The sequence below is a fragment of the Helianthus annuus genome, chromosome 9, assembly GCF_002127325.2.
Source record: "Helianthus annuus cultivar XRQ/B chromosome 9, HanXRQr2.0-SUNRISE, whole genome shotgun sequence".
Taxonomy (NCBI): domain Eukaryota; kingdom Viridiplantae; phylum Streptophyta; class Magnoliopsida; order Asterales; family Asteraceae; genus Helianthus; species Helianthus annuus.
In genome coordinates, this window is record NC_035441.2 from 174,716,944 (window position 1) to 174,789,032 (window position 72,089).

The window sequence follows — 72,089 nt, forward strand, 5'->3', positions numbered from 1 at the left end:
CTCATAAGACCATAAATTTAGCAAACTTTTAAGAAATTCTCCCGTAAGAACCCCAAATATTAAGTGTAAGGTAAAAATTACAAGCGAAATCATAAGAACCATTCCTTCTGTTCCCGTCAGAAACTTCCAATTGCAGAATTCTAGAAGTATCCTCTCTCTAGAGGAAGTGCGTCAGCACATATAGTTGATATCTCTTTAATCTCTATCGATTACGAATACCAGACAGTATGATAAAAGCGCCATATGAGGATGGATGTATCTTAATATATTCCATAGATTGCTTCCATGCCTGATCAGTATGGAGGTTTAATGCATGGGACCACAAAGATATCCCGATGGTCATATGGTACTAAAATCAACTAATGGTATTCAAAGAAGATATCCATAATGGAATTGTCCAAGTAAATGTCCCCGAATAAGGAATTCGTGGACTTGTAACATAAACGTGTCACTTATTTGACACGAGCAATGATGGATGAACTGGAGCCTGAGATTTGGAAAATCTCTATAATCTCCTTGTATCTTGATTATCTTCTCCTAAGATTACCCTGTTTACCTCCTGAGAGCCAAGTAGAGTTAAGATTTATATCTCATTTAGGGTTGTTCTATTATGAAATCTCCAAGGTAGCTAGTATCATCATTGGAAGAATCGAAACCCTGATTAAGTAAATTTTAAAATAAAGGATTCATATAGCCTAACTCGATATCCTGAAAATTCGGTATAGTTATTTAAGAAAGACGGTTCATTTTTGCTTGTGCATTGATTATCGCAACCCTAATTAAGGCAACAATTAAGAATTTCTATCAGATGCCCAGGATCGTCGATTTGTTCGACTAACTGAAAGGATTAGCTATTCCTTAAGATTAGCTTTAAGCAGTGGTTCGAATAACCACCTCACCTTATGATAAGCTTTTCGATAATAGTTGATATAAGTGTTAAGGCTGCTCCTTGGGAGACCTTGTATAGATAAGATGTTAAACATCTATTGTTAGACAGAAAATTGGTAAGACCAATTATCAGGATCTGAAAGTTGCCTTGAAAACAACAAATAAGATCGTGCAAATCCGTAATCATCTATAGGTTGCTAGTATTCGGCAGAAAATCAAGGATTAATGAATTTAGCAACCCTCCTAAGTTTTTGATTGAGGGATAAAGTTCAACAAAGATATCACCCTAGAAGGGTGTACCAATCTATTAATTTTCAGGCTAGTTGAGCTCTGAATATATAGAATCATTCGAAGGAATCGGATGTATTAAGATCAAATAGCTTATAAGCTAAAACCTATATAAGGAGCTTAGTGGAGCTCGCAATGCGACCCACACTGACAATTTAAGGATATGTTTCGCCGATAAGTTAAAATGTATTATCATATAAAGATATGCAGATTTATTATATGATAAGAAACCTGTATCAATCAAGGATCGACAGGTTGAAAAGCTCCAAAGAATACATATACCTATTATAAAGGTCAACTGGAGTGCTTAGAAAAGCCCAAGATATGCTATAGAAGTTAAGTCTATTATCATTTTAGCAAATCTCGAGGTCGAGATTTCTTTTAAGGGGGTGAGGATGTAACACCTCGTAATATCACGTCCAATGATGTATTGACACGTGTAATAAACCCTAATAAAGTCAAACCTTGAACTTAAGGGACTAATTTTTTTCCGAAAAATCGAAAAAACTTTAATTATAAACAAACTGGAAGTATTAACATAACTTAAATAAGTTTTTAAATAACCTTTTATGGTTTTATATTCACGAATGAGCGACTTGTTAATCAAGTGTAGCCGTTTGTGTAATTAATTGAAAGTTTGCGCAACAAAGGGTTAAAAGCGTCAACATTTTAATTCTTACCTCTGAGTGACCTTTTAACAAACCGAGAGCTTCATGATATATGATTATACTCTCGGGAATGCCAATCATTGGCCGTCCAAGGCTTTTGTGCCTTTAAGTGACGTTACGCGTAACTTTGTAAATATAAGGGACTAAAAGTGTCAATATATTTAATTATACCTCTGAATGACCTTTTAGGGAACCCGGAGCATTGTGGTGTTTAATAAATACTCCCAAGAATGCTTAATATGAATTAAACAAAGCTTCAATGCTATTAATTAATGAAATGCGCAAGTTTGCGCTTAGAGGGGCCTAAAGCGTCAACTTTTGAATCTACGCCTTTCGGTGACCATCTAAGCGAACGAGAGCATATTAATATTTAAACATATGCTTGGGAATGCCTAATAAGGGCCATGGAAGGCTTAGATATCAATAAACAGCATTTCGCACTACTTTGCGCAATTAAGGGACTAATTGCGTCAAACTGTAAAAGTATGTCGATTCGTATAGAATCGGACCTCCCGGAATATGACCATAAGTTAAACATACCCTATTTATCCTTTATATAGCTTATATATAGGCTTAGAGGTGTTTGGTGCGCAAAAATAAACTTTTATGTCATGCAGGGACTAAAAGTGTCAAAAAGTGCACAAGTTTGCATTTTTCGCGCATATCTTACAATCTGAATATCCCCGGGCACCCAAAAATTTATGTAAGCACTAAAATATTTTATTTTAGTGTTTGACTTGATAAAATTCCGTTCGTCGCGTAAATTGGATCGTTTTTAGCGTCCGTCCGTGTTTCGTCGTAATTAGCCGAACAACGGGACCGTACGACCAAACGAACCGACATCCGAGATGTTTTTGAGCACATTTTAAGTTCCCTATACTTTAACTTCATTTTAGAGCTTTGAAATGAGGTTAACGGGGCTTAAACGTGTCAAAAAATGCATCGAAAACCAAGTTTGGGGGTGCAGGGGCCTGTTTTGCCATTTTTGAAAGTTGCTGACCTGCAAGGTCCTTACGGTCCGTATGGACCTTTGCTTACGGTCCGTAAGACATCCCCAGACCAGCAAAATGTGTTTCCAGCTGTTTCCCAGCTGTTCCAGCTGTTTGTGAGTGTGCAAATGGTTTTCTAAGCAATCTATGGGCTCCCATGGTATTGTAAATCAGTGGGTAAGAGGTGTACGATCCAGATCAAAGCTCGTTTATCGATGAACGATCTTAACGGTTCCGAAAAACCTATAAATACCCACCTCAACTTTCCCCAAACTCACACCTTGATCTAAATGTTCTAAGTTGGGGCCCTTGTGCTTCATACCTGAACATCCAAGATCAATTCCTTCCTTGCTTGGACCTTTTGTAAGTGTCCTTTCATGCTTAGTTATTTGTTTAGCGTTTAAACCGAAAAGTCAAGCGTTATCGATAAACACTTTGACTTTTAATCGGTTGATCCATGGTTCGCGTTGAACATGGCTACGTGATCGTAATTAGGTAGGTGTTTAACCCTCTAAAGGGCATCTCCTAATTACAACGTTTACTTAGTTTAATTGTCGGGTCAAATTAAAGTCAATCGGGTTGTTTTAAATAAAATTCATAGCTAATAATATAGAAGCTATAAAATCAGTTTTGTCACTTCAATAACTTGGTAAATATTAGTTGAACATGCCTAAGCATGATTCAACCCGACAATTCTAAGTATAGGCTCGGTCCGGAACCGAAAGTCGCAAAAGTTGACTTTTGCTTTGACTTTCAGTTCTGACCCGATTTAGCTTAGTTTAGTTATGTCTTAGGATTCCATTAGGACCATATTATAAGTTAGTATAACCCTCCAAGGTTATACAACTTGGTTCCATAGAAATCCTAGTTCATGCATATTTCCATTAAATGCCTAAATGTTGACCGTTATGCCTTTTGACCCTAAAATGAGAAATTTGAAAATGTGAGAGGACAATAATCTTTACTACTGATTTATAAACCTGTCCTTAAAATTTGAAATCAGTTGGAAGTCTAGATTAGAAGTTATGCTCATTAGCGTAAATGAAAAGCTTTTATGAATTAAACGGCGTAATTAGCATATAGCCTATCTAAACCCAATTTTTGATACCAAACTTTATACCTACTGATATAAAATAATATTTTGGGATTTTTGGAGATGTTTATTTATTTTTAGGTTGAGCATAACATAGGGTTCTAAGCTTGATTCGGTAATTGTCGGTTTTGCCCTTTTGGGCAATAAAATGAGTTCTACAAATCTTTTTGATATCAAACCTTTTTCTACCGATATAATACGATAAAAAAATTATTTTGAGCCTTCTGGAATAATAAAAATATCAGCTTTCCTTTGAAAACCCGGAAATGGCTCTAAATCGCCCTTTTAAGCGTTTTTAACGCATAGTATGTATTAAAACTATTTTAAACATATAAGGGTTGATACCAACTGATATATTCAGTAAATTTTTATATATTAACAGTAAGGGAAAGTTATAAACTCAGGTTTCCAGTTTTGACCTTTTAAGCCTATGTGAAATTACCAAAATGCCCCTTCGATGCATGGTATGGTTATAGTTAATAAATTTCACATATATAGGATACCCTACTGTTATAACTTATTAAATTAAGTGTATCCCCTGATTTAATCAGACCTGTAACTCAGATTTATATTAAACCTCTTTTATAACCTTTAAAATGACGGAAATACCCCTTCGGGGCATAAATTGGTCTTAAACTCGTTTTGGGCATAACGGAAGGTATCCTATTGATATCACAACATATTTAAGGCATATTAACTTAGGAAACCTGTTCATGATTCTTATGGTTAACCGTTACGCACTTTTTGCGTTCGGATCGGCTTATGTAACTAGTTTACATAAATTAGCCGAAACGGGACAAACCTTATCATTTTTATCTCAAAAACCGGAATGTGTTTAAGTTACCCATATTAAACAAGCATGCAAGCTTGTCGGGTCAAAATCACATTCTAAATCGGTCTTCGCTTTGTCGTGCGTTTGAACCGCATTCTTCTGTTAAAACTAACCGGTCTAAGCTTAGGCTTAATTAAAGACCCGTTAGAAATCTAATAGGTTATTAAAAACCTTCGTTCCAGATTTAGGAGCCCAGTAAAAGCTATCTGTACTTGCTTGGTGGTATACGGCTGGGATTAAATTTATATTTAGCTCAGGTAAATACTTTTAACTTATTTTCCCTTATATGGGCTTGGGGGTACGGTATTAAAATACCGCTTGGTCGGGCAATTGACCCTAACTCATTAGTAGTTGGGTATTATCAATGTGACCCGTTTGAAAACTGGTTTTGTTTGTTTTACGCCTTTGGGAGCTTAATGACCATGTCCCGGATATCCTTGGCATCATTTTTAGAAATGGCCACGACCTTGACACCCGGGTGTAGGCGTACACCCGGTAATGTGTCCATATTTATTAAGGTATAAACGTTGGCTTCCCGCCGCGGACTTATACTGAGTGGTGTGTCAATTAACCTTAAACCCGGCACGACCCGGGCGACTGAACGCATAACGAACATGTAATTCTTTTACAAGTTTAACTTTGATTAATTATTCCCAAGTTATAAAAATATTTTGTGCCATGTGCATTCAAATCAATTTTTAAAACATTTTCAAAATGAGTCAGTTAAATTGTATTTACCAGTGAAAACTGACGTATTTTCCAAAAAGACTAAGTGCAGGTGCTAAACGGAATAGGCTGGTTTCTCCTAGTATCATATAGAAGTCTCGCAAGCTTAGATGCCTGAAGTCCGTTGAACAATGTTTCAATTTATCTTTGATCCGCCTGTGGATCCTTTACTTTCCGTTTGTGATACTTTGATATTACTTTATATCGGATTGTAATATATTCATCTTTTGCTTCCGCTGTGCATTTTAAATTGTGTTGTTTGACTATGATGATATCAACTACGTCACGGTACTCCCCGCCGGGCCCACCGGTGACACGTGGAAAATTGGGGTGTGACAAGGGATGAGCTCGGTGCCAACCAATACCAAATCGAACTGGTACCGAAAGTACCAGTTACGGTACCGGTATATGAAAGTAAAAACCGGTAGCGAACCGGTACCAGGAACGCCAAAAGTCGTACCGAATTGGTACTTAAGATCTTTCGGTTCGGGAAATTCGGTACCGGTACCCAATATCATTTGCTCATCTCTGACCACAGGTTTCATACGAACAGCATCATTATCATACAACTTTTTTTGTTGATTTTCTTTTGGTTATTTTTTAGTGTTTTTTTATATATTTTCTTTTTATTCTTGTCAGTGGTTCCGTGCACAACGCGCTTGTAGTGATTTTAAAACACATGTAAACACAGACTGAACAACAAAATACGTTCGCCGTAACGCGGCAACAGTATACTAACTAGTTTACTGAAAATATTATGGTAATAAATTAATTTTAAATTAATAAATTGTTGGTTAAATAAACTCATAAGAAGTTAAGAAACTGTAGTATCTTTTAAAACAATATAGATGGTTATGCTAATCGGGGTTGGTTCTGATACAAACTATATTTATCCTACAAATCGTAAAAACAGATTCTAGCACTTAAAAAGGTTAAATTAGCATATACTAAAACAATACATACATAAAAGTAGCACTTTTGAATTATATTAGCACTTGAAATTAATCAAGATAATTGATTTTATCTCATATGTGAAATGTTATCAGCACTTTTCTTTATCAGCACATTGAAAACAAAAGAAAGATCCAAATAAAGAATTAATTGCTTGTTAGCATAATTATAAGGAATTCAAGATAATTGATATTATTTAGGTTATCATTTTACCAATTCTCAATAATTGGTTGGATGTCACATGACATTTTTTAAATGGTTCTTAGAGTTTGAATTCAAAATGTGCTTTGTATTTGATCCTACTCCTATGCTAATCTCCGGAATAAAGAAAAAAAGGTCACGTGTCAATAATCAAGGTATTGTATGACCAGAACTGAAGTCACATGTCAACGTTTTAGAATACAGTAAGGCTAAAGGGTATGGGAGTCATGGTTGCGACATCATTCACCGCCTAGGAACATGAATGGAAGGCTACACCACCTCCTTGCTTGATCTACCATGGTTTGCATGGATTAAACCATGGCAACCATGGTCCTCCTTTCCATTTTTCAAGAAATTATTTCCTTTTTCTTTAGACAAAGATAAATTTAAATAAATAAGAGGCTAGTGGTTTCGATCATGACCACACCCTTAAGGTAGTGGTTTTGAATGATGGATTAGAGTTGTGTTACATGACATTGACATGGAGGGTCATGGTGGTCACGAGTGTCATGACCAAACCCTATAGCCTAAGGGAGAGGTTGACAAAAAGTCATGTTGCAAGTTATTTTTCTTTATTAGGTAAGGAGATAACTAATACATGAATATCAGTTATTATAAATGTATAAATAATTCTTTCCTAATTTATAATAGTGAATACCGAAATTTTTGGTAAGTTAAATACTCAATATCGTATTTTATGGTAAGCAGTATAATTTTAAATTTAAATTCACACCTAAATAATTTCCAAATTAAATTTGGTTGTTATCTACACTTTTAATTTTATGATTTAAAATCCTCCTATATAATCTTTCTTTAATAATAGCTTTACTGTTGAATTTAATAATATGTTTAGATTATATAAAAAACATACAACTTAAGAAAAATCAATATACAAAAGTTTGATTTAAATAAATAGGTTTTCATTTCGTTTCACATCGTATCATTATTCAGCCCCAGTGTAACATAATTACAGCAGATCAGAGAAGACAATTTTTTCTCCCTATATGTTTCACGATGACAATAAATAAAAATTAAGGACAATTATTATCCCTAGTTGGTTTGTTTTCAAAACAGCCAATGTTTTAACACAGTTCATACGTGAATTTTTCCAAAGTCAAAAGTGAAGATAGACTTAAACTATTAATTGTTAATAAAGATGATAATCTTAGAGTATAACATCCAATACCGTATACAAATAACTTTTTAGAGATTTGTAATTTATATTTGTATTGATATAAATTGGTAAATTGAAAATGTAACATTAATATGTAATTATTCATTATTACGTGTACTGTAATATATAATTACTAGGTTATAGACATGTGTACTACATGAAGTTCAGTACCGAAACTGATACAATAAAAAAAAAACATTTATAATAAATAGTTAGATATTACATTACATATCATATTGAAAAATTGCAAATTAATGTTATATTTGCAAATTACAAATCTCTAAAGCTTGTTTATAAAACACTGGATGTTCTAACTCATAATATTTACCATGTTTATCAATAAATAATAGACCATGTAGAAACATTTGTTATTTTGAAAACAAACCAAATATTGATATCGATTGTCCTTCAGTTATTTTATTGTCATAATGAAACATATATCAAGAAAAATTGTCTTATTTGGTCTTGTGTATTACACTTGGGGCTGAATAAATGATACAATGTAAAATGAAAAATACGTATTTAATAAATTTTTTAATTGAATTTTTTAAATGGATTTTTCTTAAGTTATTCATTTTTATATAATCTACACATATTATTAAATTTAATAGTAAACTTGTTATTAAACGTCGATTATATATGAGGATTTTAAGTCATAAAAGTGACATTATAGATAATAACGAATATTAGTTTAGAGATAATTTAGGTATGAATTGAAATTTGAAATTATACCAATTACCACAAAATAAGATATTGAATATTGAGATTTTTACATATTTCCCCCTCCTAAGCAGTTTTATTACATATTTCCCCAATCCATAAATTTAATTACATATTTCCCCTTCCTAAAGAAACCTTATTACATATTTCCCCAATCTCTAATTTTTTATTACATATTTCTCCAATCTCTAAATTTAATTACATATTTCACCTTCCTAAACCCCATATATTACATATTTATCCATTTCATTAAAAATACTATTATAGAATTACTATTTTACCCCTAATAAGTTTATTAAATAAATAACTATAATACATGTTTACTCTTTGAACGACGGGACGGGACTCTGGTTCCCTAACCAAGAAAAAACAAAGTCTGTGTGTACTTGGCATAACGATGAATATATTCTGCTGACAAAGAAATATTTATTTAATAAACTCATTAAGTGTTTATAAACCTTTTAGGTATTCAGTTGTATTTGGTTTTTTAGGTGAACTAATTAGGAGAAAGGCTACATAGATTAACCTTGACCAACAGCCAAGGGCGGACCTCCCCTTGGAAAAAAAAATTAGTGTATTTTATAGGGTAAAATTATGCCCGCACCTCTTGAAATTTTGATTAAACCCCTCATACGCACCCCTTGAAAATATTTTCTGGGTCCGCACTGCCAACAGCAAACTTTTCTCCATATAAGAAACTGGCCGGACCAACAAGTCTCGTTCTAGGTTCTTCTTCTGGATCTTCCTCAACAGTTCCACTGCTGAATTTGATAAAAAAAATTTATTTTGCTTATAAAAACTCGAAAAGAATCGATACAATAAAAATGTTATTAAAATATTCAAATGAAAATCAACCTCTTGTTAAAAAATAATGAATCGATAAAATAAATAACAAAAGGATAATATTCAAATGAAAAATAACCTCTTATTAAAAAATAATGAACCGATAAAATAAATAACAAAAGGATAAACACGCCAATTAAATAAAATAAAACAAAAAAAGCTAACTTTTTTACTGTTAAATAAATAAATGGTTACTATTAATATGAGCTGGTGGAAAATATTCGGGTTCAAAGGTGAAGCTAGGAAATATATTGTAGTTATTTATTTAATAAACTCATTAAGGGTAAAATAGTAATTCGATAAGAGTATTTTTAATGAAATGGATAAATATGTAATATATGGGGTTTAGGAAGGTGAAATATGTAATTAAATTTAGAGATTGGGGAATATGTAATAAAAATTTAGAGATTGGGGAAATATGTAATAAGGCTTCTTTAGGGAGGGGAAATATGTAATTAAATTTATGGGTTGGGGAAATATGTAATAAAGCTGCTTAAGAAGGGGAAATATGTAAAAATCCCTTGAATATTTGACTTACCAAAAATTTCGTTATTCATTATTATAAATCAAGAAAATATTATTTCTACATTTATAATATGTGATATCAATGTATTAATTATTAAAAAATAAATCCAAATAAAATTTATGAGCTTGAATCAGTCACGTGTCATTAATTTGAATCATAAATTATAACCTAGATTTGTTATAGAGTAAATTATTTTTAGTCCCGTTTTGGTGGTTTTAACTAGTTGAGTCCAAAAATTTCTAACTATATGAGTACCTGGTTTTCAGTCTGTAAATATTTGAGTCCAAATTTGTGACGCTGTCTAATAAGTTAGTTAAGTAAAAGGGTATTTCAGTCATTTTATACCTAGGTACAACTAACGCATAAAATACTAACAAAATACTATTACCCATTTTATTAATATATACACACATTCACTTACACAAACAAACCTCTTCCTTTTTCTATATTTTCTCTCTCTACTCTCTTTCATCTTCACTGCCTCACAACAACACCATCTCCACTACACCACCCCCACCCCACCATTACCACTGCACCACCCCACCGTACCACCACCAACTTTAAACCCCTTCCACCACTACAACCACCCACCTCCCACCAACGCACCATCCCTGCTAAACCTCCACCACCATACCACCTCTACTGTACCACCACTTGCACACACTCTCTCTCCCCCATTGCACCATCACTGTAACCCCCCCCCCCTCACATCCCCATACCGAACCTTGAAATTGGAAGCTAAGTTACCTGTCATTCCATCTGATGTATCAAATATGTGTGAAAACCGTAGGAAATTAGACCAAAATTAGGGTTTTTCAAGCTAGTTAGCATCATCCAAAACCGGCTTCACATTTCTTAATATGGAGTTGGTTGCAAAGATGAGATTTTGACTATTCTAATTTATCTTATAGATACTTTGGGGTTTCGGGTCACCGAATTCAAGAGCAATTTGAATGACTGGTGGGTTTGTGAGTCGTTGTGATTGGGTTGGTTTTCTTTGCTTTGCTTTGCTTGTGACTCTGATTGGCTAAAGATTCGGCTAGTACGGATCTTAGCTTTTGCTCTAGTTTTTTTTGTTTGATATAACCATGGTTCAGAACTAGTGGAGAGAGACACGGATGGGGAGACGTAAAAACCCCAAAATCTAAAACCTTTTGTTAGGTGGACTGGTGGTGGTGTTAGAGAGAAATAGAGACAATGTGTGTGTGTAGTGAGAGTAATCAGATTTTTTGTATATTATTATTTAATTAAAAGGTTATTTTTGGTTATTTCATGAAAAATTAATAGAATATATTCTACGACATTAGTAAATTGGAGTCAAATGGTTACAAACTCAAAAACCAGGTTCTTAGATAGTAAAAATTTTAAAAATTGGACTCAAGTAGTTAAAATCATCAAAACTTAGGGGACTAAAAACAAATTTACTTTTTATTATAAATGTTTTTATTGTATCACTTTTGGTACCTAACCCCATGGAGTACAATGATCTATAACCTAATATCATTTGTACACATACAACTCTATACATACATACATTGTAATAAAGATGATTATATGTGTGTGTAAATGCACTAAACTAGGGGGCGGGGCATTCAAAGCCCAACTTTTCAAAACCCTCACCACCAACCAATCACATCACACTATGCCATATCATCTCCTTCAAGCACTGGTTCACGAGATCAAAGAGGTTGCGGCGTCGTTCTATCTCATCACTTGAACCCCCCTCCCGTTTCCTAAGAAATTCCCCACACTTCCATCACTGTCTTGGACGGTTTCACGAACCCACATTTGATCCCACCACGCATGCTTTCGGGGGGGGGGGGGGGGGGGGGTTGTGAGAGTATTCTAGTCGAACCCATCCAACCCGTTGCTCCATTTAGTGAATCCCCCATGTGCCCTAAACACTATTAGAAAACTGCTGCTATTCCCACGTCAATTTCCGTGGGAAATCCGTGGGTAACTGCGTTTACTCACGGATTTCCCACGAAAATGGGCTGTAGGAATTATGCTCGTGGGTAATTTTTTTCTAACGCATTTCCTACAAATTCTCCTACTCATTTCCCACACAAATGTTTCGTTAGAATTCTCCCACTTATTTCTCACGGAATTAATTTTCTTACCTTTCCGACACATTTCCCACGGAATATTTATTTTTTAAAATTTTGTGTTAAAATCAATTATATTTATATTTATTATATATATTTATGGCTTTTTTGTCGTTTTTTTTTGTCACAAAACTAAGACCGTTTCTTGTTCGTAGGAATTTCGTGGGAAAAGTGTCGGCATTTTCGTTCGTAGGAAATGTGTAGGAAATTTTGGTAAGAATAGTAGCAGTTTTCTAGTAGTGAAAGCATGTAAAACTATTTATGAATCAAAGTTGGTCAAGTTTTACTAGCAAATCCAATAACGAGTCAAACTAAACCAGGCTTAACTTATAATCATCTCAACTTATTTACATCTTTAATGAACTCATCCAATGCAACAAAAAACTAATGCATTCTTGTGTTATTGCATCTAAATAGAAATACAAGCTTCGCGAGTGACAACTTCTGTAAAATAATAAAAAATAACAACTTCGCGAGTGACAACTTTTCTAAATGAATTTTGTCTTTCGATGTTTCGCTTGTTAAATTTTATCGAACGAAGTGATCATTTTTTTTTCTTTCTGGTATTGGCCCAATTATTATAACACGGGCTTGAAGTTGAAACTAGGGATGAGCTCAGTACCGATACCGAAAATACAGATATCGAAATTCACCAAATGTGGGTACCGGTACTGAAAATGCTCCGTATGGTATGATATTTGAAAGTAAAATCATGGTATCGTTCTGAATCAGTACTGAACTGAAAATACCGACCTCAAAAACGCCAAATAGTTACGATACCATTTGATACCGGTACCGAAATATTCATCCCTAGTTTGAAACAATCATTTGTATAGCATTTACCAATTTACCAACATATACAAAGAGGATGGGCGACAATAGTTCCGCCATCCCATTGGTGGAAAAGGGCGGCTGCCCCCTATCTTTCTTTTTTTTTTCCTTTTTTGCATTTTTAAGCTTAGTATAATTATCATTGAGCATCATCAATAGTACACGTGGTTGAGTGGTTTTATGTATGTATATGTCCAAACAAATTCAATAGACAACCCCATTGGTCCAACCAATTTATGATTTTATCCCTAGTTTAAAATTATGGTCTTGCCACCAGTTCAAAATAAAATTATGTTTTTCCCCTAGCTCAAAATTACGATTTGCCCTTAGTTCCAAAATATGATTTTGCCTCCTCTTTTCAAAAATTACGATTTCGCCCTAAGTTCAAAATTACGATTTTTCCCTCAGTTCAAAATAAAATTATGCTTTTGCCCCCAACTCAAAATTACGATTTTGCCCTTAGTTCAAAACTATGATTTTGCCCCAGTTCAAAATAAAATATGGTTTTGCCCCCCATCTTAAAATTACGAATTTAGTTTAAAATTATGAGTTTGCCCTCATTTAAAAAATTACGATTTTGCCCCAGTTAAAATTTGTAGTCTTGCCATGGTTTTAGTTTTTTCCCTAGCTCAAAATTACGATTTTGCCCTGAGTTCAAAAATATGATTTTGCCCCTTTTCAAAAATGATGATTTCGCCCTGAGTTCAAAATTACGCTTTTGCCCTTAGTTCAAAATAAAATTATGCTTTTGCCCATAACTAAAAATTACGATTTTGCTCTTAGTTTAAAACTATGATTTTGCCCCAGTTCAAAACAAAATTATGGTTTGCCCCTCAACTTAAAAATAAGAATTTGCCATCAGTTTAAAATTATGAGTTTGCCCTCATTTAAAAAATTACGATTTTTACCCCAGTTAAAAGTTGTATTCTTGCCATCATTTTAGTTTTTTTTTTCAAAATTATAGTAGTTTTTATTTTACTTGGTTGACTCAATTTAACTTTTGTGTCAAGTAGGTGTCTAACACTCGCTCATTGTTTTTGACAAATTACTATTTTGCCCCCAGCTCAAAGTTACAGGCTTGCCATCGTTTTAGTTTTTTTTTTTTTTTGCAAAACAATGGTAGTATTTTGGTTTAATTGGTTGACTCGATGTATTTTTTGTTAAGATCGTGTTATAAGTAGTATGTACAAGTAGAGGTGTACAAAAAAACTGGTTTTAGAACCGAAACCGGAAAAAAAACTGAAACTGGTTTTTTTTTAACCGGTTTTTTTATAACCGGTTTTTTTTTAACCGCTGGTTTTTATACCGGTTACTATTCTTGACTTCAAAAACCGGTTATTAACTGAACCGGTTATTAAAAAACCGGTAAAAAACCGTTTTTTTTGGGAAAAACCGGTTATACCGGTTATTGTTTTGGACCTTAAAAACCGGTTAGTAACCGGAACCGGTTATAAAAAAAAACCGGTTTTTATTTTGGGTGAAAAAACCGGCTTTTTTTAAACCGGTTTTTTAATAACCGATTAACCGATTTGTACACCTCTACAGTACAAGTAACTAAAATACATACGTACATGTTATGAAACCAATGTTTGACTTAGCGCCTAGCAACACGTGCGGGGCATCCAACTAGTACAATACGGAATAAGTTTTACTTAGGCAATGGGGTATGGGGCTTGGATTGGGGCGTGGGTTGGGGGAAAATGCCCAAGCTACCACCCTGGGTGGGCTTGGGTTGGGGCGTGGCCCTTGGGGCTTGGCTTTCAAGCCGGGCGTGGGGCGGTATGGACATGCTAGCTGGCTGCCTCCCATTCGCTCACCCCGCCATGTCATAGCGGACTTTTCAAATTTTGAATTTTAAAATTCAAACGGTTTGGGGGAAAACCAAACCGCCACCTGGGTCTCCCAACAACCCCTCTATAAAATGTAACCCCCAACCCACTGGTCCCCCCATCCCACGAACCCAACCCCACCGGCTACCACTTCTCTCGAACTCGCTAACCCACTGGTCCCCCCATCCCACGAAGAACATGGCATCTTGGACTCACGAGAAAGAATTGCTCTCGTCACAAGCGTCGTTGACGCTATGAAGGGGCGGCCACCGGGCCAAACAAAATATTGGCCGGAAGCATTCGCCACCTACCGACATAACGTCGGTAACGACCGCCACAACCTCAACGCGTGCCAACACAAATGGCGCGAGCTACGGCCCAAGCTCGATCGTTTCAAGACTTACTACGAATCCGTTCCGAGCGGCGAGTTAAGCCACGAGGACCGGGTGGCGGTGGCAAACATAGAGTTTCGAGGCAAAGAGCGAAAGGCGTTCGACAAGATCGCCCTTTTTGAAATTTATCTAACGCTCTAGGTTTGTAATTTTTAGGATTATGTAATTTTTTAAATTTTAATGAAGTTGTAGGTTTTTTTATAAATGTTGTGTGAATTTTATAAATTTTTTGTATTTTTTTTTTAAATCTGCCACGCGGTGCACCCAACCCACGCCCCGCCATACCCCACGGACACGTGACTAGACGGTGGGGGCTCCCATTTCACGTGTCAACAAATGCCTCAACTCAAACCCAATCCAAGTCCCACCATACCCCACGGTATTGGGCCTTTTATGTTTGAACTTAGATTCCCAACATTTTCGATCCAAAAGATGATCAACAATATCACCAACAATCACGTACAACGTGCTACCGACGCAATTAATTAACACTCACCGTCAAGCATTACTTTTTAATTCTCAGTACCATAAAACAAAAATAGCCGCAATTAATTCAAGATGCAACCCACTTCAAGAATCACACACTTGATCATTTTTCAACTGTTTCGATACAAAAAAGCAAGCCATTGCTAAGCACTCAGCAGTTTTAAGTTTTAACTTACTTGTTTGTAGTAGATATGAGAAGATTGAACAAGAATTCCAACGATCTACCCAAGATTTCAGATCTTGATATTGTTCGGGATCAACAGACCAGATTTGGGTTAAACCCTTTGAAGTTAATGGGGGGTTTTGTTGTTTGCTTGATGGGTCTTTCGGTTTTGTTCTCAATTTCTGTCATTTTAAAGGACTTTAATTCAAATAGCATCTTGACTGTTGCTGATGCTGCTAGGGTTCTTCATGTGGCCCCTCCTAGAGGTATAGACATACATGTATTTATGATTTATGATTCTTATACATCGGATTCTCTAATTTATTGTCTTTTAATTGGACTGAAATGGTCAAATCTTGTGTGATATACAACTTGTACAAGTATATATAGCATGTAGAAGATAGATTTAGTCACTTTAGATCTGGAATAATGTGTATGATGCTTTATTTAGTAATGTTTTGAGGATCTGAAGTTATGAACTTGTAGACATGTACATGCATGTTGCTAAAAAAGGGTTTTTGATGACTTTATTGTATATGTAATTCATAGTTGTTAAAAGCCATCGCCTCTTGCGCCTAGGCCCGTTTTTCAGGCGAGGCAGTTGCGCTTTAAGTCGAGGAAATTGCGCTTTAACTCTCTAGGTGATGGTTCAGCGCACATTCCGGCAAGATTCCTAGTTCCGGAGAGTTTTCGGCTAAATTCCGACAAGATTCTAGACAAATTTCTATTTTTAATCAAGGAAACTATTTTTCTACACTAATATTTTGGTACTAATTAGATGATAAGATAATCAGAATCAGTTTCGTTACGGCTATTCGCAATCTGATTATCCGAACACACAAATCTGATATCTTTGACTTTAACATGCTATAATCAGACGTTCAATTTGTTACCGTGTTCGGCCCTAAAGATTTAGGACAAGAAGTCGAAGATGACCCGTTGGAAGCGTTTATGATGTATGCTTGAAACTCAGTTATTTGATTATTTACTTTTTTTTTTTTTTTTTGTGTGTGTACTAGATTTAGAACAAGAAGATGACCCGTTGGCGGAGTCTGCGAAGCACAGCGAGAAGCTAGATTCTTCAAGTTTTGAGCACGACGACAAGCTACTTAACGGTCTTCTTTCTGGTCAATTTGATGAAGGATCTTGCCTCAGTAGAGACCAAGTAGCATCATACCGTAAACAATCACCGTACAAACCTTCTTCTTATCTTGTTTCTAGATTAAGAAGATACGAAGCCCTTCACAAACGTTGTGGGCCCAACACAGAATCCTACAACCGATTCGTAGCAAACCTAAGGGATGGTGAAAAGTACGAAGAATCCCCAGATTGTAAGTATCTGGTTTGGGTATCGTATAGTGGGCTTGGGAACAGAATTTTGACTTTGGGGTCGGCTTTTCTCTACGCGCTTTTAACAGATCGTGTTTTACTTGTTGACCGTGGAGTTGACCTTGATGATCTCTTCTGCGAACCGTTTCCCGAAGCTTCGTGGTTACTTCCTCTCGATTTCCCGATAATTGATCAATTCAAGAGCTTGAATCAGAAATCCCCCGAGTGTTTCGGTAACATGTTAAAGACTTCAAACGGTTCATCACCGTCACCATCACGTTATGTTTATCTTCATCTGGTTCATGATTACAATGATCATGATAAGTTATTCTTTTGTGATCAAGATCAAAGCTTTCTTCAAAACGTTCCGTGGGTTATCATGAAATCCGATAATTACTTCGTCCCGTCACTTTTCTTGATGCCAACTTTCGAACAAGAGCTTCACAATCTCTTCCCAGAAAAAGAAACGGTTTTTCACTTCGTCGGCAGATATCTGTTCTTCCCGACGAATCCGATTTGGGGACTTATAACAAGATACTATAATTCTTATTTAGTGCAAGCGAATGAAAGAATCGGGATCCAGGTCAGGGTTTTTGACACCCGACCCGGCCCTTTTCAGTATGTTCTGGATCAAATACTCGCTTGTTCTTTAGACAACAATGTTCTTCCAAATATTAACGCAAACGAATCTTTTATCACCTCATCACCCGGAAACCAAAAGTCAAAAGCTGTTTTGTTGACTTCTTTAAGCTCCGGGTATTTTGAGAAAATACGAGACATGTACTGGGAACATCCGACAGTAACTGGTGAAGTGATTCAGATCTTTCAACCGAGTCACGAAGGGTATCAACAAACCGAAAAGAAGATGCATCACCGGAAAGCATGGGCGGAAATGTACTTGCTAAGTTTGACCGACAAGTTAATCACTAGCTCATGGTCAACGTTCGGGTATGTGGCTCAAAGTCTTGGAGGGTTGAACCCATGGATCTTGTACAAACCCGAGAATGAAACGACCCCGAATCCCGCTTGCACTCGTGCCATGTCGATTGAACCGTGTTTCCATGCTCCACCGTTTTTCGATTGCAAGAAGAGAAGCGGGACGGATACTGGATTAGTAGTCCCTCATGTTCGGCATTGTGAAGATATGAGTTGGGGTTTGAAGCTAGTTAATCCAAGCGTTAGCAGCGTAGCTTAGTGCCACTTTATAAATTTATTTATCGAAATCTTTGTTGATGTATGTTCAAGGGGTTATGCGAATACATTTTATGGTTTGGTACCCTTTTGATATGTGTAATGTTTTTTGGAATGATAGCTAGTGCTGTAATCGTTTTGTTGGGCTATTTGTTTCAGTCACAGTATGCAATGAAATTGGGGTGCACCAATGCGTCCTTATCTCATTATCTGTTTTGTCTTCTTTGTGAATTATAAGAGGATGAGAAATTAATGTACGGACTTATGACAACTTGCTTTCATAGCTCAGTTGGTTAGAGCACCCGTTTAGTAAGCGGGAGGTCTTGAGTTCGACTCTCAATGAAAGCAACTTTTTAATGGTTCTTTTTGTTTTTAAATTATTTGGGTTAACATATAAACAAAACGTGGCTATTTAATAGAAAAATTAGATAGTTATTTGATTAGATTTATAAACAAATATTTTATTTGATCAGAATTTTATTTTGAATCATAGAATTAAGCACTCACCTCTGAACAGGAATTCCAGTGATCCGCACAAGCTTTTCGGATCTTGGAGACCATATTTGGGTTGAAGTTAGGAGTGGTTGTTTTATTTGAGGTTTGGCTATCACTTTGTGTGATTGTTCAAAGATTCTACACCAAATTGCCAGAGGTACATGCTTTTACATTACATTCTGTATTTAAACTGAATGATCAAATCTAGTGTTTTATACAACTTGTAAAGAATGAATTAAAAGTGAGTATAGCAGCATATCAGAGCTAAATTCAACCATGAACGATTTCATTTCAGTGAAGGTTCATTTAGAGTATCTATAGTTTGAATTAGACCATGAACCTGTTGACATATTTCCTTATTTAGTATTACCAGGTTTCAAGCCGTTTGCGTATTGAAAGACTTTAATGTCATTGACTCATTGTTAGGTCTAGATCAGGCTCCGTAGTCTTTTCTACTTGATCCTGACGAGAGAAAATGTAGTGTAAATATTTAGTTATTTACCGCTTGAAAAGATTGCCAGATTGGTCCGTTGATATTGTTAGTTAAGAAGGTATATTCGTGTCCTACTTGTTGACCTTGGAGTAGACCTTGATGATCTCGTGTGAACTGTTTCCAGAAATTTCTAGATCAATTCAACTCTCAAGTGTTTGGTAACATACTAAATATTTCAAACAACTCTTCACATCATCGCCCTATGTTGATTTTCATCTGGTTCAGATGATGATGATGATGATGATGATGATGAAGAGCTTTTCTTTTGTGATCAAGATCAAAGCTTTCTTCAGAACATTTTTGTGGGTAATCATGAAATGTGACCCACCACCGTTTAAACAAGTACTAACTTCCCTCCTACAGTTTATGACTTTTAGGCTGTAATCTATTCTTCCCCATGAATCCCATTTGGATACTTGCGACGAGGCTGGAGGTAGTAAGTATATTGTTTCCAAAGGGCTTTGACACCCGCGTAGGCATGTTCTAGAACAAATACTCACTTGCTCTTCAGAAACAATCTGCTTCCGGTCTCCCCTGCACTGTTTTGGAATGCAATAAGATAACAGAGACTGTTTGTTATCATATTAGACACTTTTTACAATCTTTCTTTGAACCTTTGTTGATATGTGTTTTAGTAGATATGTGATTATGGAATTATGTAACCTGATCTGATCCACTTCCTGTGGTGGGACAATGAAAGCACTTTTTTATCTTCTTTTTTTCAATCACATGGATTATTGATATGTGATGTTATGAGTAGAAGTAGAAGGGCAATTTTAAATACCATATGCAGCCACATTGTAGTGCACCCTTATCTACTTCTTTTAATGGGAAGTGATGGTTTATGAAATAAAAAAGGAATATAAAGACTTATGCCAACTTGCTTTCATAGCTCAGTTGGTTAGAGCACCCGTTTAGTAAGCGGGAGGTCTTGAGTTCGACTCTCAATGAAAGCAGTTTTGTACTCGAATGTTTTTTTTTATATCTCAGGCACAGAAACTGTTGAGGTAGCTTCTGCCTTTTGGTACGTATAAATGAAGTTGTAAACGAAGTTTCATGATATGAGGGAATGCATCTTTTTTAAATAAAGGTGTAACGTTGCATCTTTGAGAAACTCAATAAAAATACTATTGATTACAATTTTTATGTGCATATTATTAGGTTTGATATTGTATCTTGGGTGCATCTTTTAGAGGTCATTTTTTTCTAATCTAGAGCTATTCTTAGAATACAAAGATAACTAACTTTAATTACATCATGTGACAACATATTAAATTATAGTAGAGGTCATCTTAAATGAGTAGTTGATAATTGATGTGCTTAAATACATTATTAAAGACTATAGCCTATGTTCATTGTGTTACTTTCTAAAACGTAACATTTTAATTGTGTTAAATGCATCACGTAAATATGAAATGAAACGGGTATGTGTTGCAACTTATTGTGCTAATATTATTGAAATGTATTGCAAAATGTGAATAACAAGGGTTGTTTGACCGATAATTGGTCAAGTGTTGCCATCTACTAAGTGTTTTAGAAATATAGTTCTAAAAAAAGAACCGTTTTTTTTTTTTTTTTTTTGAAAGGCAAACTTCATTCACAAACCACCCCTTAATACAACTACGCCATACTTACAAAAAATCAAAATTACACCACTTAGCCATGAATCGACTTTAACTTAGATCTATTTTTTAAATCAAAGATAGCCAAGAGATTTAATACCATCTATTATGTCTTTAATCCTCCATTACTTATTAGAAAAGACTTTCTCGTTCATGGCTTTCCATATACACCAACAAGCAATAATAATAATCCCGTAAACCACATTCTTTACTTGATACTCCACCTGAATGAATTCGTGAACCTCAAAAGACCTCTGAACGAAAAGGCATAAATTTGAGGGATACGGCATCAAGAGCTTATAAATTGCCAAACCGCAGTTGCCACAACGCGAACATAAATAAATGAACAATAGACTCAATTTGCGTACAGCAAAACATACACCTTTAGAATTGAGCGATATGTTTCTTCTACTTAGAGCCAACACCGTTGGAGTTCATTTCTACTCTCCAAGCGAATATGTTACATTTTTCGGAATCCGCTTACACCATTTCATGTCATAGAACCTGCAAGAGTCAGTTGCATTTTAAAGCAACCCCTTAACAAAACCAAACGTAAAGGTACCGAATTTATCGCCTAACCACACCCAACCGTCCTTGTTGCCAGTAAACATTACCGAATCCAACATATTATTTAGGATATTCCATTCATTCACTTCCTGAGCCGATTTAGTACCATGTCTCCATCTTCTTTTGACACTTAAGCCACATGTTATGAGCGTGAGAGTGCCACATAGGCATCCATAGGCGTTGTACACCATGCCCACCAAAGCATGGAAGGGTGTTGCCCCATTAGATGTGAGTGCAACCACAAAGAAAGGCGCATTTGGCTATAGCAATTAATTTTGTTTTCAACCATTTAAAATACACCCACAATAACTCACTTATATCTGCGAAAATAAACCATGACACCTTTTTTCATGGGGTGATTATTGACACATCTCCTGCTTCTGTGGCAGGTGTTGTCTAATAAGTAATACATTTTTCTCACTCATATGACCATAAGAGTAAGACTGCCGGGTGTGGGCGTTGGAGGGTAGGTGTTTTGGCCCTTCAACGCGGGGTGTTTCACCACAGGTTGGCGTTTTAGTTGGCGTTGCCCGCTTAGTGTGGAGATTCTGTCTGGCGTGGGGTGGGGGGCTGGCCGGCTGGGTGATATGGTGGACTATGGTTGGCTGATTCAATATATGTTTTTTTTAATTTTCTTTGTAGTTTTTTAAAAAATTCCACATGACTAGAATAGAATCAAAAACTAGGAATCAAATCCAAAATTTTGATTAACCTCACTTACAGTTACCATCCGTGTATTTTACGTATTTTACTAGTTGTATTAGTATTACTTAATTTTGGGGATTAGTTCAAACCCTAGATTCCCAAACGACAAGTCACCGACGATCTCTGATCAGAGGACAACGCACTCACTCACCTCTGAACAGGGATTCCACCCAGCCTTTTAATCTGGGGATCAACATGCCAGATGCTGATGCTATGCTTCTTGATGTGCCCCCTCCTAGAGGTATGCGTATATATTTGTCTTAGAAAAATATAACTACTAGCTTCTTGCTATATGTTACATTCTTGAAAAGAATGGTGGTTCATTTAGAGGATCTGTAGTTTTGATTTAGATCATGATGTACCTGTAGGCATATTTTCACACTTAGTATTGGGTTTGCTTCAAATTGATAAGATATGTAGTAATAACAACCAACCCTCTATATTGTTAGTTAAGAGGGGTAAAATCTTGTCCTGCTTGTTGATTGTGGAGTTAGTACTTAGTAGTAGACCTGAATGATTTTTTATATCAACTGTTTTCAGAAGTTTCTTCCTTGTTTCTGCTCAATTCCCCGAAAATTGATCAATTCGACAGTTTGAGTCAGTATTGCCTCAAGTGTTCTCGTAACACACTAAATATTTCAAACAATTCTTCGCACCATCAAAGTATGTTCATCTTCATCTGTTCATGGTTATGATGACAATAAAAAGCTTTTCTTTTGTGATAAAGATTAAAGTTTTCTTCAGGTAATCATGAAATGTGTTTTTTATATTTTTCCTAGTCGCTTTTCTCGATGCCACCGTTTGAGTAAGAACTAAATACCACCCTTTGATCTATTCTTCCCACAAATCCCATTTGGGGACTTGTAACAAGGTACTCTAATTCTAATTTTGCACAAGTAGATGTAACAATAGGCATTCCGGTCAGGGTTTTTCACACGTGGGTTGGCCTGTTTCTGTTTGTTCTTAATCAAGTAGTCACCCGCTTTTCAGTAAACAGCCTGCATCCTTGATTCTATTAAGTACAAGGCGCTCCAAGGCGTATAGGTCCCGAAATCCAGTACGTGCTGCCAGAGCTTCACATATATGGAATGGAACATAGCTCTTTGTACGACCAAATAAGCTTTATGCGCAGCCAAAAGCTGCATCCTTCAACAATTTTGACCCAGATGTGCATGTAGCGCCGCCTCAAGACTGGTGTTTTCCCGATTGCCTTGCGCGTGCGTAAGGAGCGTTTTTAAAACCAAGCCTGCTTCCATACATCAACCCAGATAAGTCTTATCACCTCACTAGAAAACAAGATTCAAAAGCTATTCTTATGACTTCTTTAACATCCGGGCACTTTGAGGCGTGTATTGGGAACATCTAACCCTAACCACTGAATCGATTGAAGTTTATCAACAAACCGAAAAGAAGATGCGTAATAGGGAAGTGTGGGAAGAAATGTACTTACTAGGTTTGATTGTTAAATAAATCACTACTTAATTCAACCGTCGATAGTGTAGGATAGTGCACTTCACCTATTTCTTTGAACCTGTTTCGATGAATGTTATAATAGTTATGATATACAGACATTCACTGATGTACTGCACCATTGCAACCTGATCCACTTCCTGTGGTGGAAAATCATAGTTTAATAAAATAAAAGAGGAATGTAGGTGATGCATATCAACTTGCTTTCATAGCTCAGATGGTTAGAGCACCCGTTTAGTAAGCGGGAGGTCTTGAGTTCGAATCTCAATGAAAGCAATATTTTTATGCCCTTTTTTTAATTTCAGGGACTGAATATGTTAATATGTTGGTCATCTCATATAGATAAATCTTTTATTTAAATGAAAAGTAGTGTCACTAACATTTTATAAACCTTTCGTTGTTCAAGTACTTTGTATTTTCCTATTGATATCTGATGTTATGGGTAGACCTATAAATATAATAATCTTATATGGCTATTTTAGAGACTATATGCAATGAATAGCAAGGCACCCTTATCCACTTTTTGTCTTTCTGTGGTGGGAAATGATAGTTTATGATATTAAAATGGAACATAAATACATTTCATAAAGTGCTTTCATAGCTCAGTTGGTTAGAGCACCCGTTTAGTAAGCGGGAGGTCTTGAGTTCGACTCTCAATGAAAGCATTTTTTGGTGTATTTTTTCTAAAACTGCTTAGGTAGCTTTTCAGATCTTCAAGACGACGTGGCGCGCGCGCGTGTGTGTGTGTGTTGGGGGGGGGGGGGTCTGTTGGTATTGTTATCAATTTATGTTCTTTTTCATAGATCCTAAACCAAATAGCCTATGGGCTTATGCTATGGTTCTTGATGTGTCCTTCCCAGATGTATGCATATATGTATGGATATATAGTATAAAGAGTAAACTGCAATTTTACACCCTGTGGTTAGGGGTGATTGGCACCCTTACCCCCCTAAGGAAATAATTGCAATTTTACCCCCCACAGTTTGCTGTTATGTTGCAACCTTACCCCCCGGCCTCAAATTTGTTGACTAATCTGTTGACTATAACTTGAAATGACTATAATGCCCTTTCATATTACCCCCTGTGTTTTGTGCACTCTGTGATATTACCCCCTGCCACCACTGCCACCGCCATTCACCACCACAACCACCACTGCCACCTCCAGCCACCACCACAACTTAATATCCCTTTCATATATAACACCACCACTACTTCCGTCACCGGAAACCTGCAACTCCGGTCATCTTCTCCAATGACTGCCACCACTGCCACCTCCAGCCACCACCACAACTACCACTGCCATACATGCTCTGTTTTATTCCACCACCAAAAACCCACATACATGCTCTAAACCCACATACATGCTCTGTTTTATTCCACCACCAAAGAGTGAAAGTCAGATTAGAGTTAGCGTAATTATGAATTTAAGAAGAGTTAGTTGAAAAGGTTGATTACCAAAATTTTTTGGATTAACGATATAGAATAATAACATCAATTTCATGTGTTCTTGAAATACACAAAAGATTCTTTAAACCAAAAAAAAAAAATTAAAAGTAGACTATCTGGTTGCTAAACAACAAATGATCAAAACAAAACAAAGATTATGTTGAATAACTAAAAAGAAGGAAATAAATAATTAGCCACAGTAGAAAGCAAAGCTTTACATACTGTTAAGAGGAAAAGTTTCATCTACAAGAACTGATTGTAATCTATCCGAAGAAATTAGAACGCTTTTTATTAGTTTTTTTTCTTTTTTTAGCAAATGGTAGAAGCATTTGCATTAAAACTATGATTTTTGCTTGTGAATATTTTATTTCTATTTCAATAATTGATTAAACTTCCTTTAAATTTCAATTTTCGATCTGGACATTAGAAAAGCTCAACAGAAGACCAAATCTCAGATTTGTATTTACAATTTAACTGGTTCAGAGTTAATACTGATATGATTGTTTGATGATAACTATTTACAATCTAACTTTCATATTCGCTTAACATATCATGCATTTATGAAAGTGTTAAAACCATTTTAGCTGGCTCAACAGCAGCTTCGGTTTAGAGCATGTATGTGGGTTTTTGGTGGTGGAATAAAACAGAGCATGTATGGCAGTGGTGGTTGTGGTGGTGGCTGGAGGTGGCAGAGGTGGCAGTGGTGGCAGTCGTTGGAGAAGATGACCGGAGTTGCAAGTTTCCGGTGACGGAAGTAGTGGTGGTGTTATATATGAAAGGGATATTAAGTTGTGGTGGTGGCTGGAGGTGGCAGTGGTGGTTGTGGTGGTTGTGGTGGTGAATGGCGGTGGCAGTGATGGCAGGGGGTAATATCACAGAGTGCACAAAACATAGGGGGTAATATGAAAGGGCATTATAGTCATTTCAAGTTATAGTCAACAAATTTGAGGCCGGGGGGTAAGGTTGCAACATAACAGCAAACAGTGGGGGGTAAAATTGCAATTATTTCCTTAGAGGGGGTAAGGGTGCCAATCACCCCTAACCACAGGGTGTAAAATTGCAGTTTACTCTAGTATAAATATATATGTAATTGTGAAAATAATATCTAATGTACTTCAACCACTGGTTACTTGCTTTTACAGAACATTCTTTATTATTATATTTTCCTTCAACTGAAATGAGCAAATTTAGTGCATTATACAACTTGTAAAAAATGAAGTATAAGTGACAATTGTAAATCAGCGTCAATGTTCATTAATACAACAGTTTAGAGGATCTGTAGTTATAAGGCCATGAACTTGTAGACAAATTTCCTTATTTAGTATTAGGTTTGCTTGAAATTTGTTATGGAATGGGATCATAGTGCACCACACCAACAAATTATTTTGCAAAGTGCAAATAGGGGGTTTTGAGGACTTTAGTGTCATTATAAGATTTCAATAAGCACACACAAAAACTGTCGTCTTGACCTGGATGATTTCGTATTCTATCCGTTTTCAGAAGTTTCTTGGTTACTTCTTCTCGGTTTTCCTATAATTGATCAGTTCAACAGTTTAAATCGGAAATCTCTTTAGTGTGTTGGTATTTTTGGTTACATACTAAAAATTTCAAACAATTTTTCATCATCATCACCGTCACTTTTCTTTATGCCACGGTTTGAACAAGGAGTAAATGCCCTCTTTCCCGAAAAAGAAACGGGTTTCCACTTTTTTTGGCAGGAATGTATTCTTCCCGATGAATCCCATTTGGGGACATGTAACGATGTACTTCTTTAGTACAAGCGGTGTGGTTGTAACATAGGCATCCAGCATAGGGTTTTGAGTTTTGACACTGGGGTTGACTTGTTTTGGTATGTTCTAAATCAAATACTTACATGCTCTTCAGACAACAACCTGCTTAATAAATAATCAATCCGAAAACCCAAAACTGAAGCTGTTCTTTTGACTTTTAAGCTCCGGGCATTTTGAGAACACGAGAGATGTGTATCCAACAGTAACTGCTGAACTAGAACTGATTGATGCTTTTCAACAAACTGAAAAGAAGATGCGTAACATACAAGTGTGGGCATAAATGTACTTACTGGGATTGACCTATTATCACATAAATCACTAGTTCATGGTCAACCTTTTGAGACGTGGCTCAAAGTCTTGGACGGTTAAACCTGTGGATCCTGCACAACGCCAACTCCGGCTTGCAATTGAGCATTGTCAAATGAATGCTATTTACATGCTTCATTGTTATTTGATGGCAATGGCAATAAGACAACAGGGGCAGGTACTAGAAGTGCAACACAACAATAAGACAATGGCTAGAATTGGAAGATGCAGTGCACCATTTGCAACCTGATCCACTTGCTGTGGTGGGAAATGATAGTTTAACAAAATGAAAGAGGAATGTAGGTGATGTATCTCAACCTGCTTGCTTTCATAGCTCAGTTGGTTAGAGCACCCGTTTAGTAAGCGGGAGGTCTTGAGTTCGAATCTCAATGAAAGCAATTTTTTATGTTCCTTTTTTTTCCTATTACATGGACTTTTGATTTGTATGGCTATTTTAGATACCATATGCAACCACATAGTTTGTAGTGCACACTTTATCACTTATCCATTTCTTGTGGTGGGAACCATAATTTAGTAAAATAAAACGGGAGTGTAGGGAAGTATCCCAACTTGCTTTCATAGCTCAGTTGGTTAGAGCACCCGTTTAGTAAGCGGGAGGTCTTGAGTTCGACTCTCAATGAAAGCACTTTTTGGTGTATTGTTGTTATACTTTTTATATCAGATTCTCAGACACTGAACCAATGCAGAAAGGGTTTCTGATGACTTTGATTTCATTGTTAGGTTCAATAACCACACACACAAAAACTATGACCGTGAATCCGCCCGGATAATTGATGGATTCAATAGTTGGAATCAGAATTTCTCAAGTGTTTAGGTAACACACCAAAGATCTCAACCGCTCTTCACCTAGTTCATGATTATGATGATGAAAAGCTATTTATTATGATCAAGATAAAAGCTTTCTTCAAAACGTTTTATGGGTGACCATGAAATGTGATAATTATTTCATCTCATCATATATCCGATTTAAGGCAGGGATCTATGATCCTTCTCCATGAATCCCATACGGGGATCTGTAACGAGGTAGTATGATAATTCTTATATAGCACAAGTTGTTGTAACAATAGGGCATTCAGGAAAGGGTTTTAACACCCCTGGTTGATTGGAGTTGATATGTTCTAGATGAAATACTCATTTACTCTACAGACAACTGCCTCCTTAAATCATTCCGAACAAATCTACGTCACCATAAAAGAAATTTCCAAAGCTGTTTATTCAACTTCTGTATGCACCAGATATTTTGAGAGAAAATAGATGTGTATTGGGAACATCCAACAGTTACCACTGAACTATTTGGACTTTATCAACAAACCAAAACAAAGTTGCATAACAGGAAAGTGTGGGCAGAAATGTTCTCTGAGTTAGAGCTCAAGACAAACCACTAGTTCATGGTAAACTTTTTGGTACGCAATGTTTTAGATGTTTTACAAACCCAAGAATGAAACAGCCTCGAATCCGGCTTGCACTTGTGCCTTTTTAATTGAACCTCTTTTCATGCCCCATCCATCTATTACAGTAAGACAACGGGGACTGACCCTGATGAAGCAGTGCACCCTTATCCACTTTTTGTCTTTTTATCATAGGGAACGATAATTTTATAAAATGAAAAGGGAATACAGGGTATGTATCTCAGTCTGCTTTCATAGCTCAGATGGTTAGAGCACCCGTTTAGTAAGCGGGAGGTCTTGAGTTCAAATCTCAATGAAAGCAGTTTTTCATCTTCCTTTTTCAATCTGAGGGATTATTGATATATGTGATGTTATGAGTAGAAGTAGAAGGGCAATTTTAAATACCATACGCAGCATTGCAGCCACATTGTAGTAGTGTACCCTCCTTATCTACTTCTTTTGGTTGGAAATGATAGTTTATGATATTTAAATGGAACATAAGTACCTTTCGCAAATTGCTTTCATAGCTCAGTTGGTTAGAGCACCCGTTTAGTAAGCGGGAGGTCTTGAGTTCGACTCTCAATGAAAGCACATTCTTTTGGAATTCTCTATATTTAATTTGGTGCAGATGAAACTGTAGGAATGTAGTTTTTTTTTTATCACCATCTCCATGGCTGGTATTTTTTTGTTTTAAAAAATTGGCATTGGGATTGCCTATGTGGCTCTTGATTGTGTGAGTTGATCACTATGTGGTAGTTATATGTTGTGCTTAATATGTATGTATACTAGCTTTGTGCATACTTAGAATTATGAATATTAATTTGTTGATGATTGATTTGCCTTGTACATATGTTTATATTCTTACCTTGTCTGTTTCACACTTGTGTCCACTTTGAGGAAAGCAGCGAAGGGGGAGTGGCCTTGTCGGGGGAGAAACAATATTCTCTAGTTTTTAAAGAATTATCACTTTGAGGGACATAATAATTTGTGCATTAGGATTCTTGAAGAGCATTAGTGTTACTTTCAAGTTGCGTTAAAGTAAAATAGTCCAGTGTTTTTAAAACCGGACCGGACCGGCCGGTTCGACCGGTCGGACCGGGAACCGGTGACACCGGCGGTCCGGTTACGCTACCTAAACCGTTTTCAGATGAACCGGCCGGTTCTAAGCGGCCAAACGATTGAACCGGGACCCGGTGACCACGGTCGGACCAGTTTAGTCTTTGACGCAACGTTATCTTTATCTTCGCCGGAGCCGACTACCTTCGTTTCAACTTCCGGCGAAGCTAACTATCTTCAAAACAATGTTCAAAATAAGCCAAAGGCCTTCGATCTTCTTAATTTGTATGTTACAGATGGAAGATGGAAGGAAGGTTTAATAAAAAGAGAGAATGAGATAAGGGTAGACTGTGAAAGTGAAGAACGAGAAACACAGATCTAAAGTTGCTTTAAAAAAACCCTAATTAATAAATGGTGGGCTCACATATGAGATAATAGATACGTTTGTTTATTTGGGCTTTTTGCACTAAGTGAAATTATATTGTACATGGATTATTTTTAAGTCATCTCATATTAAAGATAAATAAATAGTAATAAATTATCTGCTTTCTAGTAAATGAAAATAAAAATTTAATGAAATTAGTTAAGTGAGAATATAATAAAAGTAAAAAATGAGCATAATTATATTTCAAGAATTTATTTATTAGACTAATAAATTATCTGCTTTCTAGTAAATGAAAATAAAAATTTAATGAAATTAGTTAAGTGAGAATATAATAAAAGTAAAAAAAAAGTGGTGTACTCAATTTTCCTTCTCACGCTGTGGCAGATTTGGTTACAACGAAACAACAAGATTTTTAAAGGGTGCCGGGCCAATGCGATGACGACTGTGGAAGACATAAAAGACAACAGCTTTTGGTGGATGGTGAAAAGGGCTAAGTTATCAGGGGTGAATGAAGACAGCTGGAATAATTTTGAAGAGTTGGACTTTGGTTAACTCCTCTGTGTCTTGTCTTTGTTTTGTTCTCTGGTGTAATTGCCTCTTAGCTTCTTGCTAAAGGCTTTTGTTTGGTGGAATGATATCTTCTCTTTGGCTGGCCAAAAAAAAAAAATAATAAATTTATATATTTTTGAAACTACATATTTTATCATCCGGTTCTTAAATCCGGTCTGACCGATCCGACCGGTCCAACCAATGAACCCGTAAGGCGGCCGGTTCGATGTCCGGTCCGGTTATGAAAACATTGAAAATAGTTCACTTTGTACCAATTATAGTTTTTGATGTGGGCATGGGTGGTTTTGGATGCAACGGTGACAGTAGTGGGTTTCAACCTTTTTACTAGGGGTGTAAACGAGCCGAGTTACTTGACACCGGTTTGTTAAAATCTTGAATCGAGGCAAACTTAAACGAGCTCAAGCTTTTATTGAGGCTCGTTTAGTAAATGAGCTCAAGTCGGCACGCAAGCCTAAACGAACTTTTATTTGTACAGTAACTATTATAAATATAAAACTATAATATAATTTATGCTATTTTATATATAAAATTGTAGAAATAAAAAATTAAATAATTTATTAATAAACGAGCGTAAATGAGCTTGAGCTTGAAAAATACTCATGAGCAGAACTCAGAACTTGAGTTTTAGAAATGAAACTCAAGCTCGAGCCTTAGCCCTCTAAAACGGTGCAAGGATGATGACAAGTATTTAACTTCTAAAAATACTTATAATGGTAGTAACGAGAACTAGAAATTAAAATAAATAAAGTGTGAATCATACAAGCATATTATATAATTTCATAATTTATAATAATGACCTATACAAATAGTTATGAATAAAAAGTTTCAAAAATCACTATGTTCATTGCAGATTAATATTCAAAACTTACTATATAAATAAATCAATTTATACAATAACTTTTTAATATTATTGTATGAATTGGTTTATTCTCTAGTAAACATCAACTTTGTGGTTATTGATCTACAAGGTGTCAAGGTATAAGTAATAGAACTCCTTGATAGATCAACAACTACAAAATTGATGTTTAAGGCTAGACGGTATGGGGACCGTTCTCAGCCCGTCGCAGCCTGTCGCCGCCCTGCACACCATTCCCCCCGCCCCGTCGTCGTCTCAAACGTCTGGTCTAGGACGATGGGGATGTTCGAATAAGACAAAAGTTGGTGCATTCCCTTCTCACACACACATATACATACAATATATACATATATATTTTAGGCTCATCCTTCATTTCCCTAGCTCCATCCTCTTTGCCCCATCCTCACACCCGATCTACGTGACGCTGACATGGATGGTCATCCTCCAAGAATGAGCATCTCCCATACCGTATAGCCTAATAATCAAAATACATTTGTTTCTTATTTCGTTTGATAAGACCTGCATCTGATAGCATTCATAATCGATTTTCTACTCAACCTCTATAATTATACTAAAAATCACTGTCTTTTCTTTTTCTTTTTAATTAGAGTGAATTTCAATGATTGTCCTTTATCTTTATACCTATTTTCAGGCGCTGTCCTTTATGTTTAGAATTGACGAGTTTTGTCCTTTATGTTTTCATATCATACACGTTTTGTCCTTTAGGCCTAACCCAGTTAGTTGTTTCAGTTAAATTTGGTCATGTGCTTTGCACATGAGGGCATTTTTGTCAATTCAAAGGTTTCAGAAGCTTTGAGCTGTAAATCTGCCTTTGAACTTACCTTTGAATTGACAAAAATGCCCTCATGTGCAAAGCAAATGACCAAATTTAACTGAAAAAACTAACTGGGTTAGGCCTAAAGGACAAAATGTGTATGATATGAAAATATAAAGAACAAAACTCGTCAATTTTGAACATAAAGGACAGCGCCTGAAAATGGGTATAAAGATAAAGGACAATCCTTGAAATTCACTCTTTTAATTAGATAATATTTTTTTATATATGAGTAAATTACAAGTTTTGTCCTTTATGTTTGTACCAAATTGCAGGCGGTGTCCTTTACCTTTAAATTTGACGAGTTTTGTCCTTAACGTTTCAAAATCCTGCACGTTACGTCCTTTAGCCCTAACCTAGTTAAATTTTTTTTGTTAGATCTGGTTACCCAAGGGCAATTTGGTCTTTTTATCTATAAATTCAAAATTATTTTAATAAAAAACAAAAATAAATTTAGAAAACCAATATTATATTATATTATATATACACACACTATCTATCTCACACCTCTCTCTCTCTCTCTCTTTACCCCTCTTTCACAGTTTCACTCCCCTCTCTCTCTCTCTAGTTTTCAGCCACCATCGCCTCATAGCCACCACAACCCCAACCGCCCTCATAGCCACCACAACACCACTGCCCTCATACCCACCCCCTCCCCACCATTGCCCTCACAGCTACCATCGCCCCCACTTAGATCATTTCCCGGCGACAACCAACCTCCGATGTCTCTCTCAGTACGGAGACAATAGGATTTGTTGTATACATCTCTGTCGTACATCTCTGGTTCTCTCTATTTCTCTCTAAGGTTTGAACAATTTCTAAGGTTTGATGAAGATTTGGGGTTGGTGCGGTGGGGTTGGGGGTGCTGCGGTGTGGTTGACAGAGAAAAAAAGGCGGTGGATGTGTTAGACGTTGGGTGGAGCACAGTGGTAATTGGATGGATTCTGAATTTATTTAATACCCCTGAGGCCAAGAATTTACTTTTGAACTGGGTAAATGCTCGATTAAAGTTTTGTTTGTCCTAGTTTGGCTATTCAGTTTGTTTATTCATTTAAATCCCACATTACCAAAATGCTACTTTGTTTGATAGGTTTTTGATATTTTTGATGAAAAGAAAAATGGTGTAATTGAATATTTGAATTTGAAGAATCTGTCCATGCTATTTGATAGGGGTTTTCGATGGAATTTTGTTGAGTTTTAGAGGATGAGGTTGCCGGAATCAGGGAGATCGGTGGTTGTGACGGTGGTGGTGAGGGTGAGGAGGAGGATGGTGGAGAGGATGAGGTGGTAGTAGATGGTGGTGAATAAATTTGGTACAAAATAGGCCCTGAATAATTTTTTTTACAAAATAGCCCCTGGAAAGGTGCAATGACAAAAATACCCTCATGTGCAAGGCACATGACCATACTTAACCAAAAAATCTAACTGGGTTTAGCCTAAAGGACGTAACGTGTAGGATTTTGAAACGTTAAGGACAAAACGCGTCAAATTTAAAGGTAAAGGACACCGCCTGCAGTTTGATACAAACATAAAGCACAAAACTTGTAATTTACTCTGGGTGGGAGTTGGCTACAAAGTCCATTTTTCCTACAAAGTGTAAAAAGTCATAAAACACCATAATGTCAATCATAAAACACACTCAAAACCCACAAATAATATAGTGGAGATTACTAAAACACCATATTTGTGGGTTTTGTGTTGCGTTTTGGATGATAAGGCTTTGATTATCGAATAACTAACATTAGTGTGTTTTATGTTGATTATCATGTTATGTTTTATATTCATAGTTGTACGATGTTGTGTTTGAAGTTTTTAAGCACTGTTAGGGTTTGGATATTGTGTTTTAGTGAACTTCACCATGTTATTTTTGGGTTTTAAGTGTGTTTTATGGCTTAAATTATGGTATTTTGTGACTTTCTACACTTTGTAGGAAAAATTAACTTTGTAACGATACCACACCCTAATCTTTATATATTTATCACTACCTTTTTTTCATACTAATTCACTCACAACCATTTTTTATAAATATTTAGAAATTAGAATTATCCCGTTTTGGGGTTAATATGAACCCTAATTCCGAAAAAAAAACCCAAATTACATGAATCCAAAGAATCAAACCTAACCGACAATCTCTGATCAGATGCTATTAAGCACTCACCGATCCATCCAACCTTTTTCCATCTTGGAGACAACTGGTGATCAACAGACCAGAGTCGGGTTGAATTCTTTTTAAGTTAAAAGGGGTCAGTTTCTGTCATTTATTTCAAAGATTCTACACCAAATGGGCTGTTGCTGATACTATGCTTTGATGTGCCCATCCCAGAGGTATAATAATAATAAATATATACATTTATAATTGTATAATATAGTTTAATGCACCTTAATCACTATCTACTTGCTTATACAACTTGTAAACAATCAAGTACAAGTGTCAGAACTAAAGTTAAACTATTTTAGAACTAGAATAAAGCTTTTTGTTTGCACTTATTAATGACAAAGAAGGTTCATTTAGTACAGTTTACAGGATCTGTATTTTGAATTAGACCATGAAGAACTTGTATACATGTTTCCTTTATTTAGTATTGGGTATGTTTCATGTTGGTTATGGAGTGGGATCATGGTACACAGGGGCTCAATCGGTTTGCATATTGCAAAAAAAAGGGGGGGGGGGGGGGGTGGTTAATGGCTTATATTAAAGGGGAAACTTTATACGGTTGCAGTTAGACACAAGCACGTAAAATGGAGGTAGCTGAAATGAGGATGCTGAGGTGGATGTGTGGCCACACAAGGTTAGGCCAGATAAGAAATGAGGTTTTTAGGGATAAGTTAGGAGTGGCTAGTATTTCGGATAAGATAAAGGAGGGGAGACTAAGATGGTTTGGGCATACCATCACTGTGGAGGGGAGGAGGAGTAGAGTACGGCCCAAATTGATTTGGGACGAATGAATTAGACAAGATTTGTTAGAGTTGCATCTTTCTGAGAACATGGTTCAGGATAGAAGGTCATGGAAGCATAGGGTTAAGATTAATGACTTTTAGGGTAAGATACAGATTTGCCTTAGCACTTAGATGTTTATACATTTTAGGTGGACTTGGCATGTGATTGTTATTGGGCATGTCTATATGTTGTATGTCAAATTATCCATGTTCCTGTTTTTACTATGTTACTATTTCATCAACCCTTCTGTATGTTCATACACTTCGGGTGGATAGGCATATTATACATTTTCATGTTTTTGCTATGTTACTCTTTCATCACTCTTTTTTTCTGTTGCCTATTTATATTGTTTTGTTTGTTTGTTGCTTGGTTGTCTGTTTCGAGCTGGGGGTCACAGCCTCTCTATCCTCAGGGATGGGGGTAAGGTTTGCCTACATCCCACCCTCCCCAGACCCTACAAATAGTTTTGCTATTTGTGGGATTTACTGGGTATGGTTGTTGTTGTAGGTTCGATAATCACCCAGACAAAACCTATTAGTTATTTCAACATAATTACATTAAAGTAGATCAATCAAGTTGTCATGTTTCTTAGAATATTATAATGGACTTATAGATATTTGATTCCATAAACGTAACCAATCAAAATTTAACTATAAAGGAAACACCATAAACTTTATCTTCAGAACAGCCTGCTCATGCCGTTCTTTCTCTTTAGCACTGCTACTTAAAGATCATATACTCTCTTGAAATATATGCTAAACGGGTCAGTGGGAGTCTATTACATAACATTTCCACTTTTAAATCATTATACCAATTTTGATTCTGTAAAAAGAGCAGCTATTATAATAAAGCCATGATAATCTTTATTATATTCTATGATTTGCTACATATGCGGCGTGGGGTCTTACTTTGCTCAACTTTGCGACTTATTTGCGCTAGAAGCCCTCTACAACATTAGTGGCGTCCACGGAGCCCTTTAACATTTATACAAGTACACAATCATTAACTCTATAAAAAATTAATGTGTCGCAGTAATCAAAAGCTATTCTTTTATGATTAACATCAAATCTTTCTTCATAACCTTTTGTGGGTAATCATGAATTGGGATAATTATCCAGTCCCATCGCTTTTCTTGATGCCATATTTACTTTTTAGGCAGGTATCTATTCTTCTCCACAATCCCATCGGGGAGTGTTAACCACGTGCTATAATACTTATGTAGCCTAAGTGGGTGTAAAAATAAGCATACATGTCAAGGTTTTTGACACCTGTGTATGTTCTAGATAAAACAATAACCTGCTCTTAAGACGACAGCTTGCTTCCATAAATCAGTGCAAACGAATCTTATCACATCACCATAAAACAAAATTTTAAAGATGTTCTTTTGACTTCTTTAAGCTCCGGGTATTTTGAGACAATTGAACTTTGTTTTCTTGCTCCATTGCAACAAGAGAACCGCGACTGATACTGATGAAGCAGTCCCTCATATTAGACACTGGTGGGTGGGTTTGAACCTAGTTAATTCACTTTTGACAGCGTAGGCTAGTGCACTTTTTTTCTCTGAATCTACGTTGATGAATGCTTTAGTAGTTATGACGTACATACAGTCACGGTTTGCTCCCCTTGATATGTGATATGGGATGTTGATATCATGGCTAGAATTGTACTCGTTGCAACCTAATCTGATCCACTTCTTGTGGTGGGAAATGATAGTTTAACAAAAGAAAAGGGGAATGTAGGGGTTGTATCTCAACTTGCTTTCATAGCTCAGATGGTTAGAGCACCCGTTTAGTAAGCGGGAGGTCTTGAGTTCGAATCTCAATGAAAGCATTTTTTATGATCTTTTTTTAATCTCGGAGACAATAATTATTTGTAATATTATGGCTAGAAATGTAATAATCTTGTAAGGCTATTTTAGACACCATATGCAACCACATTGTTTGTAGTGCACCCTTATCCATTTCTTGAGGTGGAACCATAATTTTATAAAATAAAAATGGAATGTAGGGAACTAGGTCAACTTGCTTTCATAGCTCAGTTGGTTAGAGCACCCGTTTAGTAAGCGGGAGGTCTTGAGTTCGACTCTCAATGAAAGCAACTTTTTTATGGTTCTTTTTTTTTTTTAAATTATTTTGGGTTAACATATAAACAAAACGTGGCTATTTAATAAAAAAAAATTAGATAGTTATTTGATTAGATTTATAAACAAATATTTTATTTGATCAGAATTTTATAATTCTACAGTTTTTTATTTACTCAAATACATTGTTTTTCTTATAGACTATTAAAATAATAAGAAGTAAAATAGTTTTTGTCATCAGTTATTAGTATTTGAACTTGGAATTCTCCCATTTAAGTTATAAGAATTTATTTGAACAACCTAAAGTCAACCGTATAACTTTATTTTTAGGCATATTTTGAATCACAGAGTTAAGCACTCACCTCTGAACAGGAATTCCAGTGATCCACACAATCTTTTCGGATCTTGGAGACCAGATTTGGGTTGAATTTAAGGAGGGTTTGTTTATTTGAGGTTTTGCTGTCAATTTCAGCTATTGTTTATTCTACACTGTATTGCCTATGCGCTATGGTTCTTGATGTCCCCTCCCAGAGGTACATGCTTTTACATTACATTCTGTATTATGGTAGTTTTTTTAAACTGAATGATCAAATCTAATGTCTTATACAACTTGTAGAGAATGAAGTAAAAGTGAGTATAGCAGCATATCAGAGCTAAACCCATTTGCATATTGTAAAAAGACTTTTTGATGACGTAAATGCCATTACTAGTCTTTTCTACTTGATCTTGATGAGAGAAAAATGTAGTGTAAATATTTAGCGGATGATAAGATAGGTTCGTTGACATTGTTAGCTAAGAGGGTATAGCCGTGTCCTACTTGTTGACCGTGGAGTAGACAGACCTGGATGATCTCTTGTGTGAACTGTTTCCAGATCAATTCAACAGTTTGAGTCAGAAATCTCTCAAGGGTTTTGGTAACATACTAAATATTTCAAACAATTCTTCATATCATATCCCCTATGTTCATATTATGATGATAAGGGAAAGCTTTTATTTTCTGATCAATCATGATGATGATGATGATATTGAAAAGGTCTTTTTTTGTGATCAAGGTCAAAGCTTAATCCATCCCATCACTATTCTTGATGCCACCGTTTAAACAAGGACTAAATTCCCAACCACTTTTCAGGCAGAAATCTATTATTCCCCATGAATCCCATTTGGATACTTGTAACGAGTAGTACTATAATGCTTCCAAAGGGGTTTGAGTCTTTGACACCCGGGTTGACATGTTCTAGAACATATACTCACTTGCTCTTCAGAAACAATCAGCTTCCATATACCATTTCAAAAGTGCTTCCAATATGCTCTCCTTTGTTATTAGATTGCAACAAGTCAACAAGGACTGTTACTCATATTAGACACTGTGAGGACATGAGCTGGGTTGGGTTTGTACACTTCTACAATTTTTCTTTGAACCGTTGTTGATGAATGTTTTAGTAGTTATGAATTGTGATATACACACATTCACAGTTTGCTCACAGCCTCACACTGATATGTGATGATGGAATCATGGCTACAATTGAACTTATTGCAACCTGATCTGATCCACTTCCTGTGGTGGGAAATGATAGTTTAACAAAAGAAAAGGGGAATACAGGGTATGTATCTTAGCCTGCTTTCATAGCTCAGATGGTTAGAGCACCCGTTTAGTAAGCGGGAGGTCTTGAGTTCGACTCTCAATGAAAGCACTTTTTTATCTTTTTTTTTTTGTTTCAGTCACATGGATTATTGATATGTGACGTTATGAGTAGAAGCTAGAAAGGCAATTTTAAATACCATATGCAGCATTGCAGCCACATTGTAGTATTGTACCCTCCTTATCTACTTCTTTTGGTTGGAAGTGATAGTTTATGAAATTAAAAGGGAACATTAGGACCTATTTCAACTTGCTTTCATAGCTCAGTTGGTTAGAGCACCCGTTTAGTAAGCGGGAGGTCTTGAGTTCGACTCTCAATGAAAGCAACTTTCTGTGTTGTATTGATTTCATTTTATTTCAGGAGTTGAAACTGTTCAGGTAGCATTTGTAATTGTATTATAGGAATGGACTTTTATCATAAGAAGGGTTTAAACATAAATTACATGCATTATGATTTAGATGTTGCATATTCTTTTTTTTTAACACTAAAAAATTGAGTCAGTTTGTTGAGGACTTGAGGTGTCAACCACGCTCTTTGCACTCGAAGGGTAACACATACGTCTCCATGGCTGGTATTTTCCTCGTTCGAAGTATATTTATCTCAACAATGTCACATGTTTCCCTAGCGTTAATGGTAAAATTTATGGTTGAAGTTACATGAAGAACCGAGTGTATGAACACATGGTGTAGTATTTATATTTAACGTGCATTTTTTGAATTTGTCGTGTATTGGAATTTAGTTTGTATCTAAAACAAAAGTTGATAAACATTTATTTGTTATTTTCTTTCAACAATACTACAATACAAAATGTGGTTCTATTTTCAGTAATTGAACAAAGTGAATGTGAGAAACTACATACAATGCATTTTGTCACCAAGTAGGTGTTACCCCGTCCGCGTTGCAGGACGATGGCCGAATAATTCTTAACCAAGTAAAAAAACAGTACCATAGTTTTGCTAGAAAGAAAAAGTAAAAAGAGTGTTAGACAACTACTTGACACGATTTTTAACTGAGGCAAAGTCATATTTTTATTTTTATTTGGGGGAAAAATCAATTTTTTTTCTTGAGGGTAAAATCTTAATTTTTAACTAGGGGAAAACCGTATTTTTATTTTGCATTGGGGCAAAAAAAACGTAATTTTGAATTGAGGGTGATATCGAAATTTTGAACCAAGGGGAAAATCGTAAATTTTAGCTGGGGGCAAAAGCATAATTTTATTTTGAACTGGAAGCAAAACCGTAATTTTAAAGTGAGTATAATATAATAAACTGGTGTAAAATCGTAATTTTGAGGGGGGGGGAACAAAATTTTATTTTGAACTAGGGCGAAAACGTAATTTTGGCTGAGGGTAAAAGCGTAATTTTTTTACCGAGGGCGAAATCCTATTTTCGGTTTAGCTGGGTGTAAAGTCATATTTTTATTTTGAACTGGGGGAAATCATAATTTTGAATCGAGGGTAAAATCGTAATTTTGAGGTAGGGGAAAACCATAATTTTATTTTTAGTTGGGGGCAAAAAAGTAATTTTAAACTGAGTGTGAAATCGTAATTTTGAACCGAGGGAAAAATCGTAATTTTGAGCTGGTGGCAAAAACATAATTTTATTTTTAACTGAGGGCGAAGACATAATTTTAAACTGGGGGCAAAACCGTAATTTTATGGCGGGTATAAAATAATAAGCTAAGGGTAAAATCGTAATTTTTAAACCGCTGGCAAAATCGTAATTTTGAGCTACTGGCAAAAGGGTTATTATATTTTTAAGTTGGGAGAAAAGCATAATTTTAAACTGGGGGCAAAACTGTAATTGTAAAGTGGATATAAAATAATAAACTGGTTGGTCCAATGGGGAAGCGTCGGCCGCCCATTTCGACCAATGGCAGGGAAACACTATTCCCTGTCATGGTCTTTGTATATGTTGAATAACTAGGTGATGCCCCGCCTGCGTTGCGGGGCGATGACCGAATAATTTTCAACCAATTAAAATGACATTACTATAGTTTTCCTTAGAAAGAAATAGTAAAAAGAGTGTTAGGCAGTTTTTTGACACGATTTTTAGCTAGGGGCAAAGTCAAATTTTTATTTTTACTTGGGGGAAAATTCAATTTTTTTTTTTCAGAGGGTGAAATCCTAATTTTTAGCTTGGGGAAAACCATTTTTTTATTTTGCAATGGGAGCAAAAACGTAATTTTGAATTGAGGGTGATATCGTAATTTTGAACCGAGGGGAAGTTCATAAGTTTTAGCTGTGGGCAAAAGCATAAATTTATTTTGAACTGAGAGCAAATACGTAATTCTAAACAGTGGACAAAGCCGTAATTTTAAAGTATGTATAAAATAATAAACTGGTGTAAAATCGTAATTTAAAACCGGGGGGAAGGGGCAAAAACGTTATTTTAGCTGAGGGTAAAAGCGTAATTTTTTTACCGAGGGCGAGCAAAAGCGTATTTTTTAACAGAGGGCAAAATCGTAGATTTATGCCGGGAGACAAAGTATAAATTTAATTTGGAGCTGGGGCAATATCTTAATTTTAAACAGAGGATAAAATCGTAATTTGACGGGACTTATAAATAACTATTTTATGGAAAAAAAAGTTAAACCTGGCCGCCACTTTTGGCCAACCCTGTGATTTCATTATTCCCCTTACGTCAGCAATCTTCTGATTGTATGTATTGATAATGATAATGATAATTTGAAAAAACGTTAACAATAATCATTTTTATTTTAATTTCATACTTTGTATACATTACATACAATAAGTCAGATACTCAGATTAGTGGCTTAGTAGAGGGTACTTTTATGCAAAGTTATCTATTTGCACATCTAAAGTTTTCATTTACACTTTTGATATAACAATCTAAGTTTTAATTATTTTTTATGTTTTAATTTATAATATAGTATGATTTTTTTGTATAACTTTTAATATATTATGTGTTATTAAAATCATGCCGTTGCGATGTGTTTGTTTTATCTACATTTGATAATATAAAAAAACTTTCCAGTGTTCAACTTACATGACAACAACAAATACGACTCAAGCTTTTTTTTTTTTAATTTACATAAGAAGGTGGATAAAATATACTTTACATTTGAATTTTTATTAAACATCAAACATTCAAATTTATTAAAAAAAACACATTATATTTTACTTTAACACAAATTATATTTTACTTTTATATAAAAAGCAGAATTATATTAAAGTAAAATATTTGATTTTCTAGTATTTTCCAGGACTTAAAAAGCATTCTTCTTCTCATATTTCGTCAATGATTAGTGCATTTACCAAATTATAGATAGTGAAATAATATGGTTCTGTTATTTGCACACATTTAGTTTAAATACACTGTTAATGTGACTATTTACCGTTATTTTCAATATTTTTCGGTTTATATTTTGATTTTCTCTTGTAACGTTTAATAAATAGCGTTCTAATAAATACTGTTGTATAAACATTCAAATACATCTTTGTGATGTGTGAATTTTTATAAACATATTTTGAATTTTAATACAACTGAGTATAATCTAATATAAATTCTTTCTATTAAACATTACTAAAGTAAAAGTAACAAAATTTGATTATAGTCATCTCTCATGAAAAAAAAATATGGGTAATTTAGAAACATTTGCACACATTTAGTTTGAATACCTTGTTAATGTGACTATTTACTATTAGTTTGTTATATTTTGGGTTTATATTTTGATTTTCTCTTGTGACTTTTAATAAATAGTGTTGTATAAACATTCAAACAGTCAAACACATCTTTTTGATGTGTAAATTTTTATAAACATATCTTGAATATTGATACAACTGAGTATAATCTAATATAAATTTATTCTGTTAAAGATTATTAAAGGAAAACCAAAGTAAAAGTAACAAAATTTGATTATAGTCACCTCTCATGAAAATAAATAAAAAATATGGGTAATTTAGAAACACAAAAGTTAATATTATTAGTTTAATAAACCATAACATTCTTTAATTTGGTGGGTTGCTAAAATTGTACCAAGCAACTTGTTGAGGGTATTAATCCTTTTATATATATTTCCATAAAATTATGCACTAAAAATCAAAACTAATTGTGCAAATGTTGGCCTCAATTTGAATATTCCTATGTTTTTCTAAAAATGTTTAATTTAACTTTAATGCGTAATTTTGAATAATAAAGTAAACTTTCACACAACCACTCATACCAACTTAATTTATACATTTGAATAATAAAACGAGGTGACATAAAGTGATGTTGCGTTTTAATAATTGACAAAATTCATTAAAAAGTAATTAGTTAAAAGTAATTAAAAACATGTTAAAGTGATTGAATGAGTTTAACACGGATAAAGTGTATTCAACTATGTGCAACCTTATAACAATTACCATAATATGTATGCATATATTTTTTTTTTAATTTCATTATGTTATATATTACTTGTCTATAAAATTTATCAAAAAATAAGACTTGGTTTACCATGTTACATAAGATTTTAAATGTGTGTTTTAACAAATGCATATTGATTTGTTATTGATGATAATATCATTTTGATGGCAACTTGTGGTTTATTTCGTGGAGGATTCTTTGTTTCTTTTTATGAAAATTCCATATGGACAAGTTCGGAAGGTTGGTTCGTCACAAAACTCAAAGTGTTCTCCTATCATTGAATGTGCATTACTCAATAAATATTTTCATTGTATTTCTAATTAACATTATTTACATATTTAACAAAAGGTTATACCGTATCAACTCGATATTGCAAATTTACGAAAATTTTTTATTATGAAAAAAATGGAATAATTTTAGTTGAAGCAACAACTTAGACCGTATTTTTTAACAACAATCTAATTTTAGTTGAAGCAATAACTTAGACCAAAGGACTTGTATATTTTTTCGAATTCTAAATCATCATGTTTGCGACATCGTTTTAAAAATGTTTATATAAGTTATAATCGTTAAATAATATTTAACGTATTAGTTATTTATAAAATGAGAAAACTCACCCGACCATTTCTCATTTTCTTTAATAATTTATCAATTATAACTTGACACCTAAGAACTAATACGATGAAATAAAATCATAAATGTCTACCTAGTTACCAACCGATTGAATATTTCATGTCTCATCATGCTTGAATAATATCATACAATGATGATGATTATTAAAAACCATATAATATGACTAATTGCCACATAATTAATACAAAATTTAGTACTAATAATGTTATCTACAATTTCTTAATTTCTTCATATTCATACTTATATGTTTGCCTCAACCCAACCATCATCATTCCCTTTCATGCTTTCAACATCAACTACATGAAAGAAAACCAGCCATCATAATTCATACATTCATCCTCGTGAACAACTTCTTGTTCCCAATTATTGATTACAATAATTCCATAGGCAATCCAAATCAATTGGTCCAATTGAAGTTGATGGGGCTTCTTGATTTACAATTCCCCTTATACCCTTTTCAAGATTCGACGAAATTTCAATGTTCTTCTCCGAGCTCACCCCAGTGTCATGTGACGCGCTAACCATCTCTGACTCCATCTTTAACCCGTGACTATAGGACCCGATTAAACCCCTCAAGATCGCTTGATCACACACCGGGAACATAGAGCCAGAAGGGAATTGTTGCGTTAGTGGATCCGACTGGACGCTAAGCAACAAATTGGAATTTGATTCGAGTGGGAAAATTGGTTTGTTGAGGAAATTATTGAGCATGTTCTTTTGAGTTGTTTGGAATTCGACCGAATTGGAGAAGCAGGGCACATGAATCGAATTGGATAGGTTTGGAATGATCTTGGGTGACTCCAATGGTGGCAGAGAAGTAGCAACACCACCCGAATCCGTCCTCGTTAGGTCTGAAATGTGCAATTTCTTGCCCCCTGAAGTCTTGTGAAACACGCGACAAATCACCCATTCATTCTGCAGTTTAAATTACACATAATCAGAATAAAAAAAAAACAGAGGAAAACAGAGCAAAAACAGAGTAAAACAGAGCAAAAACAGAGTAAAAACAGGGGAAGAATTAAAAATTAAGAATCTATTACCTTAGCTGATCTTGGCAAGTTTGAAAGCAATGATTTACCCTCTAATCTATATTCATGAATCACCCAATTCGTCTTTTCCCCTTTTGGAGCTCTTCCCATGTAGAAAACCAAAGTTTTCTTCATTCCGACCAGCAATTTCCCCCTTGAAATCTCCTTATCTTTTCCGGTCGCTTTCCAATAACCTGCCGCGGTTGCTCGGTTTGTCCTCAATCCGGTCGGGTACTTCTTGTCGTTAACACAGAAGAAATACCACTCTTTCCCTCCCAATTTCGCCAACTCTTTTAAAAACACATACAAGTTAAAGTTACAAAATAAAAAAAAAAAGTTTAAAAAAAGTTTAGTAGTTAAAGAACTCACTAGGCAATTCCCATGGCTCAATTTTATTCATATCAACCTCCGCGATAGCCTTAGCGACAAAGTTGTTATCGACAACTTTGTTAGACAAATAATGAGTGATCAACTCTTCATCGGTTGGATGAAACCGGAATCCAGGAGGCATATCCATTTGATCTTCCTCTTGACCATGACCAGAGAGCTTCTCCATCATATTACTAAAGGCTAGATCCTTGAATCTTATTCTTCTTGAAACTGAAAAGGATGAAAACTTTTTGCATAAAATGAGTTTTTAGGCCAAGATTACATATGGGATTACTTGGGTTGGATGAGAGCATGCATATATATGGGGGGTGGATTGATCTTGAAAGTTAAGGGGAATCATTGAAAAAAACAGCCATGAGGTTGATGATGATATAAAAGTGAGATAAAAGATGGTGTATGCTAGAAGATTGAAAGACTTATAAGGAAAAAAAGAAACAGAACAAACAACTCAAAAATGGAGAGAGGGTAAATGTGGCATTTTGCTATATTCTTTCTTAGCTTTACTTCATTTAATTTTGTTTCAGTTCATTTAATTTGGTGAATGTATACTATGACTAATGTTGACAACTAATCTTTAAACCAAATTACATGTATTATGTTATGTATGTGATATTTGATGATGGTGGTGAATGAACCTAAAAATGATATCAATTATGTTATGTACAAAGCAGTGATGGATCTAGAAAATTATTACAGTGGCAACGTTTTAAAAAATGGGTAACGAAATTGAAAAAAAAAGCGTTAATTTTTTTTTTTAAATTTACACTACCGCCGGAGCGTTGAGGGGCAGCAGAGGTTACCCCTTCTAACACGGTAGATCCGCACCGGTACAAAGTGTGTGAGTGTCTCAAACTTGTATACTATCCGTACAAAAGATTATATTCATATTCATTCAAATATTTATAAACCATAACATAATTTCTTGATATTTTTACTCATGTGAAAACAATTGAAATTGGAACCAAAACTTTTTTATTGCCCTTTTTTACAGTGGTGAAGTAAGATTGTTCAATTTGATTTTCTTTTGATTTAGCTGAATAAATACAACAATATATATACAGGAAAATATAATTTATTTTTTTGGTAACAGAATTTGGCGTGGCACAATTGTGGCTTTCATGAATATTTCCATGTATTATTTAAAGGAATAAAGAGAATGTTGGAGAACTAAATTATAGAAATGTCATTTTCGTAATAAATATGATATTGGAGTTTTTTTGATCTCCATATAGTAACCTTGCATAATAATAAATAATAAATATAGATGAAAGAATATTGTTATGTACACACCAATATTAATACGACAAAAATCGTTTAAAAAGAAATTGTTACGTACACAATAACATCTCTTTTAGCTTTAATCCCCACTAATTCACCAAAAGAAATATAATCATTTGATTGCACAACTTTTTAATTTAGGTTGTTAGGCACGGTCAAAATATTGTCGTGTCAACAATGTATTATCTTGAATTGATTTTAGTTAAATATTTTGATAACCAACTTTCAATCCTTGTGTTGGTTGATTGGAATTGTCGAAAATATTATATTTGTGATGGAATTAATATTCGAACTATGTGTTACAGACCTCAACTTTGTGAGTTATTTAATAGAGAAAAAAATATTATTTATTCTTTTAAAACTTGTTACCTCAAAGAGTTTATTGAAGTTTTTATGCATTTTGCCATTGGACCATATGCATTCGGGCATTTTTGAGTCCACATACACCAACGTAGCTCCCAACTGGTTGTGAAGATACTGTGACAAAGAGGAGGTTAAAAACGAAATTGGTACCAGAATGAAACAATTCAGACCACACATAAGAGGAGTGGGGGTGGTCACTAGTGATGAAATTCCATCACTCACAAGCATTCTTTAGTGGCGGTGGTCATCACTAGTGATGTGATTCTAATGTACAAGTATTAATACACAATGTACAAGTCATACACATACATTCAACAATTCTTCAACGCGTGATAAAATCCACGCGTTATAACTATCACTCGTTATAAACTATGGTGACGGCGGTGTTCGTGATAGTTTCACGAGTGATGGGTAGTCCATAACGGACCACCCCCACTCCCCTAATCAAATTGGCTATAACACCCAAATGATTTTTTTTTTAAGAAAAAACTATCTCAAAACTTCATACAGACAAATCCCTACCAATTGAATTGGTACATATAATCTAATCTTTTTGTTTTTAATGGCAACACGTGTTCCTACTTTATTACACCAATAGTTCTAAATTATTTATTATTGCGCACGATTGAACCTTATGCCTTTACCAGTGGCAAACCCATAAAATATTTTCATGGGTGCAAATGAGGGGTTTAACCAAATTTTCACAGGGCGCGATCAGAATTTTACCCTATAAAATAAAGAGAAAAATGCCCGGATAGTCCCTGTGGTTTCGCATTTTTTCACCTATAGTCCCCAACTTTCTAAAATTACCTGAATAGTCCCCAACTTTTCATTTTTTATTCCCGGATAGTCCCTAGGTCTAACTTCAGTTTGTTTTCTCTGTTAAGAGGGTGTGAAATGACAAAAATACCCTTTCCTTAAAAGGCCAAACCATAGGGACTATCCGGGCATCTTCTTCATTTTTATTTATAAAATCCCACCACCACACTTCATCTTCAACCTCCACCCACCATCACCCTCCTCCGCCCTCCACCATCACCGCCACAATCACTAAGAAGAATTCATCGGACCTGGAGCCACCGTAACCGCCTGCGACGGAGCCGCCGTAACCGCCTGCGACAGAGCCGCCGTAACTGCCGCCGAGAAATAACTACAGAAACCGGAACATGAGAAAGAGGCGGAGGTTGATTTTTAACAGACGGAGGTGAACGCATAAGTGTGTAGAAATGCAGAATGGATATGGCATTTATTGAAAGGGAGATTGGTTTTGGCGGCTGGTTGGTGAAGGAATTCATCTCACAATATAAAACCTTATCATTCCAAGACATAAAAGAGAACATCATCATCAGATATAAAACGGCAGACTTCTTGATACAAGGAAGTTTGAATTGCTAATTACATTATTGAACTCTTTATACATCTTGGCACAGACGGTAGATATAGTTCAACGTTTCCATCCAGAGTTGATGTGAGAACCGGACGTGATCTTGACGAGCTTAAACTAGTGAACAACATTTTTTTTGACATGTCACACAGAACAGTGCTCGTTACAGATTAACCGAGTCAGAGTACGCAAAGTGTGGTGTTGAATCAGGTGGGTTATATGCATTCGACTCAGGTACAGAGGGAAACGGAAACTGTAACGGTGACGGAGGAGAGTAATCGGAAAATGAGCAGTCTTCGCCGGAGCAGTTACGAGACTTAGGGTTAATATTCCGGCCAAGTATGCCGAGTCCGACAACAAGGCCGGTGATGACAATGACCGCAACGATGAAGATGAATATCTTTGTTGCTTTACCGACGGAGGAAGGTGACGGTGGAGGGTGGAGGGGGGTGATGGTGGGTGGAGGTTGAAGATGAAGTGTGGTGGTGAGGTTTTATAAATAAAAATAAAGAAGATGCCCGGATAGTCCCTATGGTTTGGCCTTTTAAGGAAAGGGTATTTTTGTCATTTCACACGCTCTTAACAGAGAAAACAAACTGAAGTTAGACCCAGGGACTATCCGGGAACAAAAAATGAAAAGTTGGGGACTATTCAGGTAATTTTAGAAAGTTGGGGACTATAGGTGAAAAAAGGCAAAACCACAGGGACTATCCGGGCATTTTTCTCTAAAATAAACTAAATTTTTTTTTCGGGAGGTGCACCCACCCACGCAGGGCTCTACCTAGGTCCGCCCGTGGCCTCTACCAAGTGGGCTATCCTCACATTGACAGTCTAACCTATTCACATTAGATTATAACCAGGGCCGTCTCCAAAAAATGTTCGAAAATCTTTAGACCCTGTGCGAATAGAAAATACGGGCCCTTAAATATAATTTTTTAAAAAGAATATATATAAAAAAAATTAATATATGAAAATGAATTAATGTCATTTGAATCAACACCAATTATTTAATGTAACTTGACAAAATTAGGCAACTAATGTCATTTTCATTTAATAAATAGATAAAAGCAAAACTGAAGACGCCGGGATTAGAAACCGTGTGCAGTTAATTAATTCAGAATAAATTATCATCTACTAAATCACTACATAATTATCATGTGCTAGTTATATTGTTTATTGTAATTGTAAGTACTAGTCTAAGTACCCGTGTAATACACGGGTGGACCAACAATAATTAATATTACTCAACATGATTTATGTAAACATGTTAATTAAATAAACGTTGAACTACGAACATCTTTATCAACATTACACGTAATTGAAAAGAAACAAAGAAGACAAAGTTCACAATTTATTAAACACTTCCTTATAAACAACATTTGATGTTTTATCGGTAGGTTTTGCCGTCCTTGTCTAATATAAGCAATTTGACTCCGTCTCTGGATTTTACCCTTGATAAAGCCACATACAACTGACCATGCGTAAAAACAGGTTGTCTCAAGTACAGACCAACCCTTGATAGCGACTGACCTTGACTTTTGTTGATAGTCATCGCAAAACACACAGCTATCGGAAATTGCCTCCTTTGAAACGCAAAAGGAATCTTTTTGTCTGAAGGTATCAAATTAAGTCTCGGTATGTAGGTGCGAGTGCCGATATTTCCTCCAGATATGATTTCTGCTTCTATGACACGGTTGTATAATCTTTTTATCTGTAACCTCGTACCGTTGCATAAACCATTTTGTTGGTCAATGTTACGTAATAGCATTACTGGCACACCAACTTTGAGTACTAACCTGTGATTAGGCAAACCTGATACTTTAAGACCATTTAACACATCTGGTGAGTATAGTTTCTGCTGTGTTGAATTAGGATTCTCAGTCTGACAAAGACTATCGGAGCTTAGATACTCTCTTTCTTCGCCTGGGAATAACGCTAACAACCTGTCATTTATCTCATGCACAACCTCGTTCTTAGGCGCAAGTATAACCCTCTCGCTAAAGTAGTTATGATTGTTGTAGTTATCTAAAATTGAAGGGTAAACGAAATCAATTAAAGATGAAATCGGATCAGAGGTGTCGTTAATTAGAAGATCCGGTGGTATTTCAATTGATGCTTCCCCGTCATTAGGACAACCAACATTTCCCTCACCCAAATCCAAAAGCCACTTGGCAAAATTGTTGATATCTTCAATCTCAGATGTAGAGCGTCCAATGGTTAATCTCATGTTTTTTGTTAGCCTTAGCAACTTGCATTTACTCCATAAATATAACGAACAAAGCGAGGCATTCACTATCTCTTGTCTTCCACCATTGGGGACAACAGGAAGAATTTGTCGAAAATCACCACCAAAAACAATAACCTTACCTCCAAATGAATTTTCAGAACCTATGGAAGTGTCCATATTGAATATGTCATTCATCTTCTATCCAAAGCTTCGAATGCATGTTTATGAACCATTGGGGCTTCATCCCATATAATTAACTTGGTTTCACGTAGTAATCTAGCTGTGCCACTGTCTGGTTTTATATGACAAACTGAATCCTCAGTAAGATTTAAAGGAATATGAAACCGGGAGTGTGCAGTCCTGCCCCCAGTCAGTAGCAACGATGCAATTCCACTTGATGCGACATTTAATACAATTTGACCCTTAGATCTAATTGTCGCAGACAATGTCTTCCATAAGAATGTTTTACCGGTTCCACCATATCCATAGACAAAGAATACACCACCTGCGTCACCTTCAACGGCTTTCAGTATTTCTTCAAAAACATACCGTTGTTCATCGTTTAGCATACTCATTTGCCTTTCGTACTCGTTTCCACGATCTAATTGGGTGTAACAACGCTCCTCATATATTAGGCGATTTTGTGAATCAGCTAAAGACGCTTCATCAGGATATGGCATTGTTAAAAACCTTCATAGAGATGAGTTATTCCGAAGTAAAAATTTTTCTATTTCGCCCAGAGCATAGTTTTTAAGGTGGTCCTCAGGAACTGACAAAGCTGTAAAAAATGTGAAATCAAGTTAATATAATTAATTAAAAACATTAGTTAAATTATAAAAACAGAAAAAAAAAGTATTGTATCATAACTAATGACTTTATAGTAACAGTAACATAACCAATTTGTAAGAAAATATAATTAAAAAAAAGTTACCTTCTGACCGATGAAATTTTCTTAATCTGTACATAAAGTCATCTGTCATATATTTTCACGTGCTTTCCCATACCACCTCACGTCTAGACAAAGTATTTGATAACAACATCATTGCAAACAAAACACATGAACATGTTGCTGTTTCATTTGCTTCCTTGATTGCTTCAATGTACTCCGTGTCATCGTCCAAAAGACCAAGTGCGTAACACGCATCTCTAAAGGTATCGTGTACATGACCATTAACGGTTCTAATGTCCTCAAACGATTTTGGCCCTTTGACTTTGTTAAGAAGAATCCTTAAAAAATATGCTTCACCAAAAGAATGGGGTACAGAGTGAACTCTGCCAATCGCTTTTGCCTTTTGTCTAGGTTCCCAGCAACGATTTTCAATCTTCCATACATAAAAAATTGGAAACTGAACATAAGTAAGGGTACGGGCCACTGTGTCATTCGGGTCTTTGTTACGTTCCATCCAAGACAAAAACATTGACGCTTTCACAGATGGTTTCTTAAGGACGGAATTTATATCTTCGTCAGGACCAAAAACGACATTTTGTTGTCCTGGAAGATGGAAAGGTAACCTTGTAACAGAAGGATACCTATAGTGTACTTCATTAGAGAATATCCTCCAAGATGCCTCACATGCCGAGATGTACCTACAATCATAATACTCTTTTATCTCATCTTTTGATGGTTCTTCGTTTTGGTTATCCCCTTGCACAACAACAACAGTTGCTCTATCAGGTCCTTTGTTGATGTATTTAAACAAATATTTGATAGACCCAGCTTGATTGCACCACTCAACATTTATGTGCGCCTGATACCTTTTCAACAGCTTTTTGTTGTATGGTACAACACTTCTATTGTCTAGCTCAATGCGGTTCTTTATAACTGTCGCACCATCGTTTCTTCTTCTGTACACTGGGAATCCATTTGAATCTAATGTCATATGATCTTCAAACTTTTTTGGAAAGCCTTTCGAACATTTTCTATCAACCATACATGGACAGCTTAGGTTAGCAAGACCACATGGACCATGAATCATATAGTCTTTCACAAGTGTGTATAACTCCGGGTCCTCATTTCTGTTTGGAATCTCAGCACATATAAATGCATCAACATGGTCCACTGTAGGAAATTTATATCCATCCTCCATGAATAAGCATAAGTGTGCATGAGGCAATCCACGTTTTTGAAACTCGATCGTGTAAACAACTACATAAAAAAAGGAAAAAAAATAATATAAGTTTAAAAATGATAGCCAATAGTTTAATTTAAAAAAATATATATATATAAAATAACATGCGGCAGCTTTTCCCAATAGATGGCGTTCCTTTAAGTCTTTGCAAATAGCATCCAATTTCAACTTAAATAATCTTGACAGAATATCTGGTCTATCTTCAGGTTTAAGTGTGGTGTCTCTAAGAAACCTTGTTACCTCCGGCCATTTTGGGTTACATGTGATGGTTATAAAAAAGTCGGGATAACCAAAACACTTGCATAGAGACATGGCATCTAAATAGTTTTGCATCATATATCTAGCACTGCCGGTAAATGAAGACGGCAACATCACACTTTTACCAGCTTTAGATATATCTCGTTGACCGTTGTTTTTTAACTTTTGAAGACTATCATATGTATCTGATCTAAGATTCTTTTGCTGATGACGTATATAGTTGAGTCTCTCAGTTTCAATCATCGTGTATGCATCAACCAAGAATTGTTGAAATAGTCTCCTTGAATTAAGAATCAATGAAAATTGATTAATCCTATCTTGAACACGGTACGCAAAGAATTCTCTCATAGTACAATTTGGCCGCTTCTTATTAGTAACATCTACGACACCTCTATGAGGGATGTCAACTCTATAACCATCATCCCCATAAGGGAACAAAATCGGGTATTGAAGAGCAAGATAAGAAGGATGCAATTCACTTATTCGTTTTAGATCACCTGTTTGGGTTTCCACAACAATATCTCTACTGTCAATTGCGCTGTCAAGATCTCCAACTATAAGAGCAACGACCTCGCTAGCCATTGGTAGGTTATACGTCCTACCATCTTTCTCCCTTCTTCCAATAAGGCGTAACTTTAGAGATACTTGCGGGTTCTCTTGAAAAGAATCTCTGACCATTCTATAAGTTTTAACCAGCTGATTGTCTGTGTCTAAAACATCCTTTATATGTTCAATCAATTGACGATCAAGGGCGGCAACAGACGACGAAGATGCATCCTTTGAAGAACTGTGCACATAAGTAAGTTGTTGTGAACAAATAATTTATGTACATGAGAAAAATTTTTAATATAAAGTAACATTAATAATAAAAAATCTAATATTTTATATTCCTTACCTAAATATGGATTGCCTATTTGAAAGTTCATTCTCAGTATCGTATATGTAGAGCCGGCAAAATTTAGGTTTTGATCCATTTTCTGGCAAGAGACTCCCAATGGTATGATAGTTTTTACCACTGATTCGGTTGCAAAAGGGGGCATTACCTCTATTCACAGTCGGATCAACCTTACCACCCATCGAAGTAAAAGCAAACATAGAGTTATAACGTCGAATGTTCTTCAAAAAGTGCTTGCTTTCTTCATCAACGCACCGAAAAAGTTTTTCATAATTTGGCCGTGCGTCTTTATAATCCGGAAGCTCAACCTTGCTGTATCCACAACATAAGGAATAGGACGTTTTTCCATCCTGGTGTTTACCCCTGCCTTTTTCTGAATCCCATAACTTTGCATTACGTACGTCACATGTAACACACTGATCACCATGGTCCAAATATTCTGTTTAGTTGGTTACGCGTAACAGTAAAATAAGTTAGTTATATCGTTAAGGAATCTTGAAAAAAAAACGTTAAATAAGTTGAAAAATAAATAATACCAAATTACCTTGTGAGACACCTTTGTATGGATCTTCAACTATAGTTTTTTCTGTAGACTAATCAATCATTGGTATAGGAGAGGTAACTCGTGCTTTGCGTACTAATTTACAATTTCCAGGAGATAGTCTTGGTAAAGTAGAATTTTAAAGAATAGGTGATATACTATTCGTTGCCTTGAGGTTTGAAGATAAAGAAAAGCGAACAATATTTGTATGATGAGCAGAGTTACTTCTAACACAACCAACATTACCTAAAAAATATAATATAAAAACAAAAGTGATTTATATGTTAGCAATAAAAAAATTACTAAACATCATCAGTTGATTAAATATTGGCAAAAAACTTACTTGTAGCTAAAACCGAGGGGGTACGTGTAACATTGTGCATGTTGGGGTCTATGGATTTAGGATCAGCAGATGAAGATAAGTTTTGTTTGGAGCTTGATCCGCTTGGTGTGATAGATCTTTTATTACTCAAATATAGCTTCCTTAATCTACGTCTCTCTGTAACGTCATTTGCATAACGTGTCGTATTAAAAAATGGGATAATATGAACAAAAAACAATAAATAAGATAATGTTGACTGTTTAACACGAAATCGTATGTGCAAATTTAAAAGCATTTATTTAGGTTTACCTGCGCATGTAATCGGCACCTCAGTTGTAGCATTGAATGTGTTATATGGAGTGGACGTCAAAGTGGTATTTGGTGTTGAATTACTTGCGGATTGCGATGCAACGCGTTTCAAAGTATACCGTTTACTATCCAAATATAGTTTTCTTAGTTTACGCCTCCTTTTGTACTCTTCTTGGGTAACAATTGGTATAACTGTCAAACAACCAATACAATGAAGAATACTAATACTAAAAAAAACTCACATTAAGTAGTAATGTTATGAGTTTAAATGTATGCTAAGAAAAAATCCTAAAATAATAAGATACCAAAAAGTCATACCGTTTGAAGTATTGGTAAGCGGTGCTGGGTAGGAAAGATCTGAGATAATACAAATTAAATGTAACAATTGATTAGTGAATCACTATACTATAAATTACTTGTTTAATTTAATTATAAAATACTTTGTTTTAATTATTATTTTTTATTATAAAAGAACAGGTTTTATATGTAGAATGTAATTATATTTATTAAACAAACAGATTTTTTTGTGTATATATAACTTTATAAAAATTTTGTAAACAAAGGGATTGTTTTTGTAAATCAAATAAAGTAACAATCCGTATCCAATATTAGATATCTCTGAATATACAGTGATTCTTATCCCTTTCTATATTGCCCCTTTATAAATAAGCCCTAACTGCATACGGATACAAAAAGCTTCACAAATTCGGCATTCACATTAGGAATGTACAAAGAGAAATCAATAACAGGTACTATTCCAACTGATTTTCTCACATAACCTAGATCTTTAATAGTTAATGTGTTATAAAGTTGTATATTTGCATCGAGACAGAGATTTAGCCGGTCCTCAGCTCTCACTCAATCTGCAATTTCATTTGGTTAAATTGTTTCACTTACTTTGTTTAACTGATTTTGTACTGAATTGTGTTATTGTATTGGTTTTATAACTTGAATTTCACTTTGAGATGTGTGCATTTTGTTTACTATGTGTTATGATTAAAAGTGGATGAAGAAGAGTTATGATAAACTTGTATGGTTTTATAGATTTGAAGCTCTGATGTGCGTTGTTAAACTTGTATTAGCGTGATTAGGTTTAACGATATTTCATTCTGTGTGTTTTAGCCCTAATTTGTTTAAAATGTTATGTTATTTTTGAGGTTACTACCTGATTTGGTACTACCTGAATTTACTTGTGGATTCTGTTAGTGTAGAGGTTTTAGAACTTCAAATTCAATTTGAGATGTGTGAATATTGCATTAGTGTTATATATTGGCGACCTCAAATTGGGGGTTTTTCCTAAATCGAAATGTTCTGTGATAATCAACATCTAGTATTTATCAAAATAATCATATGTAGTCAATGGCGGGTGCTTCAAATGAGCGAAAGAAACAAAAGAAAGAAAAGGAAGTGACACTGCTAACAGATTCGGACTCAGACGAACCTTTCACTTCGGAAGAAATTGACTGGGACGCACCAGAACCAAATATCATTTTTATGCCGTCCTCTTGTTCACGTTTTGTAAGTATTTACTTAGATTACTTGTATACTAACTTAACTGTTGGTGTTCTATGGTGTCATTATTCTCTTTATCATTAGAGTCTGAATACTTTTTTGGCATTTTTAGCGGATACCGGTAAAGGTCGCAAAAGCCATGGGAATCGATCGCTGCCGAAAGGTGACCATTCAAAATAGGCGTGGTGTCGAAACCACTTTGAACGTCACGGCTAAACCAAAAAGAGGAAAAAAGAAAAACAGGTTTAGTGTATTGGGATGTCCAGCATGGGTTCGTGAAAACAACATCAAGAAGGGTTATCTTTGCGTTTTAGAGTGGTATCAGGATATGCCTACACTCTTTGTTAGGGATGTAATCAAAGAATAATGGGGTTAGTACCATAGATTAAAACCGTTCAACCATTTTATATGGTAATTTTGGCTAACAAACGGTTTTGGCAATAAGTAGATAAGTATGTAGCAATGGTTTTTGTGGAACCTGTTTAAATATTTTGGTTTATGTTAGATGTTGGAATACTACTTGACAAATATTTTGGTTTATGTTAACTGTTTAAATATTTTGGTATATGTTACTTGTTGGAATAGTTCTTAAATTTGAATACTCATGTAAAAATAGGACGTCATTTTACGATTATCAGTATTGTTACCTGTTGCAATACTACTTGACAACATGTTGGCTGCACAAGTTGAATGTACATGAAGATTATGAGATTTCCGAGAATCCAAGTATAATTTTCGTTTTCTATGTCTATCTTTTGCCTCATTTTGCATGCTGTTCGGAGTAGAAACTGTAAACGTTAAGAACCATTGAATGGATGTTAGATCTATAAAGGTTAATTAAATAAATTACTTTTACATATAGATGTATAATGTATATATATATATATATATTATAAATCTATAACAAAAAAAATCGTTAATAAAATACCATTGGTAATATCTGAAAACGGAATCCTTGACATGGAGCCGGAAACATCTGTAAGTAAAAAATACATAAAACAGTAGTTTGTAAACACGTCGCATTAACATTACTTAATAAAAGACTACATTTCGTTGATCAAAATGCACCTTCATATAAAGGACCCTGTTTAAATATTTTGGTTTATGTTTGTTTGGAACGCTATATATGTAAGTAATATATTATACATGTAACGGCTATTACATAATGTGTTGTTGTTTGTTACCCGGATAAATAATTAGACTTCAGCCTCACTACTTGATTTTGAATGGTCATCTCACAAATAGGACGTCACTTTACAATTATAAATATAGTTACCTGTTGGAATACTACTTGACAATATGTTCATTGCATAATTTGAATGTACATGCATATTATGAGATTTCCGAGTATCCAAGTATAATTTTCGTTTTATACGTCTATCTTTAGCCTCATTTTGCGTGCTGTTCGGAGTAGAAACTGTAAACGTTAAGAAGCATTGAATGCATGTTAGAACAAAAACAGTTAAGTAAATTCTGAACAAAAAAGTATTTTGTAAATCTATAACAAAAAAGAATTGGTTAATATAATACCATTCGTAATATCTGAAAACGGAATCCTTGACATCGGGCCGGGAACATCTGTAAGTAAAACATACATAAAATAGTATTTTGTAAACACGTCGCATTAACAGTTACTTAATAAAAGAGTATCTTTCGTTGACCAAAATTGTTACCTTTTGTAGTATCTAAATTCCATTGATCATTGCATGAAGACGAAGGTTGATGCTTTGATCTTTTAGACATGGCTTTCGCATTGAAAAAATATAGATTCATCAATTAAACCATTAAATACATGTTGGTATGATTGACAATAAAAGTCGTTATACAATTTTCATTGTGCGAATCATTGAATAAAAAGTAGATTTCATAATTACTTATTATACAAATCAATAAAATAATATGCAAAATAAACATCATCCATAGAATAATCAGCAATATTAGTTTTCGGTTTTGAGAATTAGTCATCTCTCGATAATGCGCTAATGCAAATAGATGCGACCTCAATTCATAACGCTAATGTTTTCACACACATTTCAAACGACCAAATGCTTTTGTTGGGAGTCTTGACACAAATTCGTTAACTACTATTTAAAAACCTAAACCTTCAATGACATGAACTACATTTAAAAAACATAAATTAGAGTTAAATTAGAGCATTCAAATAGGTCGTATGGATAGGTTTATGATTTAATTGAGTAGTTGAAAGACATCAATAAAGTTGTAACATAATATACAAACTAAAAAACTTAGTAACTAAGATCTGTAGAAAACCAATTGATGAAAAGTAATGAATTTTGTATTTTAAGCACGAATGAAAAACGAACATAACAGAAACAAAACACACAACCAAAGAATCAACTACCCGAATTGAATTGTTGATGAATATGAGATCGTAGTAGATGAAATGAGTTGAGATCTTTTGTCTTGCAAACTTATGTAGAATATGACTACTTATAAAGAATTGTTGTAGTGAAAGTATTTTAAGAAAGTACGTTAACTATTATGGAAATAATATTTGATTTATTACATTAAATTCCTCCATAACAATATTGTAATTAAAATATCTTACCAAAAATATGGTTTTACGTTTTTGGTATGATATAAATGCTTTGATTGTAGGTCAACGTCATTTTTTATTATTTTTAGTATAGACCTATTAAATAGAATGTATTATTTTTTATACGAAATTATATTGATATATATACATAAATTTATACACATGTTTACATATACATACGTATATCCCTAAATATTGTAAATGGTTAAAATCACAATATACGTTATAAAAAAACATAAAAAAGAAACCAAAAATGAAAAAAATATCAAAAAACATAAAATTTGAATGACGATGGACGTAAAGTCTGTGGACATTAAAATGTTTCATACAAACTAAAAAACAAAGATGGTTTTATATAGCGGTACTAAATCACTATGTTCATTCAAATCCGAAAACAGGTCAACATTGTAATATTTTGGCATGTCATACAAATAAACCATAAAAATGGACGGTAATATACATGCAATCTATACATAAAAAAACATCTCTTATTCATTTCAAATGTTGATAACAATAAAGAGCATAGGTTTAAACACAAAACAAAAACCAAAACATTAAAATGTCTGTAATGAGAATGATAAAACCAAAACATTAAAAGTAAAACCAAATAAGATGCTCATTATATGTTTGTTATCAGTAACTACTCTTCAACATCCGGATCCACACGACGAACGGTCACATCAAGATCAACACCGTCCTCTACCTCAACGCCGCATTTTTTTTGGTTTGGAAGAAGATTGCGAAGAGATCCCATCATACTCATAAACGCTATCCAAATTCCGCTTTAACTCCTTTTCCATGCGCATATCACTGGTATTGTCCCCATCCAACATGTATGTTGTAAAAAAGCTTCTGGACAAATTAGATATTGGAGTTACATCATCGCCATTACGGGAAACAGAATCCTACAAAGTAACATAAATACTTTAAATGCATATACAATTTATAGAAAAAGAGTATTTTTTAAACAGATTACAATTGTAAAGGATATACCTTGGCGATATCCTTGTTTGTTGGCTCTATAACAGGCAAACCACCATCTTCACGGTCTTCATCAGCAGGCTGTGATTGTTTCATAACATAGCACGTATAAATGATAAAAATTTCAAAACATATAGACGACTAAGTAATTCTTAACCTTAGCCTACCTGGAATACATCAAAATTCCTATCCAGCTCCGAGATCACGGTTATATTATCTGTTAATTTGGAAACAGAGTATCCATCAGACTTCTTTTGGATGTTATACAAACTTATAGCGATCTTGAAGGCCAACTTCTTTCCGAGTAAAGCTTTAAGTTCCTCTGGGAATCTTCCTTCATTAGCCAACTGTAAAGAAATACATGTGAAGGTTAAAATTAATCTAAAAAACATGCTATAGTATATACACAACATGTCAGCATTGATACAGTATTAATTTAAACATGAAATACCTCCAAGTTATTGTCTAGCAATTGATTGGCGTTAACATTGAGAAGCTTTACGACCTCACGCTCAAACATGGTAAGAGTAACAATGCCCGTACAATCTTGAACACGGATTAGAACCTTTATCCTGTACAACAACAATTATTCGTTCATAACTAATTGTACAAATAAATTAATAACAACAAAATTCGTAACATAAAAACTATTATCAATACCTGGGAACGGAATAGATGGTCTTCTTGTTATATGGGGCATTCTTGCACTCGAGGATAACAACCTCCTCAACACCATCAGTTCCATCAGCTTTATCTTTTTCAACCATCTTGGTGGAGACCTTGCAATTGCAATTCTTACATGCATTATAAAACCATTCACTTTCCGAAGCAAAACTCTTTATGGTGCCCAGAACGACAACAAATTTTTTCTGAGAAGGAAGACAAAAAATGAATATATGTGCCGTTTCACATTACGAAATTACATACTACTGAATTTAATTAAAATAATACCTTAGTTATTTCGGTAAGGGCTCCTATAGTACTGAAGTTAATATCTGTTAGAAACTCGTCGGTAGGAGACTTCATTACAGTTGAACTCAGACCAGAGTACTCGGACGATTTCTCGGATGACAGTTGTGCAATGAAACTGCAACCAAAATAAGGGGTCATTGAATATAAAAAAAGAATGTCTACATTTCTGACTCAAAATGCTAATAAAAAAATAAAACCTTTTCTTAAACTGGTTAATCTCATCAATATCCTTGTTGATGAAAACACGAGTAACTGTATACATGTTGGATACGTATACAAAACCTGTATGTAACCAAATTAACATACTCAGTTTAAAGAAATTACAAAAGATATTAGTTAGACATATATGTTATACCTTGCCAAAACCTATACTTTGCAAATTGAAGAACGATCACAACATTCTTTTCATCTTTGTTGTTCCTTTCAAATTCCAAAATTTGCTCGGCATATTCATCCCATAGTGTGACATAGATTTGCTTATGACTGTATTATATTCATTAACATAATATGTTAATATAAACATTAAAACCACTATTATAAAAAAATACATAAATACCTTAAATATAACTTACCTCAAATCTTCAAGCATAAAGGTTAGCTTCTTTTCCTCTTTACCATTGTTATTGTTATCTTTAAGTTCAAACGGAAAGCTTCTAACAACATAGCCAATTATGTCTAACAAAAATTATAGAAAAAAATAAAATCAAAAAAGGTTTATAACTAATATATACACAGTGTATCATATCATAACAATATTCAAACTTAAATCTATTATATATACATATATCTATTATATAGTTGTAGTTTTTGGGAATTAAGAAAATATAGAAAATACCAATTGAAGATTTGAATGAATTACTGTCATCTTCAGGATTCTCTACTAAATTGTCAAACGGAACAAACTCAAATCCCCACTCAGAGCCAACAGCCTCGTTGCAAGCAGTAACAACCGTATTATCATTGAGATTAATCTTCAATGCCGACGAAACGTACTTAACTTTTTGTCGGTTTTCCCCCAACGATGGATTACGAATAACCAAACAGTGGTTTTCCTTCAGCATATGTTCATACTCTCGTGCATTTTTTGCTAAAACAAACGCCTGCATTTTAGTACCCTGCAGTTGTGAATGAAAAATAAATGGTTACATAAGCAATAATGAAATAAATATAATTACACTATCAAGGATCTTTATTTTAAAGAGGTAAATATAATAAATAAAATTTTTACTTCGAAAACCTACAGCTTGGTCCATAATGATCATGTCATAGCAGTAGACCTGTCTTGGATTGTTGAACGATGCTCTTGACCATAATCGGACAATGTGAACCTTGATAGTGTAGTTATCTTGGTTCAAATCCAAATGATTCAGGAGTGTGATTGGTTGTTGTTCCATTTCTAAATGGTGTCAAACAAAACAGTTAGTATGATAAACAACAAAAATTAACAACAACACATATCGAAGGTAAGTAATGCAAGCATTATATAGTTAAAAAACATGAACAAAGTTCGATGACATTTGAAAAATCTACGTATCTCTTGTGTGATGTTGACACAGGAAAACGATATGCTTGAATGACATAAAACCTACGTATATATAATGCATTAAATTATTATATAATTTTGGAAAAAATCTAACTAAATAATGTAATGGTGGTAACGTTAACAAAAAATGAAATGATTTACATATTTAAGGAAGTGATTTATATAAATTACTAATACCTTTCCTAATTCACTAAAAATCATTGACCAAAATACCGTTATTAAAATTGATTGAAATCTTTAAATCACATCCGTAAAAAAACGCTTTCCATTTATTAATATATAGAATTATACATTATTTTGAACTTTTTATGTTATTATAAAAATATATACAATTAAAGTATTATAGAATATGTATCCAATAGGTCTTTCTCTAAATGGAAAACAAAACCAATTTCAAAAATAATGTCATTATAAGAGTTACACGGATATAAGATTTAGCCATAAATTACCTTTCAAAACAATGCTTGTTGCAGTCCAGCATATGCGCAAAACAGCAGTTATATGACAATACTTACAAGAACTTAAAGCCGTTGCTCAAAAATGATGATTGTTGCAGTCCAGTACGTTATGGAAAACAGCAGTTAAATGCAACATCAAGTTGTTTTGAATATGCTAATATATGTTGTCTCATAACCAAGTCATCGTATATAAACAAAATATGTGTGCTACTATTATTGAATAGAAAAAGAACAATGCCACTTACTTGGGTATACGTGCACAAGTTTCTGACGCACATGCTATGGCGTTCAGTTTTCCACACCAAGCAACGACACTGTTAGAGCAAAAAGGTAAAATTTTACCCTATGTACACATATTGTAGTTGCATATAGTTATTAAACTCTTGAAATAATCAGATAGATATCACCGCTAGTGCTAATATCATTATATGCCAACCAACCAAAACCAGGTGGAAGATACTACTTAGTAAATCAATTTACTAAAAGACTAAGGAAAACATACGAAAATCCACCAAATTCTCAAACCAAATGTATGTTCAATGTAAGCTTGTTACCCGTAAAAATTGCAATAGTCAATACATATGAAACTTGATATAAATATTATGATTTTATACACAAACAACTGATAACAAAGGAGACATCCTTTATAACGTAATACCAAGTAGAAAATAGCTAAAAACATATCACATTACAATTGTATATGGGATGCATCTATACATCATAAATAAAAAACATATATAAGTAAACATCAACAATATGAAAGGTGATTATAATATGGAAAACAACCAACACAAATCATTGGATTTCAAATCAAACACATGTGAAAATAAAAAACATAAAACATTGTCTATTCATACTCAAACAACCGTTATAGTGTTCAAAAAGTAATTTAACATCCATCAAAACGTAGTACGTAGAAGAAAATAACTTAAAAGACACAGTAATTTGGAAGAAAATAAAAAGGATGATACTTCATCTTGGATTATCTAGTGTTTTTAAAAAATGTGAGGTATGACCTCCGAAATTACCAAAACTCCACTGTTCCTTTCATAACGAAGCACATACGCACGACCACTAACCAAACCAACTTCACGCATAAATCTCTCCCAGCCTCTGAAAGCATACCTTAGACCTCCACGTGCACGCTCCGAACGCATTTCCAAAACAACAGAAACACCATTCATAGTCTGAACGTTCATCGCTTGAACATCATCTAACGGCACATTCTCAACAAAACGATGTGGGAAACGCTACATCACGTTTAAAAAAAAATACGTATCAGTGACAATAAATAAAGTTAATCAGTAAAATCAACTTATGTTAGAGTACGACTGACTTACAAATCGATAAGTAAGGATCCACTCAATCTCATAGACATCGTTGACGGGTAGAGGCGGGTTTCCGTGAACAGGCAGCTCTTCATCATCAGATACTTGATTGTCAACATTAACATGATTGTCAACATTAATATCTTCAAGCGGAAATTGATCCTCAGCCTCGCTATGTTGAATTCCGTCTTCAACATCATTTTCTGCTTGATATTCTGGTTCAGGTATAGGTTGTTGTTCAGGCAGTGGAATTCCCATTTCAGCAACTAAAGAACCATCACCGTGTAGACGGAAAACTATGAGATTAAATGTGTAAGTTTCAACTCTATGAAACACAAGAAAATCCCACTTAACCAAAGACAAATCAGTTGAAATCTGTGAGAAGTCAAGGATGTAGTAATGAATATCCCACAACTTTTTAATCCTTACAGTCCTTTCTTGATTAGGACTATAACGAATCGTGACATTATTTTCGAGAATATCATCATTGAAATTATGTTCCATGAATTTTTTTGGCAACCACTGCAAACAATTATAAAATATGTCAAATATTTTTGTAACATAAACTTGAAAAATATATAATAAACATAACACAGTGTTGTAAGATTTTAAAAAACATACCAAATTTTTCGCTTCAGGAAACATCATTACATGGTAAAAATTATCTTTCACATTCAAATCACGGTCAATCTTGAAATGGTAGATATGAATTGTGTTTTCAGGAAGGACCTCAAAAAAAATAAAATCTGTCTCTTCAATTCCAAGATCCGAAAAAACGTTTGACCATCCATCAGTGATAAAGCATCCGTTAGTCGTCACTTTGATGTAAACATGCCAGAGCTGAGAACCTGTTCTCAACGTGACATGCCCAACAGGAAAGCCTAAGTTTCGAACGACAACATTGTAAAAAGCAGGCAACGACTGTAATATTTAAGAAAAAATAAGTTATCGGAAAAAAACACAAATACGAATAAATTTAAAAGAAAAATTTTACCAGAGATGACGGTGAAGCATCATAAATAATCTTCACAAACGCTGGAGCCATGACTGTATAAACAATACAATAAGTATCAGTGATATAATCTGTTGAATAAATAAAAGCAAGTTACATTTTAAAAATAAGTATCAGTGATATGTGATAAACAAAGCGAGCAAGTAAAAGCAAGTTACATTATAAAAAGCAATTTCAAACATGTTTACATTCATAATTTCAAGCTATTACAATTTCAATCTTTCATGTAAACTTGAGTTCTAGTAAGTGCATATGTAGCAAACAGTAATAATTTCAAGCTATTACAATTTCAAGCTATCATGTAAACTTGAGTTCTAGTAAGTGTATATGTAGCAAACAGTAATAATTTCAAGCTATCATGTAAACTTGAGTTGTAGTAAGTGCATATGTAACAAACAATAATAAAGAACAAATTTAAAGTTGTAGATGATTCAATCAGTATGATATATGTTTCTCTATTGTTTCAATAAATCATAAGGCAATCTGAAGTATATTTAAAATTAAGTTTACTATATAAATTTCATACTTTATAACCACAAATCCTTGCAGAAAAACAGAATCTAACATATGCAGCTCTAATTTGCAGCTAATCCTTGCATAAAAACAGAATCATTAAACATATTAAAAAAAAGCCCTACAATTTTTTACTCACTAATTGGCAGTTCTTAAATGAACATCAAATAAACCTAAAACTAAAAAGAGGATCAGAATAACAGTAGACCAAAAATAACCCCTAAAAATTTATACACCATCAAAATTAGTCAATATAAGATAACCATAATATAAAAGCCATAAAAATTGTTACAGATAAGAAACTTCAGAAAAGATTCATATGTTTACTAATTATATTCAGTGCAAATCGATAGAAAATCGGCCCTTGAATCAAAAACATACTCACAAAAACCCCTAAATTTTGCTACAGATTAAAGAACAGATAAATATGCATACATATTAAACAATCGTACCTTAAAATAACGCTTCACAATTCGATTGACTGCCAATTCGTTGTGAACAAAAAGATAATGATTAATAAATCGATTAACAACCGAATCGATGTGAAGAAAATTGAAGAATACGTATGGATTTATACATCTAGGGTTTATACATCTAGGGTTCATATTTTGGGTGATGATTGTAAAGAGATATGGAAATCGGATATATGGTAGAGAGATTTGATAACCTTAGAGAGAAAGATGGAAACTTCAATCTTCCTTATCACAATGAAAGAGAAAACCGGGATGTAAACAAAGGCCGCTCATTGCCGCTCAAAACAATTTTTAGGGATACAATCACATGACACGTGGCATTAAGTGTTGTAAGAATAAGACAAATGGTCAAAGTTTGTTTTGTTTTATTATAATGTATAGATTTGAGTTGCACTCAAATGCCACCATCCCTGCCTGATGTCCCACGCCAATAGCCACAAAAACAAGGAATTCACCAACAGAGGGGTAGGAAGATAGACATTCGTGAGACTGTTCATTGTGGATGCACTAATAATACAACATTTTATCATATCTTACTTCATTGGTAATGGAACATGTTGGTTAGAAAAAAATATTTAATTTAGGTTAAAGGTATCAAATGTATCTTACTTCTTTGATATAGCCTATTAAAACCATTGTTACTAAATGTACCCTCTTTATACTAGTGATTTTAACAAACAAGTTTGTATGAGAATTTGATAAAACTTTCGTGTGCAAATACTTATCACAATTTCTTCATTTATATTATGATTAAGATGGATAATAAAAGTATCTACATGATTTAGCTTGTTTTATTTATGTGGCATATTCCCTTTTATAGAAGTACTTTCAAGAAAAATACGTGCTTTACATTGTATGTATGGTATATTTATATGGTATTATATAGGTCTCTCTCTCTATATATATTATATATACTAGTGGAAACCCGCGTGCGTTGCGGCGCCAAAAACATTAGCATGTCCGAAACTTTATAGAGAAAACAAAACAAAACCTTTATGCGTTTCTTTAAGTTCAAATCGCTTTGCTTCTTCCTCTTCCACATTTTTTTCCTAAATGTTCTTGTTCAAATTATAGATAAGATAAAATATAGATAAGATAAAACAGGCAAAAGCTATTTTATAAAATATACAGTAAACCATTATGACTTTTAATTTTTGCTTTCAATTATAACTCTTAATTTTTCCTTACATATAGTTTTCTTCTATTGTGTCAGGAGCCCCGTTCTTATCATAAAGTTTCGGCTGGTGAGGCGGGGTTGACATTGCTGCTGTCAGGGCCGCCGAGTATAAGGGAGGGAACTGGAAGCTGTCCACATGTTGGTAATATTGGGACATAGTCCCCACGGCGGACATATTATAACTGATTTAGTTTAGTTCTACTATTAAGTATTACAACTGATTTAGTTCTACTATTAAATAAAATGGTAAAAGTTTCAAGTTCACCACATTTAAAAATAAATAATTAAATACGTTACACATAGTTAAATTACGTAGTAAATCTGATACATTTAAACTTTATAATTTTGTGCTCGTTTATACACGTTACACTTGAAAAAAAAAATGAAAGGCATTACACTTGCAACTAACAACATTTGAATATGTATCTGTTTAGAAAATAAACAAAATTCATCCTTAAAATAATACTCCGTCCGTCCTATTAAAAGTGTCCTATTTTGAATTTTCAAAGTCTTTATTTATAAACTTTGACCTTAAATAATTTTGTTTGTGTTAGATAATACTTGATGAAAGTTATATGATTTGAGTGTGTTTTACAAGTGTTTTTATCGGGTTAATTTTCATCAAGTTTTATATAACCCAAAAAATATATAATTAAAGTTAAAGTTTATAAATAAACACTTTAAAAATTTAAAATAAGACACATTTAATGGGACGGAGGAAGTATTTTCTTTTTATAACATATCATTGCATGTGTCCATGTCACTCAGGGGACGTTTTTGTTAGGGATATATCTTTCACACGTTGTATAATAGTTAAAAATATGATTTTAGAATTATAATGCTAATAAGAAAAAAACTATGAAAAAGCAGTTATAATAAAAAAAGAATAAATTCAAATCATAATTTTGTTACTAAAAATAATTTTAAAAAAAATCGTATATATATATATATATATATATATATATATATATATATATATATATATATATATATATATATATATTAAGCCCATTAAGTGTAAATAACTTTCAAATCATTCTTAGTTCTTAGATCTTGCTGAGATGAAATCCTGTCCGTTTAAACTCAATTTCTCAACCGCTATGACGGCAATTACGAGCAGTTTCTTTAGTTGGAAGTTACCTCCGCAATTTCCATCTCCATGTTCTCCATGTATGGCTCCTAGGATTGTGGGTTTGTGGTTACTCTCATCTCCAGTTCGGTTTTTACAAGGGTTATTGGATTTTATCACCCCTAACTATTGGCTATTAGTCGCTGCCACCCCCAACTATCACTTTGACGCCCGCCACCCCCAACTTAACACATAGTTTGTTCTATCACCATGTCGTTAACTGATCACTAACTTTTGAGCTTGTTACTATACTTTTTGAGGTGTCTAAAGATCCCTAAAACCTCCCTAAGATTCCTATGACACCCCAAAAGTATAAAAACAGGATCAAAAGTCAGTGATCAGTTAACGGTGTGGTGACAGAACACATTAAATGTTAAGTTGGGGGTGACGGGTGTCAAAGTGATAGTTGAGGGTGGCAGCGGCCAATAGCCAATAATTGGGGGTGATAAAATCCAATAACCCTTTTACAAACAAATCAGTTTTTTTTAGTTGGGAGGTACCTCCGCAATCTCCCCTATAATTGGTTTTATTCAGTTTTTCTTTTACCTAAATAAATGCCCCCATGTTCTCCATCTTCCTTATTTTTAGTAAATAAGCACTTATATCTCTGTTTATAAATATTCAAACCTGACCATAAAAACTAGAGCCTGCGTAATTATTACTCTTACATTCTCTCAACTATCATTTAAACCTAATTGAATCATTGTAGTCAATGGACATGTAGCAGCACATTCAAGATGCAACAAAGGATGAGAATGTTAAAGTAAGCTTGATGCGTACCCATGAATTGCGGTTGTTTGTCAAGTCCACCTTTCTTATTTCTTTTTTTTCTTTCAGGTTGCATCCATGGACGCCCGATCGTGTGTAAACCTACATATAAATCGGCTAAGGTAAGTACAAGTTTTATAGTCAATTTTAGATTATATTTTTTTTATACCTATAATATTATAGTTATTATTTGTCCGGTTCTCATATATTATTTTGTAAAAAAACAAGAAATTGATGACGTGGAGTTTGAGGTATTGGATGGTTCTCACAATGACATAAGTATTCCATCCAGTATTATGGATTCCCAACAACCAATCATGTGTAAACCTTTCTATGAATCGGTAAAAGTAAACACCTGTTGCTAAATTTAATTTTTTACATCTATTATTATACTATGGTTCACATGACTGAAATGTTTTTTTAGGTTTGCAAGTTTGAAAGAATCAACAAAAGAACAAATGCATTAAAGAATTGGAAGTGGGATAAGGTGATACACATTAATAGTGAAACCGAAGATCTGGAAGAAGATGTTACGCCTGTGATAAAAAGAGCTAAACATGCTTGTGTTTCAGTGCACAGTGTATAACAAGTTGATCACATACCTTAATGTTTGAATTTTGTCTTTTTTGTTTCATGCAATGAATTTTAACTTAACATTGTGTTATTTACTTATTTAAGTATATTTGAACAGCCACGGTTTTACATCGTGTTATTATTAGCCAGTGATGAATTACTTACCATCATTCTTTTTCCAAGAACAAAATTCCAACAATTCACAAGTGAATCAGAGCATTTTTTGAAAGTTGTACGAACCAAGAGACTTAGGCAGTTAAGTTGGTTATCTTTTTCTTTCAATTTTATAGTTGCATTGCCATTTTCATGTCAGTTATTTACACTTTTATTATTTTCTTATTTACAATTCAAATATGATAAAGAGTTGTCACCACAGTTGCAGCTAACTAGGTGATAAGAGTTGTATGCAAATGGCCTTTTACTTCTATAACATGAATTTAACTATTTTCAGTTACCAAGTTAACTTTGTATATCTGGTATATAGTGGTATTTTTTTTCTTTGTATCATGGTCTAAATATTAATCTAATTCATGTTAGTATATGGTTAAGTTTAGATTTCTCTCAACTTACGTTTTATATTCTATAACAAATATTAACCTATGTAAATATACTTTAAGTATAAACACACCACTAAAAGGAAATAAAGATTTTTGAAAATACTTCACGAAGGGTGAACTTGTATTGGACTCATAAGTTAAACGAGTTGTACTTTATCTTTAAAGAATGACACTTTTGTTTGTAATGTTGTTTAAAGGTTAGTTCTACCATTATAAAACAATATCGGTAAAATGTGAGACGCGCTTGAATATATTATAAAACAAAAAAGAAGAGTTTAGTAAAATGATACGACCGTTGCTATTAAGTTAGTCAAGCCAAAAAAAAAAGTTAACGTGTATTATTAATTTAAATTATATATAAGTAATTTGATATTAAAGAAAAAAATTAATTAAACCTGACACATCATCACTAGTAACCTGATAGTTACACAATATTGGAACAACAAACGAAACTTCAATGACCTTGAAGGGACAAAAAAAGTTTTAGTGACTTAATTGAAACAATTAGCAAACTTAGTTATATTTCTATAAAGTTACCCCTTTATTTCATTATAAGTTTTGGATTATGTCTATTTAGCTAATTGATGTATGTTCTTATAAATCTATACATGGCTCATATTTAGCATATAGTTTATGTTCTTAAATTATTTAAAATGAAAGACAATATGATGTAAATTTCTTCAAGGTAATTAAATCAATAAATTAATTAGGGTTTGTTTTTTGATTTAATGATTTTATCTCTTATTTATTATGCTTTAACAACTGGTCGAATTTGCAATACTAAATAGTAGGAGATTTGGGTTTTCCAATGGTAGAAGACTCAAGTTCAATTCCCACTTATGTCATATTGGAGTGAATATTGGGCAATGATGGTGACATATCCACCGGGGGGGGTCGATCCTAAGCCGCACCCCGGTTTTCATCCGGCTGTTACTTCAGCGAGGCATCTCGTGTGGAGGCAGTACGATTTCCGAGGGAACACCGTAACCAAATCTGACCAACCCAACGCGGGTCCGGTTAAGACAACGTAGTCTAGGCAGATCTTGGCTAGGGTCGTCGTTTAGGCGGTGTGACATTGGGTTACTCAAAAAGAAAGTTGCCCTTAAAAAATAGTAATTAGAAGTCTTTTTTAGTTTAATTATATACTCATCATTATCTCCTGCAATCATTAGTATTAACTACAAGTTTTATTTTAATATTTGATTATAAACCTAATTAACTAGAGCGCATTTTCCTTACCTGGTGAATCGGCATGAGAACGTTTGTTGATGTTAACTTTTAGGTCTGGAGTTGTTGGAGGCACTGCAGATGCTAGAGTTCCTACACTGCTTCCCTGAGCATCATTTGTCTCAGCGAGATCTGTAACGTTGGTGACTACGATATGACCTTCCCTTCTAACAGAGACATGCATTATTTTCCTAATCCCTATAACGTCAGAAATCTGTTGTGGCAGTGATTTGGGATCGGTGTAGCCATCTTTCAAGATCAAATCCTCACAACTTGTTTTCAGGAGGGCAGTCATTC

At 34.4% G+C, this 72,089-nt stretch overlaps 4 protein-coding genes, 12 non-coding genes and 1 pseudogene across 16 annotated transcripts; 14 read left to right on the forward strand and 3 right to left on the reverse strand.

The window, feature by feature from the left end:
* The first annotated feature begins 15,483 nt into the window (after nt 1-15,483).
* LOC110912485 (galactoside 2-alpha-L-fucosyltransferase) lies at nt 15,484-18,448 on the forward strand. Its single transcript, XM_022157221.2, has 2 exons — nt 15,484-15,971; nt 16,725-18,448. The coding sequence occupies exons 1-2, from the start codon at nt 15,734-15,736 to the stop codon at nt 18,227-18,229; spliced, it is 1,743 nt and encodes a 580-aa protein (XP_022012913.1). The 5' UTR covers nt 15,484-15,733; the 3' UTR covers nt 18,230-18,448.
* Nucleotides 18,449-18,499: 51 nt separating this feature from the next.
* Nucleotides 18,500-18,573, forward strand: TRNAT-AGU. Its single transcript has one exon. It is a non-coding gene; the product is annotated as a tRNA-Thr (tRNA).
* Nucleotides 18,574-20,095: 1,522 nt separating this feature from the next.
* TRNAT-AGU lies at nt 20,096-20,169 on the forward strand. Its single transcript has one exon. It is a non-coding gene; the product is annotated as a tRNA-Thr (tRNA).
* Nucleotides 20,170-22,302: 2,133 nt separating this feature from the next.
* Nucleotides 22,303-27,671, forward strand: LOC110914206 (annotated as a pseudogene).
* Nucleotides 23,780-23,853, forward strand: TRNAT-AGU. Its single transcript has one exon. It is a non-coding gene; the product is annotated as a tRNA-Thr (tRNA).
* Nucleotides 24,169-24,242, forward strand: TRNAT-AGU. The gene has a single exon. It is a non-coding gene; the product is annotated as a tRNA-Thr (tRNA).
* TRNAT-AGU lies at nt 27,444-27,517 on the forward strand. Its single transcript has one exon. It is a non-coding gene; the product is annotated as a tRNA-Thr (tRNA).
* Nucleotides 27,672-27,691: 20 nt separating the features above from the next.
* Nucleotides 27,692-27,765, forward strand: TRNAT-AGU. Its single transcript has one exon. It is a non-coding gene; the product is annotated as a tRNA-Thr (tRNA).
* A 1,011-nt stretch (nt 27,766-28,776) lies between these two features.
* On the forward strand, nt 28,777-28,850 carry TRNAT-AGU. Its single transcript has one exon. It is a non-coding gene; the product is annotated as a tRNA-Thr (tRNA).
* Nucleotides 28,851-29,045: 195 nt separating this feature from the next.
* Nucleotides 29,046-29,119, forward strand: TRNAT-AGU. Its single transcript has one exon. It is a non-coding gene; the product is annotated as a tRNA-Thr (tRNA).
* Nucleotides 29,120-36,924: 7,805 nt separating this feature from the next.
* On the forward strand, nt 36,925-36,998 carry TRNAT-AGU. The gene has a single exon. It is a non-coding gene; the product is annotated as a tRNA-Thr (tRNA).
* A 193-nt stretch (nt 36,999-37,191) lies between these two features.
* On the forward strand, nt 37,192-37,265 carry TRNAT-AGU. The gene has a single exon. It is a non-coding gene; the product is annotated as a tRNA-Thr (tRNA).
* Nucleotides 37,266-38,865: 1,600 nt separating this feature from the next.
* On the forward strand, nt 38,866-38,939 carry TRNAT-AGU. Its single transcript has one exon. It is a non-coding gene; the product is annotated as a tRNA-Thr (tRNA).
* Nucleotides 38,940-39,139: 200 nt separating this feature from the next.
* On the forward strand, nt 39,140-39,213 carry TRNAT-AGU. The gene has a single exon. It is a non-coding gene; the product is annotated as a tRNA-Thr (tRNA).
* A 4,833-nt stretch (nt 39,214-44,046) lies between these two features.
* Nucleotides 44,047-45,573, reverse strand: LOC110912487 (NAC domain-containing protein 79). Its single transcript, XM_022157222.2, has 3 exons — nt 45,286-45,573; nt 44,929-45,206; nt 44,047-44,803 (listed from the first exon to the last, which is right to left on the reverse strand). The coding sequence occupies exons 1-3, from the start codon at nt 45,473-45,475 to the stop codon at nt 44,252-44,254; spliced, it is 1,020 nt and encodes a 339-aa protein (XP_022012914.1). The 5' UTR covers nt 45,476-45,573; the 3' UTR covers nt 44,047-44,251.
* Nucleotides 45,574-49,718: 4,145 nt separating this feature from the next.
* LOC110914208 (ATP-dependent DNA helicase pif1-like) lies at nt 49,719-50,735 on the reverse strand. The gene has a single exon (XM_022159016.2). The coding sequence runs from the start codon at nt 50,733-50,735 to the stop codon at nt 49,719-49,721; it is 1,017 nt and encodes a 338-aa protein (XP_022014708.2).
* An 809-nt stretch (nt 50,736-51,544) lies between these two features.
* Nucleotides 51,545-58,267, reverse strand: LOC110914209. The gene is made up of 12 exons (XM_035977132.1): nt 58,198-58,267; nt 58,055-58,102; nt 57,801-57,941; nt 57,453-57,500; nt 57,172-57,348; nt 55,013-55,204; nt 54,725-54,880; nt 54,551-54,627; nt 54,385-54,433; nt 53,841-54,279; nt 52,792-53,732; nt 51,545-52,704 (listed from the first exon to the last, which is right to left on the reverse strand). The coding sequence occupies exons 1-12, from the start codon at nt 58,265-58,267 to the stop codon at nt 51,545-51,547; spliced, it is 3,498 nt and encodes a 1,165-aa protein (XP_035833025.1).
* Nucleotides 58,268-72,089: the final 13,822 nt, after the last annotated feature.

Bases quoted from the DNA above. Each gene is read 5' to 3' on its own strand.
- LOC110912485 (XM_022157221.2), top strand. From the start codon at position 15,734: ATGAGAAGATTGAACAAGAATTCCAACGATCTACCCAAGATTTCAGAT. The intron at 15,972-16,724 runs GTATAGACATAC...TGTGTGTACTAG, and splicing joins TCATGTGGCCCCTCCTAGAG to ATTTAGAACAAGAAGATGAC.
- LOC110912487 (XM_022157222.2), bottom strand. From the start codon at position 45,475: ATGATGGAGAAGCTCTCTGGTCATGGTCAAGAGGAAGATCAAATGGAT. The intron at 45,207-45,285 runs GTGAGTTCTTTA...TGTTTTTAAAAG, and splicing joins TGAGCCATGGGAATTGCCTA to AGTTGGCGAAATTGGGAGGG. The intron at 44,804-44,928 runs GTAATAGATTCT...TTTAAACTGCAG, and splicing joins ACTTGCCAAGATCAGCTAAG to AATGAATGGGTGATTTGTCG.
- LOC110914209 (XM_035977132.1), bottom strand. From the start codon at position 58,267: ATGTCTAAAAGATCAAAGCATCAACCTTCGTCTTCATGCAATGATCAA. The intron at 58,103-58,197 runs GTAACAATTTTG...TTTTACTTACAG, and splicing joins GAATTTAGATACTACAAAAG to ATGTTCCCGGCCCGATGTCA. The intron at 52,705-52,791 runs GTTATTTTATAT...TTTTTTATGTAG, and splicing joins ATTGGGAAAAGCTGCCGCAT to TTGTTTACACGATCGAGTTT.
- LOC110914208 (XM_022159016.2), bottom strand. From the start codon at position 50,735: ATGGACACTTCCATAGGTTCTGAAAATTCATTTGGAGGTAAGGTTATT.